Genomic DNA, 72,089 nt, shown 5'->3' on the forward strand with positions numbered 1-72,089 from the left:
ATACAAATACAAAGTAACAATAATACAATAAATAACAATTTATCAATTGGAAGGGAACATGATAAGGGGAATGATATAATAATTTTAACAGGAGAAGTGTCACTTAGAAGCCAATTAATTCATCAACAATAAAATGAGCAAATGATAATATGAAAGTAGCACGGCACCACCTTTCGTACTTTTACTCTCATTTGGCACGACATCACCCTTTGTGCTTTTACACTCTCTGAAAATGGCACGGTATCACCCTTCGTGCTTTTACACTCACAAATGGCACGACAACACCTTCGTGCTTTTACACTCACAAATGGCACGACAACACACTTCGTGCTTTTACACTCACAAATGGCACGACAACACCCTTCATACTTTTACACTCTTCCTTACCATGACAATGATATTATGAAAATTAAAATGGCACGGCATCACCCTTCATGCTTTTATACTGTTCCTTACCATAAAAATAATAATATAAATTCGGATGAGTATTTAAATGTGGGGATATACACTTATCAATCAATTCAATACCAGAATAACGACTTCACCTTCCAAAATATTCAACAATAATTAAATGAATAATAATTTTACGACTAATGATCAAATAATCAATAATAAACTTAAGCAGAAATATCTTAATTAAATAGATAATTATTCACAATAAACAAATTCTACCTGCATGCTTTGATTCAACCACAATGCATAAGTACTCGTCACCTCACATACACGTTGTACCCGTATATTAAATCATGTAGCAAATAGACAAACAAGTCCTACTCCCTCAAGTCAAGGTTAAACACAACACTTACCTCGCTTGCAACCAAATTCAAGAATCCAATAAACCTTTGCCTCACGAATTCGTGTCCGAAATCTTCAAATCTAGTCATAAACAATTCACTATACTCAATACAAATCGTAGGAATTAATTCCATATGAATTAACTAATTTTCCGGATTAAAATCTGAAATTCATCTAAAAATCATCAGTGGGGCCCACATCTCGAATATCAAAAAAAACTTATGAAATTCGATCACCCATTCCGAGACGAGTCCAACCATACAAAAATTATCAAATTCCGATGTCAAATGGACTTTCAAATCTTAATTTTTTATTTTTGGAAAGTTTTACAAAAATTCCAATTTCTTTCATCTAAATCCGAAATAAATGATGAATATAGAAATGGATTTATGAAATATAATCACTTTTGGTTATAGAACACTTACCCAATTCAAAGTCGTGAAAAATCCCCTTGGAATCGCCTAAATCCGAGACTCAAAACTCAAAAATGAGTAAAAATGGCTAACTTTCGATTTTATGGGTTCTGTCCAGGCCTTTCCGCATCTGCGAACACCTGATCGCATCTGCGGTTTCTGCTTTTGCGGAAATGGGGCCGCTTCTGCGGGATGGGGCGCTTCTGCGGCTTCGCAGATGCGGCAAAAGTTTCGCATCTGCGCACACTTCCCAACCCCTTCCCTTTCGCTTCTGCGAGGCAAAACTCGCTTGTGCGAGCTCGCATCTGCGGTCTAAAATCCGCATGTGCGATTACACCAGAAGGACAAAATTTTAGATTTTTCCTTAAGTTCAAATTTTGATCCGTTAACCATTCGGAATCCACCCGAGGCTCCCGGGACCTCAACCAAATATATCAACAAGTTCTAAAACATAAATAGACTTACTCGGATTCTCAAATCACATCAAACAATATCGAAATAACAATTCATACCTCGATTCGAACTTTTAAGTTTTCAAATTTTTCAATTTACAAATCTTATGCCAAAACATATTAAATGAATCCGGAATGACTTTAAATTTGGCACACAAGTCATAAATGACATAACAGAGCTATTCAAATTTCCAGAACCGGATTCCGACCCCGATATCAAAAAGTCAACTCTGTGGTCAAACTTGGAAATCTTTAGCCTTTAAATTTCTAGTTTCCGTTAAATGGTCATAACTTGAGCTAGGGACCTCCAAATTAAATTTCGGGCATACGCCCAAGTTTCAAATCACTATACGGACCTACCGGAACTGTCAAAATACTGATCCGGATCCGTTTGCTGAAAATATTGACCAAAGTCAACTCAGTGGAGTTTCAAGGCTCTATTTCACATTTTAATCAATTTTTCATATAAAAACTTTCCGAAAAATTATACGGACTGCGCACGCAAGTCAAGGAATGATAAATAGTATTTTTCGAGGTCTTAGAACACAAAATTAATTATTAAATTTAAAAATGACCTTTAGGTCATCACAAAATAAATACCATTATTAGAACATGCTATATCACATATTCATATACACTAATTAAAATATTGCCGCAAGCAAGATCACTGCTATGGATAACAACATTTTGGGAGCTCTGAAGGTGAATTCCATCTGTATTGGGGCTATCTTCTGGGGATGAAACTTTGATACCAGAAACTTGAACAGTCACACAACTATCAAAATTTAGATGTGCTTTTGGGCTGTTTTGGATTGTTATGCCTGTTACTACGACATTAGAACTCCCATAAAACCTCAGAGCCTGCACAAAATGAAAATCCACTTAAGGAACTTTAATAAGCCTTCTACTTTTTGTTGCATGATTTGGTACATATATATATAATTGATTTTAAGTTATACACATCATTAGTATAAAGAATTGTTTTACATTATCATGTCATCCAACTAAAGGTAAATATTCTTAAAACGTGAGATTTGTAATCTAAAAAATAAGACAGGTTTTCTGCTATAAAGTTAAATATGACCTGATGGAGGTAAAAAAATTCTTTATGGTAACAGTGTATATTACTTAAACTCTATGTAATTTAGCAGACGGAACTTACTGTTGGTCTAGTTGTGGGCATTTTTCTTTTTGCTGTGCTACTTGTCTGTCCAAGCACCATCAGAGGCAATTAAGCAATAAAAAGTAACAGTGTTAGGGCTTAATTCTGGTAATTTTATTTATCGGGATATTTCTAATACTGATTTGCAGATTTATACATAGAACAAGGAAAAATGCTAGCTATTACTACCATGCTATTTACATGGTTCGGACCAGGCAAAATTTCTTTAAAAGTATTATTACTAAATTACATGGTTCAAGACTATGATGGACTCTCCTTTTCACCATTAAATCATGTGACCCTATAGCGCCCCATTTTCTCGCGAAAGTGGGATTTGATATGTGACAACTCTTTTAAAGGGGTATTAAAAGAGAAGAGTCGTCACCTAACGATTTTTAAGGTGTGTTAGGGCACCTATTTGCAAATAATTCTGAGCTACATTACCAAAGATCGGGTGAGGGTTCAAATAACCTCAAAGAAAAGGTGTTAGGTACTCTTCGAGCTTCACAACTGTGGTTCCCGGCCGAATTTTAAACTATGTGAGGATTATTGGGTTAAACTAATCAAACTAATAATTACTATTAACCTATATGACTTAGGTGATTAGATATGTTAGTCTATATATATATCTATCTATATTATTATAAAAGTATGAATAAAATATTGGATTACAAAAATAACCTTTTTATATTAAACATAATAACTCACAATAAAAGGACATAATCGAAATTCTAGACGTTAGCTTTGTAATCCTATTAGTTTTAGGACATAATACTTCACGTTAGGAATCCTACATGATTACCTTTAGGAATCCTATTAGTATAATTATTTTCGGGCATAGATATTAGCCTTGTAATCCTATTACTTTTAGGATGTGCTTCTTAAAAAGTTCCTATTACTAATTTAATTTGAAAACGTGTTATATTGTCCAAATTCATTTAGAAACAGGAGAGCCTATATTATTATAAAAGCACGAATATAATATTGATAGACCAAAATACCCCTAAAATATTTAACAAAAGAACTCATAGGGAAAGTAAATAGCTATAATAACTTATTTTTTTGGACTACAATAACTTCTATGTTAAATTTTTTAATATTTAAGATTTTAAAATTAATACAATTTGGTCTATTGAATTCTTATTAAAAATATGTAGGAAGGTTTAATAAAATCAATTTCATAAGAATCCTCCATATTGGTAATACATTACCACTTTATAATATTCAATACAAAAAAAAGTAATGCTAAACGGACTGCATAAAGCGTTGAAATTGAGAAAAAAATCCCCACAATAATATATTATTATATTATATTATATTTGAACTGCTTTTCTACTCAAATAATTTTTTTTATTATTAATTTTTCGTGTAATATAGAAAAATATACCAAGTTATTAAAGAACAACTAAGAAAATATTTAAGAATATAAATGTGTGAGAAATGAAAGGAAAATGTTGGTAAGAGCCAATACCACTAATGATTTTGAAAACATATAGATCTAAAAGTGGAATGTCATCGATTTTTTTACTCTTTGAAAATAAAATTTATGGTGGATAAAATTATAATCACGGTTAAATATTCAAACATGCGATGAACTAATATTAAGAATCTAAATCAGCAGAAAATAAATTATATTTTATGTTAAAACTAAATAATTAAATCTTTCAATTAACTATTTAGCAAGAGAATCCAATTAAATTATTTTTTAAATTCATCATACGAGTAAATTTATTTTTTAAATTGAAAAAAAAATAGAATATTAAGAAGGACATACAAGTCTTTGAGGAAGCATAAACAAAGCTAAATCCTGAACAAGAATAAGTTTTCAAGAATATATTATAAAAAATCTATCCTAGTATAGCGAGATTATCCTTTATAGATGCCTCCGGTGGAATCGAAATAATATTCTTATGTCATGCATTACTTGCAAGTGTCATATCAAGAGGCATGCTATTGTTAGCAATAAGAACAAGTGGTGTACCAACAACGATTTTATTATGAGATCGTGCAACTCACTTCAGATTTGATATACCTCTTCAAATAACTGAAATAACCATCACAAATATATCACATCAGATCAATAGTACAAAATTTATAAAGAAAGAAAAAGTGATAATATGGGATGGAGTGCTTTTGGCTAAGCGTCAGACGATCGAAACAATCGCCCAGAGTTTTAGAGATATATTGGATATCGATGAACCGTTTGGTAGAAAAGTAATAGTTTGGGAGGTGATTTCTGTCAAGTACAATCAGTAGTTTCAAAAATGACCAAAGCAGAAATTATAAAAGCTAGCTTACCAAAATTATACTTATGACCTCAAATGAAAAATATTTAAATGACAAGAAATGTAAAACTAAGAAAAGATCCAACATTTAGTGACTTCTTGCTTCGTGAACGAAGAAGAGCATCCAATAAAAGATTATTTGATTTTTCTAGAACACTTGGTTATCAACCCCAATGGTAATAGTAGTACATTTAATAAGGAAAATATTTTCATCACTAGATTAAAAGATAATTTGTGTAAATTACATGATAGAAATTAAAGAGCTATCTTAGCGAGTAGAAATGAATATGTTGATCAACTAAATAAAATGTTGATTGCTAAGTTTTATGGTAAAAACAAAATATTATTCATTTTGACTCAATAGAAGATGATACCAACAATAACTACCAAGAAGAATACTTAAATACTTTAATACCAATTGGCCTTCTACCGTACATGTTTGTTGTCAAGTTTATTATTTCTTTCGTATGTTAGTGTCACCATATATATAATAAAATAAGTTAAAATTGATCTTCCATTGTATATAGGTTTATGCCCGTCATGATATTGAAAACATAGATCAGCGCTGAATAGCTTATGTAATAGTACACATATGGTATATAAAAGTTTTGACAATAACGTCATACATGCAGAACTTGTGATACTGGTCAATATGCATCTAAGTATGTGTTTATCCCCGAATTCAACTTTCATCTTCCGAAACTAAAGAATATCCTTTTAAATTTGAGTGAAAATAATTTTCAGTATGTTTATATTTTGCAGTTATAATAAATAAAGCACAAGGACAAACATCCTAAATATTGAACTATATTTAACACAATAGTAACCAAAGCATTAGAAGGAAACATATACAAAATAACACTGTCTATAAAGAACTGTTCAATAAGATACTATCACATTAGATACCTTTAAACTACAATACTTAATTATCTACTTAACATGACTAAAATTAATTATTTATTTAATTAAATTTTATTGTTTCTTCATATAAATAAATATTTAAACTATTATGTGCCATTATTAACGTGTAACGTACGTTTATAAATACTAATGCGTGCTTATTTAAACGAGCTTAAAAGGAAAAGAAAGAACAACATCTCATTTTGAATTGCTAAATGCGTGACAGATTATAAAATTCAACGAGACAACGGCTAACGAAACGAATATAGAAAGTAACCAATTACTATTACACCAAGGCTTTCGGATACACTTTTTAAAACATGAGAACTACAGAGTTTTGAGAGTATGGTAACGTAAAATTAATAAAAAATGTACAAAGCAATACACGCGATAGAGAGACAACGAAGTAAACGGGATCATTAAATAACGGGGACCTAAATTTTTAAGCTTAATGGATAAACTCCCGTATAAAGTCTACTAAGATCTTTATAGCCAAAAGTGCAATGGGTATTCGGGCAATTTGTGTATCATGTCCGCTACCCTCATTACTATATTTAAGTTGTTACTTAAAGCGCACAAGTTGATTCTAAATCGTGTCTTAATAGGTCTACCCGTCCCATTCCTATAGTCCAGAAGGCGTTGGACATTATCTAAAGGGAAGTTCTAAACTTAAAGAAAAGTTCAGGTTTCTATTTCTATTCTTATTGACGTCACATAAAAGGAAGCACATTGAGACATAACCAAGTAACACATAAGGCAAATAAGGGCTCGACCTCCAAATTAATTAAAAAATCGATTAGACTCCTAAAATATCTCAAACTTCTTAATGCAATGCCCGAACTAGATGAGAGAACAAAGTAAAGTTGTGAAATAAACTAATGTAGAAATGGTCAAAAGACTAGACTTCCGATTTTTATTCCTTAACCCTTGTAAGAGACAGATAGCATGCTTGGATTCTTTCATTCGAAGTAAATCAAAATAGGAAAATGGAAGTGTGTCTTCTGGAATAGGCAAAAGTCAAAACATTTGAGCAAAACACTATAAGTAGAGAAAGGATAAAAATTTGAAAAGAAACACGTTTGAGCAAAACATTACTAGTAGAGAAACGATAAAAATATTGAAAAGAGACGTGGCTGATATAGCACTATATTTAGAAGGTTTAACACTTTTAAGAGCCTATGACACTACTCGAAATTATTAGAGAAATAAATAAAAGTATGCAAGGCAAAAATCTGATTCAGCTATATTAAACTTATTAAACTACCTAAACATATTAGTGGGGGTCAAAATGCTTCTCTGATTTATAAATTACAGTCTTTAAATATAAAAATAAATCTCACTCAGCACATAAACACACTTAACAGACAAGTAGCCAGCAATTGTCCCATTTTCCACTGATTTCACAAGTTGACCCAAAGCCTCCTATTAAATCTCCTGCCAAACGCACAAAAATACACAGAGTTGTCCCAGAGACACATCGGGACAGATTCACAGAGATTTTTACTACAGAAAAGTTTTTGCTTTATTAGTTCCTAATGGCGTAATCTGTAATGATATGGTCAGAAAACAGATAGTTATAAGATACACTCTAAGTCACTGATTTGGCAGAAACAAGTTAGGAAAGAAATGGTATCCTGGAGGCATGACATCTAAAGCATGTTCAGACAATAACATTAAAATCACCAAACCAGAAAGTATTATCCATGGCTTTCAGGCGTACTTCTTCATTTGGAAACAAGAAATATATACTGCTATTCAATTCTAAAAAATGATAAGACTCCTAATGACATTGTATCTAAACAAGAACGCTCGGGCAATAGGGTTAAGCATGTGAAAACAACCAAATATGATCCTGTAACTGGCTTTAAATAAATTTGTTTAACCCGAAAATACCATTCCTAAAGCATGATATCTAGTTGGCGCACACATTCTGGTATGAAAATTGAAACCACATAAAGGAGAAGACAATATCCCTGACTTTTGGGTACCTACTTATTCACAAGATCATTCCAAGATATTTAAATACATTACTTCAGAATTAATGGATTTCCTGAGTGTCACCTCTTGTTAGAGCAGAATTAACCTTATAACAGGCTTTCTAGGCCATGTAAATTTAGACAGATTCAGGCAGAAGCTAGTTATGCTATAATTCTATAGTCGTGTCTTCAAACACACGAAGTTATAAGATATACGTACAGTCAAAAAATCACATTACACCAGGGATTTAAGGGAGCGTACCTGGCCTTCAAACCTAGCACGCTTTCAATGGAGTGTCGCACGGCACTCGGCGTGGTTAAGAACACAAGCACAAACGAGAATACACACATGAAAGTGTAGAATTACAGTAAGGGAGAGGACCAATTAAACTACATGCTTCCTAGCCGAATGCTTTGTGCATTCAAGCATTGTGAACTTAAATAAAATAAACCGATCAATCTACATATAACTACCACATAGAAATTTAATGCATCGTTAAAGAAACTAACCAATTGGAGAGCGGAATAACAATATAATAAGAAGATTAGAAATCCAGTAACTTCAACAGCAACAAGTAAGGCAAATACTCCAGGGGTTATCTAATGGGTTGTAATGGGTCATGACTTCTACCTAGGTGGTTATCTAATGGGTTGTAAACTCTAGGGCAAATTTAATTAGTTGGGGTCGTGATGTAGCAATCACATTCGGGTACTCACTATATCCCTCTCGGTAGTTTGAGTGATTTTGTCCAATTTGGCTTTCTCAAGTCCAATTGGGTATTTGCACAATACAAGTGATATTAGCTCAATTCGGGTATTACCATCTCTAAGTTTAACTCTTTAATTGGGGCTATCAATTTCTTGAGTTCACCCTAATTTCTTGTTAGCCAAGTTTTCCTAGACTTCGTCTCTCTTTCTCAAGTAGAGGCTAAGTCAAATAGGCACAAATCAATGTTTGCAAACATTGATTCTAGGGTTCAATCATGAACAAGGCTAAATATCACTAACCCAATAAAAAATAAGCCCTAAATTAAACACCCATCAAATACCCACACAAGGAGTGGGTCACAACCCTAGCTAAAGATTTAGCTACTCATAAAAGGAATAGAAATCAAAGAAGAAATTAAGATAGAATGCATATTAATTGATTAGAGAAAGAAAATCTAATGTATAGATGTTAAACCAGTACAAAAATCCTCAAAATAACAAAGAAAACGGCTCAGGTGCTCTTCTCCAAAGTCACACCCTAAAAATGATAAAAAGTTCTATTTGTACTAAGCTGAAAATATCTAACAAAAATGACCCTGCGGAGGTTGTGCGGTCGCATAATTCTGGTGCGGTCCGCACATTGAGCTTCTGCTGCCGCACAATTATTGTGCGGTCTGCATTCTTGAAATTTTGGGCTTGGAACTTCGGGGCTTCTATGGTCCGCATAAAAACGAGTGCGGCCGCGCTTCTGATTGTGCGGCTGCATAAAAATGATGTGGTCCACACTCGTTGATTTTGGACTTAAATCCAACTCTCTGATTCTTCACTCCTATGGACCGCATAATAGAGAGTGCGGCCGCAGAATGAGTGCGACCGCACTTGATATTCCGCGGCCGCACAATTTTGGTGCGGTCCGCACTCCTTCAGTTTGCCCAAATACCATTCTCTGAATCTCCTCTCTACGGCCGCAATAGAATTGTGCGGTCTGCACTGCTGGCCTTTTTGACCTGTTTTGGTTCTTATTCACTTTTGACTCCTTTATGAGTTGATTTTGACTTTTTTGGCTCATATCCTAATATTTCTGCAAGTAAGCACATTTTGTTAGTTTCAGGAAATGCCTTTAAGCATTTTTGAGCTAAATCGCAAGTAAAAGAGAGCAAATAATCAGTCAAAATCCCTACTTATCAACTCCCCCAAACTTAAGCTTTTGCTTATCCTCAAGCAAATAAGGCAATTCCCAGCTCCACTAGAAAAAGAGATATTTCAGCTGGCTTAAGGTGAATCAATCACACATCAATTGGGACCAACAAGAGTTGACTCTATTCATCAAGGAAGCTCGCTCTTTCACATAGGTCATTGAGGATCCAAACTCCCCCTCTACTCTCTCTTAGCACGACTCTCTTTAGAAAGCAACACTCGATACAAGGATTGTGAAAAGTTTGCTCATCTCTCTCAAAAGAATACCACAAGTCCGGCTCTAAGTACCATAAGCTTGCCCCTTATGTAAATCACTACTAATGTAAGCTCACCCAACTTGAAATCATGTAGGGCTTTTGCAGGATGTAATGAGGGCTTTTGGACCAACGTAGGACTTGTTGGAATAGAATGGTTTCATTTTTCCTTAAGCACTCAATTTTCTATTTTCGGCACATACTTTCTCGACTCTTTGAGTCATTTTCTTCTTCCTCGGGGGAACTAGAGAGACGTAACGTCACTCTTTCTTGATCATGACATTCATTTTTCTCCTTTTCTATTTACTTCAGTCTTTTATCCCTACTTTCTTCTGAATTCCCTTCAACTCTTCATTTTATTCACTTTTTTTTCTTCATTTCTTTCTCTTCTTTTTACCTTTTATCACTTCAAACTCCTCGTCTCTCCCACAAACTTATGTTTTTGCCCATTGTTTCTCAAGAATACTAAGGAAAGATCGGGTGCCAAGAGAGAGTCACTGCAGAACGGATAAAGGCTTGTAACATAGTTATTGAAAGAAAAAGGCTTCGGATTAAAGGGGTTGATTAGGGTTATCATATTGGTAGGCTATGGAAAAATTGATCTCGGCTAAACCCGCACCATAATTAAGTCGTGAGGCGGTCGATGCAATAATAAACCCAACGAAGGTCGGGATTGAATTCACAGGGAGTTAGAATATGGGATTAGGTATATATCTAAGTTAATTATAAGTTTTGGCTCCAATTACACTTCCACAAACTTGATTGGTCTTCTACTTCTACTTTACTCTATTGTTTGCAAGTATAAAACTAAGGACAATATTTTTGGTTTTGAGTTTTTCAAATGATTAAAAGGGACTAGGGTCGTGACTTCTACCTAGGTGGTTATCTAATGGGTTATAAACTCCAGGGCAAATTTTATTAGTTGGGGTCATGATGTAGCAATCACATCCGGGTACTCACTCTATACCTCTCAGTAGTTTGAGTGATTTTGTCCAATTTGGCCTTCTCAAGTCCAATTGGGTATTTGCACAATATAAGTGATATTAGCTCAAGTCGGGTATTACTATCTCTAGGTTTAACCCTTTAATTGGGGCTATCAATTTCTTGAGTTCACCCTAATTTCTTGTTAGCCAAGTTTTCCTATACTTCGTCTTTCTTTCTCAAGTAAAGGCTAAGTCAAATAGGCACGAATCAATATTTGCAACCATTGATTCTAGGGTTCAATCATGAACAAGGCTAAATATCACTAACCCAATAAAAAATAAGCCCTAAATTAAACACCCATCAAATACCCACACAAGGGTTGGGTCACAACCCTAGCTAAAGATTTAGCTACTCATGAAAGGAACAGAAATCAAAGAAGAAATTAAGATAGAATGCATATTAATTGATTAGGGAAAGAAAATCTAATGTATAGATGTTAAACCAGTACAAAAATCCTCAAAATAACAAAGAAAACGGCTCAGGTGCTCTTCTCCAACGTCACACCCTAAAAATGACAAAAAGTTCTATTTGTACTAAGATGAAAATATCTGACAAAAATGACCCTGCGGAGGTTGTGCGGTCGTATAATTCTGGTGCGGTCCGCACATTGAGCTTCTGCTACCGCACAATTATTAGGCGGTCTGCATTCTTGGAATTTTGGGCTTGGAACTTTGGGGCTTCTATGATCCGCATAAGAATGAGTGCGGCCGCGCTTCTGATTGTGCGCCCGCATAAAAATGATGTGGTACACACTCCTTGATTTTGGACATGAATCCAACTCTCTGATTCTTCACTCCTGTGGACCGTATAATAGAGAGTGCGGCCGCAGAATGAGTGCGACCGCACTTGATAATCTGCGGCCGCACAATTTTGGTGCGGTCCGCACTCCTTCAGCTTGCCCAAATACCATTCTCTGAATCTCCTCTCTACGGCCGCACTAGAATTGTGCGGTCCGCACTGCTGGCCTTTTTGACCTATTTTGGTTCTTGTTCACTTTTGACTCCTTTATGAGTTGATTTTGACTTCTTTGGCTCATATTCTAATATTTCTGCAAGTAAGCACATTTTGTTAGTTTCAGGAAATGCCTTTAAGCATTTTTGAGATAAATCGCAAGTAAAAGAGAGCAAATAATCAGTCAAAATCCCTACTTATCAACTCCCCCAAACTTAAGCTTTTGCTTATCCTCAAGCAAATAAGGCAATTCCCAGCTCCACTAGAAAAAGAGATATTTCAGCTGGCTTAAGGTGAATCAATCACACATCAATTGGGACCAACAAGAGTTGACTCTATTCATCAAGGAAGCTCGCTCTTTCACATAGGTCATTGAGGATCCAAACTCCCCCTCTACTCTCTCTTAGCACGACTCTCTTTAGAAAGCAACACTCGATACAAGGATTGTGAAAAGTTTGCTCATCTCTCTCAAAAGAATACCACAAGTCCGGCTCTAAGTACCATAAGCTTGCCCCTTATGTAAATCACTACTAATGTAAGCTCACCCAACTTGAAATCATGTAGGGCTTTTGCAGGATGTAATGAGGGCTTTTGGACCAACGTAGGACTTGTTGGAATAGAATGGTTTCATTTTTCCTTAAGCACTCAATTTTCTATTTTCGGCACATACTTTCTCGACTCTTTGAGTCATTTTCTTCTTCCTCGGGGGAACTAGAGAGACGTAACGTCACTCTTTCTTGATCATGACATTCATTTTTCTCCTTTTCTATTTACTTCAGTCTTTTATCCCTACTTTCTTCTGAATTCCCTTCAACTCTTCATTTTATTCACTTTTTTTTCTTCATTTCTTTCTCTTCTTTTTACCTTTTATCACTTCAAACTCCTCGTCTCTCCCACAAACTTATGTTTTTGCCCATTGTTTCTCAAGAATACTAAGGAAAGATCAGGTGCCAAGAGAGAGTCACTGCAGAACGGATAAAGGCTTGTAACATGGTTATTGAAAGAAAAAGGCTTCGGATTAAAGGGGTTGACTAGGGTTATCATATTGGTAGGCTATGGAAAAATTGATCTCGGCTAAACCCGCATCATAATTAAGTCGTGAGGCGGTCGATGCAATAATAAACCCAACGAAGGTCGGGATCGAATTCACAGGGAGTTAGAATATGGGATTAGGTATATATCTAAGTTAATTGTAAGTTTTGGCTCCAATTACACTTCCACAAACTTGATTGGTCTTCTACTTCTACTTTACTCTATTGTTTGCAAGTATAAAACTAAGGACAATATCTTTGGTTTTTAGTTTTTTAAATGATTAAAAGGGACTAGGGTCGGGACTTCTACCTAGGTGGTTATCTAATGGGTTATACACTCCAGGGGAAATTTTATTAGTTGGGGTCATGATGTAGCAATCACATCCGGGTACTCACTCTATACCTCTCAGTAGTTTGAGTGCTTTTGTCCAATTTGGCATTCTCAAGTCCGATTGGGTATTCATGCAATTCAAGTGATATTAGCTCAAGTCGGGTATTACTATCTCTAGGTTTAACCTTTTAATTGAGGCTATCAATTTCTTGAGTTCACCCTAATTTCTTGTTAGCCAAGTTTTCCTATACTTCGTCTCTCTTTCTCAAGTAGAGGCTAAGTCAAATAGGCACGAATCAATGTTTGCAACCATTGATTCTATGGTTCAATCATGAACAAGGCTAAATATCACTAACCCAATAAAAAATAAACCCTAAATTAAACACCCATCAAATACCCACACAAGGGTTGGGTCACAACCCTAGTTTAAGATTTAGCTACTCATGAAAGGAATAGAAATCAAAGAAGAAATTAAGATAGAATGCATATTAATTGATTAGGGAAAGAAAATCTAATGTGTAGATGTTAAACCAGTACAAATATCCTCAAAATAACAAAGAAAACGGCTCAGGTGCTCTTCTCCAACGTCACACCCTAAAAATGACAAAAAGTTCTATTTGTACTAAGATGAAAATATCTGACAAAAATGACCCTGCGAAGGTTGTGAGGTCGCATAATTCTGGTGCGGTCCGCACATTGAGCTTCTGCTACCGCACAATTATTGTGCGGTCTGCATTCTTGGAATTTTTGGCTTGGAACTTTGGGGCTTCTATGATCCGCATAAAAATGAGTGCGGCCGCGCTTCTGATTGTGCGCCCGCATAAAAATGATGTGGTATACACTCCTTGATTTTGGACATGAATCCAACTCTCTGATTCTTCACTCCTGTGGACCGCATAATAGAGAGTGCGGCCGCAGAATGAGTGCGACCACACTTGATAATCTACGGCCGTAGAATGAGTGCGACCACACTTGATAATCTGCGGCCGCACACTTTTGGTGCGGTCCGCACTCCTTCAGCTTGCCCAAATACCATTCTCTGAATCTCCTCTCTACGGCCGCACTAGAATTGTGCGGTCCGCACTGCTGGCCTTTTTGACCTGTTTTGGTTCTTGTTCACTTTTGACTCCTTTATGAGTTGATTTTGACTTCTTTGGCTCATATCCTAATATTTCTGCAAGTAAGCACATTTTGTTAGTTTCAGGAAATGCCTTTAAGCATTTTTGAGATAAATCGCAAGTAAAAGAGAGCAAATAATCGGTCAAAATCCCTACTTATCAACTCTCCCAAACTTAAGCTTTTGCTTATCCTCAAGCAAATAAGGCAATTCCCACCTCCACTAGAAAAAGAGATATTTCAGCTGGCTTAAGGTGAATTAATCACACATCAATTGGGACCAACAAGAGTTGACTCTATTCATCAAGGAAGCTCGCTCTTTCACATAGGTCATTGTGGATCCAAACTACTCCTCTACTCTCCATTAGCACGACTCTCTTTAGAAAGCAACACTCGATACAAGGATTGTGAAAAGTTTGCTCATCTCTCTCAAAAGAATTCCACAAGTCCGGCTCTAAGTACCATAAGCTTGCCCCTTATGTAAATCACCACTAATGTAAGCTCACCCAACCTGAAATCATGTAGGGCTTTTGCGGGATGTAATGAGGGCTTTTGGACCAAGGTAGGACTTGTTGGAATAGAATGGTTTCATTTTTCGTTAAGCACTCAATTTTCTCTTTTCGGCTCATACTTTCTCGACTCTTTGAGTCATTTTCTTCTTCCTCGGGGGAACTAGAGAGACGTAACGTCACTCTTTCTTGATCATGACATTCGTTTTTCTCCTTTTCTATTTACTTCAGCCTTTTATCCCTACTTTCTTCTGAATTCCCTTCAACTCTTCATTTTATTCACTTTTTTTTTCTTCATTTCTTTCTCTTCTTTGTACCTTTTATCACTTTAAACTCCTCGTCTCTCCCACAAACTTATGTTTTTGCCCATTGTTTCTCAAGAATACTAAGGAAAGATCGAGTGCCAAGAGAGAGTCACTACAGAACGGATAAAGGCTTATAACATGGTTATTGAAAGAAAAAGGCTTCGGATTAAAGGGGTTGACTAGGGTTATCATATTGATAGGCTATGGAAAAATTGATCTCGGCTAAACCCGCATCATAATTAAGTCGTGAGGCGGTCGATGCAATAATAAACCCAACGAAGGTCGGGATCGAATTCACAGGGAGTTAGAATATGGGATTAGGTATATATCTAAGTTAATTGTAAGTTTTGGCTCCAATTACACTTCCACAAACTTGATTGGTCTTCTACTTCTACTTTACTCTATTGTTTGCAAGTATAAAACTAAGGACAATATCTTTGGTTTTGAGTTTTTTAAATGATTAAAAGGGACTAGGGTCAGGACTTCTACCTAGGTGGTTATCTAATGGGTTATACACTCCAGGGCAAATTTTATTAGTTGGGGTCATGATGTAGCAATCACATCCGGGTATTCACTCTATACCTCTCAGTAGTTTGAGTGCTTTTGTCCAAATTGGCTTTCTCAAGTCCAATTGGGTATTTGCACAATACAAGTGATATTAGCTCAAGTCGGGTATTACTATCTCTAGGTTTAACCTTTTAATTGAGGCTATCAATTTCTTGAGTTCACCCTAATTTCTTGTTAGCCAAGTTTTCCTAGAATTCGTCTCTCTTTCTCAAGTAGAGGCTAAGTCAAATAGGCACGAATCAATGTTTGCAACCATTGATTCTAGGGTTCAATCATGAACAAGGCTAAATATCACTAACCTAATAAAAAATAAGCCCTAAATTAAACACTCATCAAATACCCACACAAGGTTTGGGTCACAACCCTAGTTAAAGATTTAGCTACTCATGAAAGGAATAGAAATCAAAGAAGAAATAAAGATAGAATGCATATTAATTGATTAGGGAAAGAAAATCTAATGTGTAGATGTTAAACCAGTACAAATATCCTCAAAATAACAAAGAAAACGGCTCAGGTGCTCTTCTCCAACATCACACCCTAAAAATGACAAAAAGTTCTATTTGTACTAAGCTGAAAATATCTGACAAAAATGACCCTGCGGAGGTTGTGCGGTCACATAATTCTGGTGCGGTCCGCACATTCAGCTTCTGCTGCCGCACAATTATTGTGCGGTCTGCATTCTTGGAATTTTAGGCTTGGAACTTCGGGGCTTCTATGGTCTGTATAAAAATGAGTGCGGTCGCGCTTCTGATTGTGTGGCCGCATGAAAATGATGTGGTCCGCACTCCTTGATTTTGGACTTGAATCCAACTCTCTGATTCTTCACTCCTATGGACCGCATAATAGAGAGTGCGGCCGCAGAATGAGTGCGACCGCACTTGATATTCCGCGGCCGCATAATTTTGGTGCGATCCGCACTCCTTCAGCTTGCCCAAATACCATTCTTTGAATCTCCTCTCTACGGTCGCACTAGAATTGTGCGCTACGCACTGCTGGCCTTTTTGACCTGTTTTGGTTCTTGTTCACTTTTGACTCCTTTATGAGTTGATTTTGACTTCTTTGGCTCATATCCTAATATTTCTGCAAGTAAGCACATTTTGTTAGTTTCAGGAAATGCCTTTAAGCATTTTTGAGCTAAATCGCAAGTAAAAGAGAGCAAATAATCGGTCAAAATCCCTACTTATCAACTCCCCCAAACTTAAGCTTTTGCTTATCCTCAAGCAAATAAGGCAATTCCCACCTCCACTAGAAAAAGAGATATTTTAGCTGGCTTAAGGTGAATCAATCACACATCAATTGGGACCAACAAGAGTTGACTCTATTCATCAAGGAAGCTCGCTCTTTCACATAGGTCATTGTGGATCCAAACTCCTTCTCTACTCTCCATTAGCACGACTCTCTTTAGAAAGCAACACTCGATACAAGGATTGTGAAAAGTTTGCTCATTTCTCTCAAAAGAATGCCACAAGTCCGGCTCTAAGTACCATAAGCTTTCCCCTTATGTAAATCACCACTAATGTAAGCTCACCCAACTTGAAATCATGTAGGGCTTTTGCGGGATGTAATGAGGGCTTTTGGACCAAGGTAGGACTTGTTGGAATAGAATGGTTTCATTTTTCGTTAAGCACTCAATTTTCTCTTTTCGGCTCATACTTTCTCGACTCTTTGAGTCATTTTCTTCTTCCTCGGGGGAACTAGAGTGACGTAACGTCACTCTTTCTTGATCATGACATTCGTTTTTCTCCTTTTCTATTTACTTCAGCCTTTTATCCCTACTTTCTTCTGAATTCTCTTCAACTCTTCATTTTATTCACTTTTTTTTTCTTCATTTCTTTCTCTTCTTTGTACCTTTTATCCCTTCAAACTCCTCGTCTCTCCCACAAACTTATGTTTTTGCCCATTGTTTCTCAAGAATACTAAGGAAAGATCGGTTGCCAAGAGAGAGTCACTACAGAATGGATAAAGGCTTGTAACATGGTTATTGAAAGAAAAAGGCTTCGGATTAAAGGGGTTGACTAGGGTTATCATATTGGTAGGCTATGGAAAAATTGATCTCGGCTAAACCCGCATCATAATTAAGTCGTGAGGTGGTCGATGCAATAATAAACCCAACGAAGGTCGGGATCGAATTCACAGGGAGTTAGAATATGGGATTAGGTATATATCTAAGTTAATTGTAAGTTTTTGCTCCAATTACACTTCCACAAACTTGATTGGTCTTCTACTTCTACTTTACTCTATTGTTTGCAAGTATAAAACTAAGGACAATATCTTTGGTTTTGAGTTTTTTAAATGATTAAAAGGGACTAGGGTCGGGACTTCTACCTAGGTGGTTATCTAGTGGGTTATACACTCCAGGGCAAATTTTATTAGTTGGGGTCATGATGTAGCAATCACATCCGGGTACTCACTCTATACCTCTCAGTAGTTTGAGTGCTTTTGTCCAATTTGGCTTTCTCAAGTCCAATTGGGTATTTGCACAATACAAGTGATATTAGCTCAAGTCGGGTATTACTATCTCTTGGTTTAACCTTTTAATTGAGGCTATCAATTTCTTGAGTTCACCCTAATTTCTTGTTAGCCAAGTTTTCCTAGACTTCGTCTCTCTTTCTCAAGTAGAGGATAAGTCAAACAGGCACGAAGCAATGTTTGCAACCATTGATTCTAGGGTTCAATCATGAACAAGGCTAAATATCACTAACCCAATAAAAAATAAGCCCTAAATTAAACACTCATCAAATACCCACACAAGTGTTGGGTCACAACCCTAGCTAAAGATTTAGCTACTCATGAAAGGAATAAAAATCAAAGAAGAAATAAAGATAGAATGCATATTAATTAATTAGGGAAAGAAAATCTAATGTATAGATGTTAAACCAGTACAAAAATCCTCAAAATAACAAAGAAAACGGCTCAGGTGCACTTCTCCAACGTCACACCCTAAAAATGACAAAAAGTTCTATTTGTACTAAGGTGAAAATATCTGACAAAAATGACCCTGCGGAGGTTGTGCGGTCGAATAATTCTGGTGCGGTCCGCACAGTGAGCTTCTGCTGCCGCACAATTATTGTGCGGTCTGCATTCTTGGAATTTTGGGCTTGGAACTTTGGGGCTTCTATGGTCCGCATAAAAACGAGTGCGGCCGCGCTTCTGATTGTGCGGCCGCATAAAAATGATGTGGTCCGCACTCCTTGATTTTGGACTTGAATCCAACTCTCTGATTCTTCACTCCTGTGGACCGCATAATAAAGAGTGCGGTCGCAGAATGAGTGCGATCGCACTTGATATTCAGCGGCCGCACAATTTTGGTGCTGTCCGCACTCCTTCAGCTTACCCAAATACCATTCTCTGAATCTCCTCTCTACGGTCGCACTAGAATTGTGCGCTACGCACTGCTGGCCTTTTTGACCTGTTTTGGTTCTTGTTTACTTTTGACTCCTTTATGAGTTGATTTTGACTTCTTTGGCTCATATCCTAATGTTTCTGCAAGTACGCACATTTTGTTAGTTTCAGGAAATGCCTTTAAGTATTTTTGAGCTAAATCGCAAGTAAAAGAGAGCAAACAATCGGTCAAAATCCCTACTTATCAACTCCCCCAAACTTTAGCTTTTGCTTATCCTCAAGCAAATAAGGCAATTCCCACCTCCACTAGAAAAAGAGATATTTCAGCTGGCTTAAGGTGAATCAATCACACATCAATTGGGACCAACAAGAGTCGACTCTATTCATCAAGGAAGCTCGCTCTTTCACATAGGTCATTTGGATCCAAACTCCTCCTCAACTCTCTATTAGCACGACTCTCTTTAGAAAGCAACACTCGATACAAGGATTGTGAAAAGTTTGCTCATCTCTCTCAAAAGAATGCCACAAGTCTGGCTCTAAGTACCATAAGCTTGCCCCTTATGTAAATCACCACTAATGTAAGCTCACCCAACTTGAAATCATGTAGGGCTTTTGCGGGATGTAATGAGGGCTTTTGGACCAAGGTAGGACTTGTTGGAATAGAATGGTTTCATTTTTCCTTAAGCACTCAATTTTCTCTTTTCGGCTCATACTTTCTCGACTCTTTGAGTCATTTTCTTCTTTCTCGGGGGAACTAGAGAGACGTAACGTCACTCTTTCTTGATCATGACATTCATTTTTCTCCTTTTCGTTTTACTTCAGCCTTTTATCCCTACTTTCTTCTGAATCCCCTTCAACTCTTCATTTTATTCACTTTGTTTTTCTTCATTTCTTTCTTTTCTTTGTACCTTTTATCACTTCAAACTCCTCGTATCTCCCACAAACATATGTTTTTGCCCATTGTTTCTCAAGAATACTAAGGAAAGATCGGGTGCCAAGAGAGAGTCACTACAGAACGGATAAAGGCTTGTAACATGGTTATTGAAAGAAAAAGGCTTCGGATTAAAGGGGTTGACTAGGGTTATCATATTGGTAGGCTATGAAAAAATTGATCTCGGCTAAACCCGCACCATAATTAAGTCGTGAGGCGGTCGATGCAATAATAAACCCAACGAAGGTCGGGATCGAATTCACAGGGAGTTAGAATATGGGATTAGGTATATATCTAAGTTAATTGTAAGTTTTGGCTCCAATTACACTTCCACAAACTTGATTGGTCTTCTACTTCTACTTTACTCTATTGTTTGCAAGTATAAAACTAAGGACAATATTTTTGATTTTGAGTTTTTTAAATGATTAAAAGGGACTAGGGTCGTGACTTCTACCTAGGTGGTTATCTAATGGGTTATAAACTCCACGGCAAATTTTATTAGTTGGGGTCATGATGTAGCAATCACATCCGGGTACTCACTCTATACCTCTCAGTAGTTTGAGTGATTTTGTCCAATTTGGCCTTCTCAAGTCCAATTGGGTATTTGCACAATACAAGTGATATTAGCTCAAGTCGGGTATTACTATCTCTAGGTTTAACCCTTTAATTGGAGCTATCAATTTTTTGAGTTCACCCTAATTTCTTGTTAGCGAAGTTTTCCTATACTTCGTATCTCTTTCTCAACTAGAGGCTAAGTCAAATAGGCACGAATCAATGTTTGCAACCATTGATTCTAGGATTCAATCACGAACAATGCTAAATATCACTAACCCAATAAAAAATAAGCCCTAAATTAAACACCCATCAAATACCCACACAAGGGTTGGGTCACAACCCTAGATAAAGATTTAGCTACTCATAAAAGGTACAGAAATTAAAGAAGGAATTAAGATAGAATACATATTAATCAATTAGGGAAAGAAAATCTAATGTATAGATGTTAAACAAGTACAAAAATCCTCAAAATAGCAAAGAAAACAGCTCAGGTGCTCTTCTCCAACGTCACACCCTAAAAATGATAAAAAGTTATATTTATACTAAGCTGAAAATGTGTGACAAAAATGTCCCTACGGAGATTGTGCGGCAACATAATTCTTTTGCGGTCTGCATATTTAGCTTCTGCGGCCGCACAATTATTGTGCGGTCCGCATTCTTGGAACTTCGGGGCTTCTATGGTCCGCATAAAAATGAGTGCCGCTGCGCTTTTGATTGTGCGGCCGCATAAAAATGATGTGGTCCGCACTCCTTGATTTTGGACTTGAATCCAACTCTCTGATTCTTCACTCCTGTGGACCGCATAATAGAGAGTGCGGCCGCAGAATGAGTGCGGCTGCACTTGATATTCCGCGCCGTACAATTTTGGTGCGGTCCGTACTCCTTCAGCTTGCCCAAATATCATTCTCTGAATCTCCTCTCTACGGCCGCACTGCTGGCCTTTTTGACATGCTTTGGTTCTTGTTTAATTTTGACTCCTTTATGAGTTGATTTTGACTTCTTTGGCTCATATCCTAATATTTCTACAAGTAAGCACATTTTGTTAGTTTCAGGAAATGCCTTTAAGCATTTTTGAGATAAATCGCAAGTAAAAGAGAGCAAATAATCAGTCAAAATCCCTACTTATCAACTCCCCCAAACTTAAGCTTTTGCTTATCCTCAAGCAAATAAGGCAATTCCCACCTCCACTAGAAAAAGAGATATTTCAGCTGGCTTAAGGTAAATCAATCACACATCAATTGGGACTAACAAGAGTTGACTCTATTCATCAAGGAAGCTCGCTCTTTCACATAGGTCATTGTGGATCCAAACTACTCCTCTACTCTCCATTAGCACGACTCTCTTTAGAAAGCAACACTCGATACAAGGATTGTGAAAAGTTTGCTCATCTCTCTCAAAAGATTGTCACAAGTCCGGCTCTAAGTACCATAAGCTTGCCCCTTATGTAAATCACCACTAATGTAAGCTCACCCAACTTGAAATCATGTAGGGCTTTTGCGGGATGTAATGATGGCTTTTGGACCAAGGTAGGACTTGTTGGAATAGAATGGTTTCATTTTTCCTTAAGCACTCAATTTTTTCTTTTCGGCTCATACTTTCTCGACTCTTTGATTCATTTTCTTCTTCCTCGGGGGAACTAGAGAGACGTAACGTCACTCTTTCTTGATCATGACATTCATTTTTTTCCTTTTCTATTTACTTCAGCCTTTTATCCCTACTTTCTTCTGAATTCCCTTCAACTCTTCATTTTATTCACTTTTTTTTCTTCATTTCTTTCTCTTCTTTGTACCTTTTATCACTTCAAACTCCTCGTCTCTCCCACAAACTTATGTTTTTGCCATTGTTTCTCAAGAATACTAAGGAAAGATCGGGTGCCAAGAGAGAGTCACTGCAGAACGGATAAAGGCTTGTAACATGGTTATTGAAAGAAAAAGGCTTCGGATTAAAGGCCCTACTTTCTTCTGAATTCCCTTCAACTCTTCATTTTATTCACTTTTTTTTCTTCATTTCTTTCTCTTCTTTGTACCTTTTATCACTTTAAACTTCTCGTCTCTCCCACAAAGTTATGTTTTTGCCCATTGTTTCTCAAGAATACTAAGGAAAGATCAAGTGCCAAGAGAGAGTCACTGCAGAACGGATAAAGGCTTGTAACATGGTTATTGAAAGAAAAAGGCTTCGGATTAAAGGGGTTGACTAGGGTTATCATATTGGTAGGCTATGGAAAAATTGATCTCGGCTAAACCCGCACCATAATTAAGTCGTGAGGCGGTCGATGCAATAATAAATCCAACGAAGGTTGGGATCGAATTCACAGGGAGTTAGAATATGGGATTAGGTATATATCTAAGTTAATTGTAAGTTTTGGCTCCAATTACACTTCCACAAACTTGATTGGTCTTCTACTTCTACTTTACTCTATTGTTTGCAAGTATAAAACTAAGGACAATATTTTTGGTTTTGAGTTTTTCAAAAGACTAAAAGGGCCTAGGGTCGTGACTTCTACCTAGGTGGTTATCTAATGGGTTATAAACTCCAGGGCAAATTTTATTAGTTGGGGTCATGATGTAGCAATCACATCCGGGTACTCACTCTATACCTCTCAGTAGTTTGAGTGATTTTGTCCAATTTGGCCTTCTCAAGTCCAATTGGGTATTTGCACAATACAAGTGATATTAACTTAAGTCGGGTATTACTATCTCTAGGTTTAACCCTTTAATTGGGGCTATCAATTTCTTGAGTTCACCCTAATTTCTTGTTAGCCAAGTTTTCCTAGACTTCGTCTCTCTTTCTCAAGTAGAGGCTAAGTCAAATATGCACGAATCAATGTTTGCAACCATTGATTCTAGGGTTCAATCATGAACAAGGCTAAATATCACTAACCCAATAAAAAATAAGCCCTAAATTAAACACCCATCAAATACCCACACAAGGGGTGGGTCACAACCCTAGTTAAAGATTTAGCTACTCATGAAAGGAACAGAAATCATAGAAGGAATTAAGATATAATGCATATTAATCGATTAGGGAAAGAAAATCTAATGTATAGATGTTAAACCAGTATAAAAATCCTCAAAATAGCAAAGAAAACAACTCAGGTGCCCTTCTCCAACGTCACACCCTAAAAATGATAAAAAGTTATATTTATACTAAGCTGAAAACGTGTGACAAAAATGTCCCTACGGAGGTTGTGCGACCGCATAATTCTGGTGCGGTCCGCACATTTAGCTTCTGCGGCCGCACAATTATTGTGCAGTCCGCATTCTTGGAACTTCGGCGCTTCTGTGGTCTGCATAAAAATGAGTGCGGCCGCATTTCTAATTGTGAGGCCGCATAAAAATGATGCGGTCCGCACTCCTTGATTTTGAGCTTGAATCCAACTCTCTGATTCTTCACTCCTGTGGACTGCATAATAGAGAGTGTGGCCGCAGAATGAGTGCGGCTGCACTTGATATTCTGCGGCCGCACAATTTTGGTGCGGTCCGCACTCCTTCAGCTTGCCCAAATACCATTCTCTGAATCTCCTCTCTATGGCCGCACTAGAATTGTGCGGTCCGCACTACTGGCCTTTTTACCCTGTTTTGGTTCTTATTCACTTTCGATTCCTTTATGAGTTGATTTTGACTTCTTTGGCTCATATCCCAATATTTATGCAAGTAAGCATTTTTTGTTAGTTTACGGGAATGCCTTTAAGCATTTTTAAGCTAAATCGCAAGTAAAAGAGAGCAAATAATCGGTCAAAATCCCTACTTATCAACTCCCCCAAACTTAAGCTTTTGCTTGTCCTCAAACAAATAAGGGAATTCCCACCTCCACTAGAAAAAAAGATATTTTAGTTGGCTTAAGGTGAATCAATCACACATCAATTGGGACCAACAATTACCCACAACACATATGAATTATCAACAATGTAATGGTTTGACTTTTTGAGTACAATAGTTCTAATGTGACACTAGAGCATCAAGAGTTGACTCTATTCATCAAGGAAGCTCGCTCTTTCAAATAGGTCATTGTGGATCCAAACTCCTCCTCCTCTACTCTCCATTAGCATAACTCACTTTAGAAAGCAACACTCGATATAAGGATTGTGAAAAGTTCGTTCATCTCTCTCAAAAGAATGCCACAAGTCTGACTCTAAGTACCATAAGTTTGCTCCTCATGTAAATCATCACTAATGTAAGCTCACTCAATTTGAAATCATGTAAGATTTTTTGCGGGATGTAATGAGGGCTTTTGGACCAATATAGGACTTGTTGGAATAAAATGGTTTCATTTTTCTTAAGCACTCCATTTTCTCTTTTCGGCTCATACTTTCTCGACTCTTTGAGTCATTTTATTTTTCCTCGGGGGAACTAGAAAGACGTAACGTCACTCTTTCTTGATCATGACATTCATTTTTGTCCTTTTCTATTTACTTCAGCCTTTTATCCGTACTTTCTTCTGAATTCCTTTTAACTCTTCATTTCATTCATTGTTTTTTCTTCATTTCTTTCTCTTTTTTGTACCTTTTATCACTTCAAACTCCTCGTCTCTCCCACAAACTTATGTTTTTGCCCATTGTTTCTCAAGAATACTAAGGAAAGATTGGGTGCCAAGAGAGAGTCACTACAGAATGGATAAAGGCTTGTAACATGGTTATTGAAAGAAAAAGGCTTTGGCTCAAAGGGGTTGACTAGGGTTATCATATTGGTAGGCTATGGAAGAATTCTATTTCGAATTGAATCAAGGAGAGCCTTCAATAATTTCTCAAGCCAAGCTACACTTAGTATTTCGCCTATAAAAACACTCAGGGCAAGTTCTAGACTATTGTCACGGGAACTTGGACTTGCAATTCAATACCTCACCTCTCACACTACTGGATTGCTAAAGAGAACAGAGTCGAGGGCCCACAACAACCCTAGCTAAGATTGAGAATCACAAATGGCTCGACTGAACCACTCGATGACTGTTTGAGTCAACACAAGAGTCTAAAGGTCACAACTAGAGCTATTTTATGCCAACAACTTTGTTTTTAACCATAAGGTCAGAGGTAAATGTGTCGGTACCAAGTGAAGCATGCTCGAGACACTTTTATTCATTACTACTATATTTTGTCAAAACATAAAAGAAAACGGACTCAATCCCTTAAGAAGGTTATCACGCCATCCATCGTTGGGAAGAGCCACCCGGTTCACACAAAATCACCTTTGAAAAGAACCATGGCATTAAGAAAACCAAAGACTTATTGTTCACTCAAAACGTAAAAAGAAGCTAACAAATTAAAAAGAAGCTACTAAAGTAAATAAGAAGTTATACTGCTAAGGAAAAAAAACTAAAGAAGCTATGAAGTAAACTACGGGAAGCGAGATAAATGAATATACAAACCGAAGTGAAATGAATATATACATAAGGGAAATGAATATCTACATCAAATGGGGAGAATATATATATACCAAAGGGAAAATAAGAATTAAAAAAAAATAGTATCAGAGTTATTACATGCCAAATGTCAATTATTCAAAATAGACCACCCCCCAAATAAAAAATAAGCATTGTCCCCAATGCTTAACAAAAATAGGAACATGGAAGGGGCAGAGAGTTAAGAGAACTCCCTATGTGGTCTCAGTCTGCATGGGATCATCAACACCCTATGTCTCCTCTAACTGTGTGTCATCATCTCCTGGCTGAGGGACAACTGGGTTGCTGAGCATCTGTATCATCTCCTCAGCAGTGTGTGCAGTCGCAAAACCGGCTCCTCAGACTGGCTGGCTGCTGCTTGTGATGCTGGGACTGTCTACTCCATAAGCAAGTCTAATGGAAGATCTCCGGCAGATGCAATATTTTCAACCTCTTTGCTCCGCTTCTCTACCGACTTCTTTGATACCTGGGATCGACGCATCTTCTTGACCTATTTGCTCAAATCCTTAATGACCTTCTCATGCGTTGCCAGAGAATCAATAATGGTCTTCTGGTTCTCCATAATCTTCTTCAATGTTTCCTTCACTGACAGAGGTACCTGTGGCTCTGCTGGGGCTGAGGATTGTGCAACAACAGCACTGGATATATCAGTCAGCATTGTAGTAGTTGCCTGCATCCAGTTGTTAAGACTCGCCAATGTCTGGGAGACTCGCAGCGCAGTCTGAGGATATGTAGATAAAGCCGGCACTGATAATGGCACTGATAGTCTAGTAGAAGCAGGTGGTCCGGAAGATGAAGGTGGCATGGGTGCTGTCTCAATAAAAGTACCAGCTGCGGTGGATGGCTCGGCAGCTGAATCAGTAACCACTACTGATGGATCCTCAGATTGGCCAGTGGAGGTAGTAGCTTTACCCTTGAATTTCGTGTTGTCAGCTCCCTGAAGTTGGTCCAAGAGAAAGGCTTATTGGCCTTCACCTCAGTGTCATAATGCCTTGGCTCCGCCCCTTGGTCCTTGAAGTACTCTATGAGGAAGTTCGGGTACGGGTAGGACCTTTCATCTTTTTGGATAGCCAGAGTGATGTTTGTGGACATGATCTCGTTAAGGCATGGATCAATGCGGCTACATACAAATGTTTGCCACCCTTTTGCTTCAAAGTTTAGGGTGGCTCGGACTATTGGAACTCCTGCTGTAAGCCACGGAGGTGTTGACCCTTGAATTGCCAGAATCTCAGCTAGCCATGGGCGAGCTACGTCACCTATAGCCAGCTTCTCCAGGTATTAGACTGCCTCAACTTCCTCAAATCCCACATACGTGTTCAAGGTGCAGGCATCAAACTTGATTTTCAAATTTCGAACTTTTGTCACCTTGGTACCCTTTTTCATATGAGCTACATTAGTACAGAATTCCTTGACCAAATGCTCATTGGCATCCATAATGTGGTGGGTAAACCATCTCCAATATTTTCGCTCCCAGAATTGTTGGAGGACATTGGGGTTGTGCTTGTCTAGATCTTTCATCAAGAACTACCGCTCAAGAGTGAGTGACCGATGCGGCCACCATTCCCTAAATTTAGCAAAGGCAGCAGCACTGACGAATCTGTCCTCCTATAACTCTGATCTCTTTGATCTCTCCAAACCTCCCACTGTAGTATCCCTCCTCTCCCATCGTCTGGGACATCATCATCATCATCGTCCACATTAATTGGATCAGCTGGAGCACGTGAGGAAGAGGGCTCAGAGGCTTGACTACCCTCTTCCGAACCATCAGAGGAACTGGAAGAAGAAGACGACTCATCTACTAGGTGGAATCTACCAGGAAATTGTTGTGATTGGGCTTTCGGCTGTGATTGCACGGAGTTACTCTCAGAAGCTTCCCCAGATGAGACATACTCACTAGTTTCCGAGGGTTCGGGAGGTATGTTGGCTGTAGCTTTCTTACTTATAACCCTTTGAAGTGCTAGAGGTAGGTTGCTTTTACCTCGACCTCGACCTCGACCTCAGCCTCGGGAGGGTTCTGCCCTCCGTTGCGAAGTATCCCCTCTACCACGTGAGCAAACCATTGTCTGCAATGCATAATGATAAGAGTCAGTTAGATTTGTAAACAATAGGTGCATGCATAATAACTGCAGTAAAGCAGTCTCAGAAGGAGCAGTGAGGACCGCACAAAAGTTAGTGCAGCCGCAAACTACCAAGTGCGAACTGCACAATTTTGAGTGCGGTCGCATAACCAAAAGTGTGGACCACAGCCCAAGTTCAGACTAATGGGGTCTCTGATGTTTTATCAGTGTGGACCACAAAAAAATGAGTTCGGCCGCATGAGTCCACTGCGGACCGCACAATTTTGAGTGCAGCCGCACAAATCATGTACAATGATACCCTAGTTCAGAGAACTGTGGACCGCACAAAAGTGAGTGCTGCCACAGAAGCTCATGGTGCGGACCGCACAAAAGTAAGTGCGGCCGCACAATTTGAATTCAGGCGGTACTGACTTAGGGTTCATGGAATTTTATTCACAAATTACTCAAGTTTTTAGCAATTAAACATCATTGGTCAATTACCCAAACCCCAATTAACGTTTAAAAAGACTACCCACATGATTCTAAGTACAAACAACTAACCATTGACATATTTAGGTATGGAAAGAACCCTAGTCAAAAGAATAAAATTAACGAAAAATCTAAAGAATAAATTAGCATACCAGTAATGAAGATGTAGGTGAGATTCAACACTGATGAAATGAGGAGAGATTGAAAACAATGAGGATATGCATTGTGCTAGCTTAGATTCAAATTTCAAAAGAGCATAAAGTGTAAAAGGCTGAGGGAGGCCCTATTTATACTTTTACCCGTCGGGCCCACAATTTTACCTGGAGTGCGGCCGCACAATTTTGAGTGCGGTCCGCACTCATTACCTGCCCTTGTGAAGAATTGCTGCGAACCGCACAACAATGAGTGCCGCCGCAGAATTAGTGCGGACCGTACATAAATGGATGCGGCCGCATTTTGTTAAGGATTTTTGTCAGTCCAAACTTCAGAGACCATGTATTTTTCATCTCCCAGTTGTGTGACCGCACACAAAATTGTGCGGCCGCAGAGTGGCAGTGTGGTCCGCATAATTCTAGTGCGGTCCGCACTTTTCTGACACTTAGTCAAATGTTTCATGCTCAGTTCCTACAATGCATACCCATTCCTGCATACACTTCAAAACTAGTTAGTACAAAACAAAGCCTATCTAATCTAAAGAAGAAAAACAAGAAAAAGAAAAAGACACATGAGTTGCCTCCCAAGAAGCGCATGATTTAACATCGCGGCACGACGCATGTTACCATCAATCACTTGAAATGGAGCAACGCCACAATGTGGCCATCATCAACCTTGCCAAGATAATATTTAACCCGGTGCCCGTTGATTCTAAACACCTCATCATTCTTGTTTTTCAAATCTAGAGCACCAAAGGGTGTCACATGTACAACTTCAAATGGGCCACTCCACTTTGATTTCAGCTTTCCCAAAAATATCTGCAACCGAGAGTTGAACAAAAGCACAAGATTACCTTCTTTGAATTCTTTATTCCGGATATACTTGTCATGGAGGTACTTCATCTTGTCCTAATACAAGGACGAACTGGAGTATGCATGGAACTGAAACTCATCAAGTTTATTTAATTGCTCCACCCTAAGATTTGCAGCTACATCCCACTCAAGGTTAAGCTTCTTCAATGCCCACATAGCCTTATGCTCAAGTTCTACCAGAAGGTAACAAGCTTTTCCGAACACTAACCGATACGGAGACATACTAATTGGTGTTTTGTAAGCTGTTCTATAAGCCCAAAGAGCATCGTCAAGTTTCTTCAACCAATCTGTTTGGTTGGAATTCACAGTCTTTGACAGAATACTCTTGATCTCCCAGTTGGAGACTTCAACCTGTCCACTTGCTTGAGGATGATAGGGGGTCGACACTTTGTGAGTGACACCATACTTGGAGAGTAAAGTATCAAAAGCTTTGTTGCAAAAGTGTGATCCCCCATTACTAATGATGGCCCTTGGAGTACCAAACCTTGTGAATATGTTCTTCTTCAAGAATGCTACCACACTCTAAGCTTCATTATTGGGCAAAGCCACAACTTCAACCCATTTGGACACATAATCAATAGCTACCAATATATAGGTGTTCCCACATGAGCTCTCAAACGGACCCATAAAATCAATGCCCCAAACATCAAAAATATCAATCTCTAGGATGGTGGTGAGAGGCATCTCTTTTTTTTTGGTGATCACACTAACCCTTTGGCATTCATCACAATGCTTAACGAGATCGCTAGCATCCTTGTAAAGGGTAGGCCAATATAATCCACAGCTTAGCACCTTTGTAGCAGTTCTTGCTCCACGATGGTGACCACCATATGGTGGAGAGTGGTGAGCTTCAAGAATACCTAATTGTTCTTCTTTTGGTACACATCTTTGGATAACACCATCAGTACAAATTTTGAAGAGATATGGCTCATCCCAATAGTAGTCTAGACAGTCCCGTTTGAGCTTCTTCCTTTGGTTTGAAGAGAACTCATTCGGAACAATGCCACTCACAAGATAGTTGTCCACATCGAAAAACCATGGCATCCCAGTCATAGAAATGGAAAGGAGTTGTTCATCAGGAAATGAATCATTGATCTCAAGGCCATCATGTGGCCTCCCCCCTCCTCTAATCGGTACAAGTGGTCCGCCACTTGATTCTCACTACCCTTGCGGTCTTGAATCTCTAGATCAAACTCTTGCAATAGAAGCACCCACCACATCAACCTTGCCTTAGAGTCTTTTTTGCTCATCAAATAATGAAGTGCCGTATGGTCGGTGTGAACAATTACCTTTTTACCCATTAGATACAGGCGGAACTTCTCCATAGAGAAGACAATGGCTAGGAGTTCTTTCTCGGTCACCGTATAATTGACTTGGGCCTCGTTCATGGTCTTGCTAGCATAGTAGACTGGATGAAAGATCTTGTTAATTCATTGCCCCAATATAGCTCTAATCACCACATCGCTTGCATCACACATGAGCTCAAATGATAAGCTCCAATATGGCGCGATGATAATAGGAGTGGTAGTCAACTTATACTTGAGTAGTTCAAATGCCTTCATACAATCTTCACTGAAAAAGAACTTGGCATCTTTCTCCAAGAGTTTGCACAAGGGGTTTACCACCTTAGAAAAGTCCTTGATGAATTGGCGGTAAAACCCCGCATGACCTAGAAAGCCCCTCACTCCCTTTACGGAAGTAAGGGGAGGGAGTTTGGATATTACTTCTATTTTTGCTTTATCAACTTCAATACCATTCTTGAAAATCTTGTGACCGAGGACAATGCCCTCCTCGACCATAAAGTGACACTTCTCCCAATTCAACACCAATTTAGTTTCCTCACAACGTGTCAATACCTTATCCAAGTTATCCAAGCACTCTTCAAAAGAATTCCCCACGACAGAAAAATCATCCATGAAATCCTCGAGAAAGTCCTCCACCATATCGGTGAAGATGGCCATCATGCACCGTTGAAAAGTAGCCAGTACGTTGCATAACCCGAATGACATCCGCGAGAATGCGAAAGTGCCATAGGGACAAGTGAAAGTGGTATTCTCTTGGTCTTCAGGAGCAATAAGAATCTGGTTATACACGGAATATCCATCAAGGAAGCAATAATAAGCACATCCGGCTAACCTATCCAACATTTGATCAAGAAATGGAAGCGGAAAATGGTCTTTCCGAGTAACTTTGTTGAGCTTCCTATAATCCATGCACACTCTCCACCCGGTGACAGTTCTTGTGGGAATCAATTCATTTTTGTCATTTGTTATCACAGTCATTCCCCCTTTCTTTGGGACACATTGCACCGGCGAGGTCCACGAACTATCGAAAATGGGGTAAACAACTCCGGCATCCAACCACTTGATGACCTCTTTCTTTACTACTCCTTGCATAGCCTCATTCAATGATGTTCCACGGAGGGTTTGGCATCCTCCTCCAAAATGATTTTGTGCATGCAAAAGGCGGGGCTTATACCGCGAATATCCGCCAATGTCCAACCTATTTCTTTCTTCCTCCTTTGGAGTGAAGGCAAAGGCTTTAACTCTAAGGTGTGAGGCTCCTCGATTGAGGGCTTTGTTGGTGGAGTCTTCCGGTTTTCGAGATATAAGGAGAGTGTTTAGGGCTCATAAGTATATGATCCCATTCCTTGCAAAGCATTAACACAATCTACAAAGCCTTCCTTCTCATCCTCATCATGATTCAACAACACAGCTTCCAAGGTATCTTTAACATTTATCACAACACTTGTGTCATCAACAATTACTTCGGTCACAAGATCCACGAACGAACACACTTCGTTGCTATTTGGCTGCCTCATTGATTTACAAACATGGAACACCACTTTTTCATCACCCACCCAGAAGGTGAGATCGCCAGCTTCCACATCAACTAAGGCCTTCCCTGTAGCAAGGAAAGGTCTCCCCAAAATGATTGGTACCTCGTAGCCAACCTCACAGTCAAGTATCACAAAATCTACGGGAAGGATGAACTTGTCGACCCGGACTAATACATCATCAATTATCCCCAATGGCCTTTTCATTATCCGATCCGACATTTGCAACCTCATGGATGTGGGTCTTGGTTGCCCAATCCCCAATGTTTTGAACACAGAATAGGGCATCAAGTTAATGCTTGCCCCCAGTCACATAAAGCTTTGGCGAAATCGGCACTCCCAATAGTGCACGGGATTGTGAAAGCACTGGGGTCTTCCAACTTTGGAGCCATGGAGTGCACAATAGCACTCACTTGATGTGTCATTTTGATCATTTCACAGTTCATTAGTCTATTCTTTGTTACCAAATCCTTCATGAACTTGGCATGTCCCGGCATTTGTTCTAAGGCTTCAACCAACGGCACATTTTTGGAAACTTTTCATCATATCAATGAATTTCTTGAATTGATTCTCATTGTGTTTCTTTGCAAGTCTTTGAGGGTATGGAGGAGGAGGCCTTGGCATTGTGCCTTAGCCTTTGGCACTACCGGCTCCAGCATGTCAATCACGTGCTCCCTAGATGAGTTCACTTCTTCTTGCGTCTCCTTCACATTTTCATCAATATCAATCCTCGCTTCTTTATTAGCTTGAACATCATTGCTTGGCTCATCATTATCTTGCACCAATACATCGTCACCTACATGTCTTCTTTGGATTGAGGTACTAGCAACTCCACCTCTCCCACTTCTTGTTGTCACGGCCATTGCATGCCCAGTATTCCCACCTTTCGGGTTCACCACCGTATCACTAGGTAGTGCCCCCTTTGGGCGAGTATTTAAAGCTTGAGAAATTTGGCCAAGTTGAACCTCCAAGTTGCAGTTAGTAGTGTTGTGGGAGGCTAATTGGGCATCGGAGTCGGTGTTTTTCTCCATCATTTGCTTAAACATGTTTTCAATTCGTCCCATTTCACTATTGGAAGAACTAGGACCTTGCGACGGATATGGAGGCGAGTTTTTTGGTTGTTGATACATCGGGGGCCTCTGAAATCCCGACCCCCGATTTCCTTGATTACTATTGTTCCAACCCTCTTGATTATTGTTGCCTCCCCAATTGCTTTGATTATAGCCACCCCAATTAACTTGATTATTTCCTCCCCAATTGCTTTAATTATTGTTGTTGCCACCACTCCAATTTTCTTGGTGGCCTTGGTTGTTCCAATTTCCTTGGTTTCCTTGTGATCTCCATTGTTGTTGATTTGGAGCATTGCTTCTTTGACCTTGATAATTGTTGACATATTGAACCTCTTCATCTTGCTCATCATATGAATCATCTTGATTATACCCACTATTACCTTGCTCATTTCTTGTTTACCATCATGTTCACCCCTTCCACAACATTCACCTGTTTCGGCCCTTGAACCTGTTGAAGCTGAGCCTTGGCCAATTGGTTCATGGTGGTTGTCAACTCCGTAATAGCTTGCCCATGATCATGTATCTCCTTGTGTAGGTGAATAATATTTGGGTCACCCTGAGGAACATTGGCTATACTTTTCCATACCAAAGAGGTGTCCCGCCATCTCATCCAAGATTTCACAAGCTTCAAAATAAGGCGTGTTCATGAAGTTACCCCCAGCGAGTTGATTTACCACACACTGATTCGTTGTGTTGATCCCCGTGTAGAAGGTCTATTGGATCATGGCCTCGGTCATATCATTGTTCGAGCATTCTTTGACCATGGTACGATATCTTTCCCAAATCTCGTGCAATGGCTCATTAGGCTCTTGTTTGAAAGCTAGAATTTCATCCCTTAGTGTGGCCATGTGCCCCAGAGAAAAGAATTTGGCAATGAACTTCTCGGACAACTCATCCCAAGTGTGGATGGAATGATTGGGCAATCTCCAGTCCAAAGCCTTTCCCCGTAGAGAAAAGGGAAACAGCCTTAACCGCAGTGCATCCTCGGAGATATTTGTTTGCTTGCTCCCCCAACAAGTATCGACGAAACCTTTGAGATGCTCGTAGGCATTTTGGTGTGGAGCTCCGGTGAAGAAACCCCGCTGCTCAAGTAGTGTAAGCATCACGTTGGTTACTTAGAAGTTGTCCGCCCTAATCCGGGACGGGACTATTGCACTTTCATAACCCTCGTTCGGCAACACCCGGTGCGCTGCTCTTGGTGGAGATGGGGGAGGGTTTGGGACATTCTCATGAGGTGGTCGGCCTCGCCTGTTTACTTGAGTCTCGAGATGAACCTCATCCATTTGATCATCATCTACCTCCTCCGCCAATGGTAAATTTTCGAGGGGTTCATTGCCATTTTGTACCTAAAAGCAATTCACAAACAAAATTATTGACTCGGAAGGAAATAAAGACAAAACACACAAATACCTAGATATATAGCTAAATCTGTTTAACTCCCCGACAACGGCGCCAAAAATTGATCTCAGCCAAACCCACACCACAATTAAGTAGTGAGGCGGTCTATGCAATAATAAACCCAACGAAAGTCGGGATCGAATCCACAGGGAGTTAGAATATGGGATTAGGTATATATATAAGTTAATTGCAAGTTTTGGATCCAATTACACTTCCACAAACTTGATTGGTGTTCTACTTCTACTTTACTCTATTGTTTGCAAGTATAAAACTAAGGATAATATTTTTGGTTTTGAGTTTTTCAAATGATTAAAAGGGACTAGGGTCGCGAATTCTTCCTAGGTGGTTATCTAATGGGTTGTAAACTCCAAAGCAAATTTGATTAGTTGGGGTCGTGATGTAGCAATCACATCCGGGTACTCACTCTATACCTCTCGGTAGTTTGAGTGATTTTGCCCAATTTGGCTTTCTCAAGTCCAATTGGGTATTTGCACAATACAAGTGATATTAGCTCAAGTTGGGTATTACTATCTCTAGGTTTAACCCTTTAATTGGGGCTATCAATTTCTTGAGTTCACCCCAATTTCTTGTTAGCCATGTTTTCCTAGACTTACTCTCTCTTTCTCAAGTACAGGCTAAGTCAAATATGCATAAATTAATATTTGCAACCATTGATTCTATGGTTCAATCATGAACAAGGCTAAATATCACTAACCCAATAAAAAATAAGCCCTAAATTAAATACCCATCAAATACCCACACTAGGGTTGGGTCACAACCCTAGCTAAAGATTTAGCTACTCATGAAAGGAACATAAATCAAAGAAGAAATTAAGATAGAATGCATATTAATTTATTAGGGAAAGAAAATCTAATATATAGATGTTAAACCAGTACAAAAATCCTCAAAATAGCAAGGAAAACCGGTCAGGTGCTCTTCTCCAACGTCACACCCTAAAAATGACAAAAGGTTCTATTTATACTAAGCTGAAAATATCTGACAAAAATGCCCCTGCGGAGGTTGTGCGGCCGCATAATTCTGGTGCGGTCTGCACATTGAGCTTCCGCGGCCGCACAATTGTTGTGCGGTCCGCATTCTTGAAATTTTAGGCTTGGAACTTCGGGGCTTCTGCGGTCCGCATAAAAACGAGTGCGGCGGCGCTTCTGATTGTGCGGCCGCATAAAAATGATGCGGTCTGCACTCTTTGATTTTGAACTTGAATCAAACTCTCCGATTCTTCACTCCTATGGACCGCATAATAGTGAGTGCGGCCACACTTGATATTCTGCGGCCGCATAATTTTGGTGCGGTCCGCACTCCTTCAACTTGCCCTAACACCATTCTCTGAATCTCCTCTCTGCGGCCGCACTGCTGGCCTTTTTGCCCTGTTTTGGTTTTTATTTACTTTTGACTCCTTTATGAGTTGATTTTGACTTCTTTGACTCATATCCTAATATTTCTGCAAGTAAGCACATTTTGTTAGTTTCTAAGAATGCCTTTAAGCATTTTTGAGCTAAATCGCAAGTAAAAGAGAGCAAATAATCGGTCAAAATCACTATTTATCATTCTCCATGGATAACACTTTTGAATTTTGGCCTTAAAATATTACCGATGGGACAAGCGGGGTCAAAAAATCAATATCATCAATTTTTAAGGTTATTGAGTGTAATTTCCTGTACAAAATTAGCTCCAAAAATTGAAAAAGAAATACTTGTGCCATTCCTTCTATCAATGTGGGTCGATCAACTAAGCCTATATTATGGGTGGCAAAAATGACCCAAACCCATTTGACCCTCCCAATGATGGGCGCCTAAGCTTGGGCACAATCCAAATCTCAACTAAACCCATTAATTTTCAGTAGCGCAAATAATTTCAGTTCAAACTGACCTATGAATAGCAATTGCACTTTAAAGCTTCTAAGGGCGTGTTTGACATGATGGAAAATATTTTTCTAGAAAATGAATGATTTTATCACTTATTTTCCCATGTTTGGTTGGTGAGTGGTAAACGTTTTTCAAAAAATACTTTTTAGTATTGGTTAGAGAGTCGAAAATATGTTTAGGAAAATAATTTTCTATGCTACGTAGTCTCCTCAACCCTCCCCCCCTCCAAATTCCCATGTTTCATGTGTCCTTGCCCCCTCCCCCTCCCCCGCTAAATACCCAACATTTTCAAGACTCTATTTTTTTAAGAATTTAATTTTTCTTTTAAAATTTATACAAACCCAAAGAAACTAGTGTGCTGCTTTACTTTTTCACACAAGAACAATATTGAAATTTGAGCTTCATAACAGAAATAAAATATTCATTTTCTTGTTGAAACAAAACAAAAGTACTCTTTCTACAACATGAAAAGAAAGTACTCATTTTATTAAATTGAAAGAAAAAGCTTTTTCTACAACATGTATATAAAGTATTCTTTTTGTTGGAATAAAAGAAAATATTTTTTTTTACAACATGAAAAGTAAGTACCCATTTTGTGAAAAAGATTCTTTTCTACATCATGAAAAGAAAGTACTTACTTTATTGAAATGAAAGAAAATACTTTTTTCTACATCATAAAAAAAAAAAATACTCTATTGAAACAATAAGAAAATACTCTATCAAGAAAATACTCTATCTACAACAAGAAAATAAAATACTCTAAATAATATTTCTATTTAGGGTGGGGTGGGCGAGGGGGTTAGGGTGGGAGTTAGGGTGGTGGGAGGTGGGTGAGAAGTTTTAATTTTACTACTTTTTTATTACTCTGATCTTTGTTAGTATTTAAGATAAAGAACTATCAAACAAAGTTCTAAATCTAAATTGAGGGAAAAAATCATTAGACATGAATTGACATAATTAATTCCAAAACAAAAGACAAGAAGCAACAGGAAAAAAGAAAAAATAATTCATCATTCATAAATTATTCCAAAATGATATATATGAAAAATAAAAATAAAAATCATTGTTATATATGTGAGAATATTTTATATATGCTTGTTTAAAAGTGGAGAATATTGCAAAGATTTGGGCAGGATGGGTTACAACCCATTATTTAGCTCATCTTGACCCAGTCCATATAAGTGTGTGATAACACAAAATGTCATCTTATGTTTTACATTGAAAATTGATGAAAATAAGAATTTATGCCTTAAAAGTTGATTTTAGTTGACTTCGATCAACTTTTTTGGTAAACGGGCCCGGATCCATATTTTGACGGTCCCGGTGGATCTGTATGGAATTATGAGACCTGGGCATATGCTCGGAATCGAATTCGGAGGTCCCTAGCTCAAGTTATGAATTTTTGATAAAAATTAAAAGTCTGAAAATTAATTATTTTTAAGAATTGATTGATATTTGGCATTGTTAGTGCCAGGTCCGTATTCTGGTTCCGGAGCCCGGTATATGTTCATTATGATATTTAATACTTTTTCATGAAATTTGGTGAGAAACGGAGTTGATTTGACGTGATTCGGACGTCCAGTTGAGAAAATAGAAATGTTAAAGTGTTCTTGAGAATTTTATTTGATTTGGTGCTAAATTCGTAGTTCTAGGTGTTATTTTGGCGATTTGATCGCGCAAGCAGGTCCGTATGATATTTTTAGACTTGTGTGCATATTTGGTTTGGAGCCCCGTGGGCTCGGGTGAGTTTCGGATAGGCCACGGGATATTTTGGACTTTGAAAATCTGGTTTTTCTGCAGATTCTGTGTTCTGGCATGTCCTTTTTCGCGTTAGCGAAGGTACTCTCGCGAACACGAAGAATAAACTGGACAGCTGAAGTTTTCTTCTTCGCTAACACGAAGGCTTGGTCGCGAACGCGAAGTGATGGGGGATTACCCTTCGCGAACGCGACCGGCTCAACGCGAATGCGAAGCATGTGGGGACCTGGGGGGGTTGGTCGTTCCTTCATCGCGAACGCGATGCATGCCTCGCGAACGCGAAGGCCAGGGGGAGTAATCATCGTGAACGCGAAGGCTTGGCAGCCAGTACCCTTCGCTAACGCGACAGTGCTCTTGCGAACGCGATGAACACTGTCGCCCGGTACTTAAGAGAATCCAAAACGGGATTTTAGCCAAAAATTTATTTTTCTCAAAAATCAAACGGTGAGAGGCGATTTTTCAAGAGCCATTTCTTCCCCAAATTGGTGGTAAATGATTCTAAACCATTTTCTTTCAATTACCCAATACATTTTATGAATTATCACCCTAAAATCTAGCGTTTTCATGGTAGAATTAGGGGTTAGGGTAGAAACTAAGAATTTTAAAAATTTGAGGATTTAGACCCCAATTTGAGGTCGGATTCCAAAACTAATTACATATTCGGACTCGGGGGTGAATGGGTAAAAGAATTTTGGTCCAAACCTTGGGTTTTGACCAAGCGGGCCCGGGGTCGATTGTTTTCGACTTTTTGGAGGAAAATTTGGAAATTTTAATTTATGAAATATAGTTGATTCCTTTAGCAATATTTGATATCATTGAGTAATTTTTGAATAGATACGAGTGGTTTGGAGGTGAATTCCAAAGGAAAAACTGTGATTGAGAATTAAGTGGCCTTCGGAGCGAGGTAAGTGTTGTGTCTAACTTTGGCTTGAGGGAATAGGTATTGTGTAAGTATCTGCTACGTGTTTTGTTGTTGAATTTGACGTATAGTTGAGGTGACGAGCATCTATACATTGTGGTCGAGTCATAGCATGCAAGTGAAATTCTATTTCTTGCAAATTTATAGTCTTAAATCTTGTTACCCATGCTTATTCTTGTTGTTGAAATATTGAGAGACTTGTATTGTATCTTGTTCCACCAAGGTCGATAAAATTATGAATATTGATTCGAGGTTGAGATGTTAAATTGTGAAAGTAATCATTGATGAAATCTTGATTTCTTGTGAAACTTCTCTCTATCCGTTGTTATTGATTCTGTGAATTATGAGGAAGAGTGTAAAGCACGAAGGGTGATGCCGTGCATGATTTATTTATATTGTGAGAAAGAGTGTAAAGCGTAAAATACGAAGGGTGATGCCGTACATAATTTATTTATATTGTGAGGAAGAGTGTAAAGCACGAAAGGTGATGCCGTGCATAAATTATTTATATTGTGAGGAAGAGGGTAAAAGCACGATGAGTGATGCCGTGCAGTCTCATTTGTTATTTGGTGAGGTTGAGAGTAAAAGCACGTAAGGTGATGCAGTGCAGTTTTCCTTTGCTGTTTTAATTGCTCAATTCGTTTAAGGATATTCTGTTTAATTCTGTCTTTTTATTATTCTCACTCTTCATGTTGTATTCCCCCACTTTATGCCCCCTTCCCATTATTTCTGCTTTATTGCTTTATTTACTGTTATCGCCACTAGCATGATTATACTGTTCAGGTTATATGTGAGTGTCTTGTCTTAGCCTCGTCACTACTTCGCCGAGGTTAGGTTCGACACTTACCTGTACATGGGGTCGGTTGTACTGATGCTGCACTCTGCACTTTCTGTGCAGATTTTGATACCGGCTCAGGTTGATCAAGATTTGCTACTGGTCCGCTGTCCGGAGACTCAAGGTAGATGTGTCGGCGTTCAAAGACCTTGAAGTCCCCATCTATCTTTTATGTCCTACTGTTTTCTTTCATTCAGACAGTTGTATTTCTTTCAGACTATTACTTGTCGTAAATTCTAGAATGCTCGTGAATTGTGACTCCAGATCCGGGTGGTAGCAGTTAATATATGAAATACTCAAGAATGCTTGGAAAATTTAATTTATGAAATATAGTGGATTCCTTTAGCAATATTTGATATCATTGAGTCATTTTTGAATAGATACGAGTGGTTTGGACGTAAATTCCAAAGAAAAAGCTGTGATTGAGAATTAAGTGGCATTCGGAGCGAGGTAAGTGTTGTGTCTAACTTTGGCTTGAGGGAATAGGTATTGTGTGAGTATTTGCTATGTGTTTTGTTGTTGAATTCGACGTATAATTGAGGTGACGAGCATCTATACGTTGTGGTCGAGTCATAGCATGCGAGTGAAATTCTATTTCTTATAAATTTGTAGTCTTAAATCTTGTTACCCATGCTTATTCTTGTTGTTGAAATATTGGAAGACTTATATCCGGTTCCACCAAGGTCGATAAAATTGTGAATATTGAATCGAGGTTGAGATGTTAAATTGTGAAAGTAATCATTGATGAAATGTTAATTTCTTGTGAAACTTCTCTCTATCCGTTATTATTAATTCTGTGAATTGTGAGGAAGAGTGTAAAGCACGAAGGGTGATGCCATGCATGATTTATTTATATTGTGAGGAAGAGTGTAAAGCACGAAGGGTGATGCCGTGTATAATTAAATTATATTGTGAGGAAGAGTGTAAAGCACGAAGGGTGATGCCGTGCATAATTTATTTATATTGTGAGGAAGAGTGTAAAGCACGAAGGGTGATGCCGTGCATAATTTATTTATATTATGAGGAAGAGGGTAAAAGCACGATGGGTGATGTCGTGTATTCTTATTTGTTATTTGGTGAGGTTGAGAGTAAAAGTACATAGGGTGATGCCGTGCAGTTTTTCTTTGCTGTTTTAATTGCTCAATTCATTTAAGGATATTCTGTTTAATTCTGTCTTTTCATTATTCTCACTCTTCATGTTTTATTCCCCTACTTTATGCCCCATTCCCATTATTTCTGCGTTATTACTTTATTTACTGTTGTCGCCACTAGCATGATTATACTGTTCATGTTATGTGTGGGTGTCTTGTCCTAACCTCGTCACTACTTCGCCGAGGTTAGGTTCGACACTTACCAGTACATGGGGTCGGTTGTACTGATGCTGCACTCTGTACTTTCTGTGCAGATTTTGATACCGGCTCAGGTTGATCGAGATTTGCTACTGGTCCGTTGTCCGGAGATTCAAGGTAAATCTGTCGGCGTTCACAGACCTTGATGTCCCCGTCTATCTTTTATGTCCTACTGTTTTCTTTCATTCAGACAGTTGTATTTCTTTCAGACTATTACTTGTCGTAAATTCTAGAATGCTCGTGAATTATGACTCCAGATCTGGGTGGTAGCAGTTAATACAATTTTATGATATTTCGCACTTATTATATTTCATCTTAGTTAGTTATTGCTAATTTCTGAATAGAATTAAGGAATTGGTTAATGAAATATTAGGCGCCATCACGGTTCCGTTGGTGGAAAATTTCGGGTCGTGACAAAGTGGTAACTAAAAAATAGCCATAATTTCAAAAGTAATCGAAATTTAGCCACTTTTAATGTAAAGATAAATCTGAACGAAAACACTGTTCAAAATGTGGAAAATATTCCATCACAATATACTGGAGTTCCAGTATAGTATACTGGACTTTCAGTATAATATACTGGAGTTGCAGTATAATATACTGGTCCAACATAATATCATGGAAGGTCATACACAGGTGCTCCAATCTCCAGTATATTATACTCGAACTTTTCGTGTGTTGGAGTTCTAGCATAATATGCTGGAAGTTCATACACGGGTGCACCAATCTCCAGTATATTATGCTGGAACTTTCCGTATTGCAGTAAAATAGTGGCTATTTTTCAATGACTTTGCAAGTACTGGCTATTTTTCAATTACCAGTCCGAAAACTGGCTAGCCCGTGTTATTTTCACAAATGAACTTTGAGCAGGATTGGGCAATGATATATTTAATGAGCCAGTCCATCTTAATCGGCCCTAATACAACCCAAACAACATATTTGCCACCCCTACTGCTTTACGCTGATTGTCCCATAATATTTAAAAGTTCTTAGTTACTCTTGACCTTCTCTCGACTTGAATAAGACTAATTTATGTCATAGAAAAGCGATTTCCAAAAGTGGATAGATGTGTATGTCACACCCCTTTTCTACCCCCAAAAAGTTATGTATATGAATTATTGTGGGTTAAAGAGTTTTTTCAATTAAAATGACAAACTTGAATAGGGATTATTTTATTTACAGAGTTGCCATTTGGAATTGAGTTTTCGGGTGCTCCAAGTCACCTTTTATTTGAATCCCCTAGTCAAAGGAAGGTTTGACTCTATTATTATTGGTCTGTGAAAATAAAGTCCAGGTAAGAAATTTTGTTGACCGGGGAGAAGGTGTTAGGAATTTTTCGAGTCCCGTGGTCCTAGCACAGTCGCTTTATTGACTATATTTAGCTTAAATTAATTTTGGATAAACTGTGATTTATATGATTTTTATGTTTTTCCTATGTCCGCTTTTATTGCTTGATTATGGAGTTATGGAATTATCTCGTATGTGTACCTATTGATAACACTTTTATTATTATTAAGATTATTTTTTGTCAAAGTCGCGCGAACGCGTACCTTGAGTTATTTTGGGAATTATAATTATGTCACGCGAACGTGTACATAATCACGATAATAAATTAAAAACGCGCCTAAAGCATTCTAGCATAATCATAGGTTATTTCTGAAATAATTTGAGATTATTATGAATGCCAAAAGCTATGGAATTTATTGTGGAAGGAATAAAGTAAATTATTTATGGAAAGATGCACTAGCTTATAGCCTTATTGACATTTTGGGTCAGCTTCTATCTAAACCCATATATACTTAAAATGATCAATTCTTACAAGATTAAATACGGCCCAATTCTCCAATAAAATGATTGTCCAATTGATCATAATAGCCCATTCTCTCTTAATTCAAAATCAACTCCAACATCCTAAATTCTTTTTCCTAACATCAACTTGAGAGCCCCAAAATATTACCCAATCAACATTTAATATGAACAAATGAAATACGGAGAATCCAACAACGAAAATCTAACCCAAGCTCGAAGAAGACGTTTCGGCTTAATGTACAAGCATATATGCATAACAATGACTGGGATCTCATATGAAAATTATTTATAAAGAGAAACAGTGAGGCAAGATTAAGCAAAGAAACATCAACTAATTTAGGCATCAAATATTCAAAGTCATCAATATGCTCGAAACACTTAAGTCAACAAAATAATAGCAGTGTTCATATATTTAAAAGCATGAAGTTAACCAAGGAAAAGAAATAGTAAAGAAATAAAGGGATTGCACCTTAAGAATTCAAATTTTTTATTTATTTAAAGGAAAAACCCAATACACTTACACGATAGCTACGATGAATTGGCAACTAAACTCAACCAACGACAATGACCACGCCGGAGAAACTCGACCAGAACCTCTCGGAGTTGCAAACGGACAGCTCGTCGGTTCGACTAGAATCTGTGGTGGCGTTTTGGGGGTTATTTGCTGGAGTTTTGGTGCGAAAACAGGGAAGTTTCAGGTGGTTTCATGATGGTTTCATGACTATTAGTTGAAGCTCTTGCCTATGACATTTTTAAGTTAATTTTTCAATGGATCTTTTGTTTTCTATTGGCAATGGCTATGTTGCTTATTAAGGAGGAAGAAGTGATCGATTTAAGCGTAGCTGATCTGTTTTTAGCGGAAAAAGCAGGTACGAGCTGATCTCTCTTGAGGAGGAACCTGCGGCGCCAAACTTTTAGAAGAAGGGATCACTGTTAGGGCTATTTGTCCTTCTTCCTCCTTTCTGTTCTCTGTGTGTGTGTGTTTTTAGAGAAATAAGGGAGTCTGTATTTTCTGCCGAGAATAGTGTGTAGATCTGTGAGAATCCACAGAGAGGAGAGGCGGCTCGGGTCCCTTTCTAGTGGGGATCTGTACGTTTCTTTTGAATGAGGGACATGTAGGATTGTGAGTGGGGACAAGTATGAGAGAGGGGACAAGCATGGGATAAGAAAAAGTGGAGTGAGGACAAAATGTGAGGACAAAGAGTAAGGGAAAGAGGAGTGGCGAAAAGATGGAATTGGGAAAGATGGAGTGAGAAGTGAAGTGTTGGGGTAATTTTAACCTTTTCTCAAACCCCAAAAAGGAAAGAAAAGAGATACAGAAAGTATCATCAATTTAATAATAGATAAGTGATTACCAAAGCAAATCGTGTAGTATAATTTGGATGATAATCAGGATTTTCTAACTGAGCGTTTTGCCACCAAACTGAGCCTTGCCCATCAATAGTTCCTTTTCCTTTAACAGATATTCCATTTAGATTTTTGAATTCAAGCCATTGTAATAACCCTGAACCCCAAACTGTAGGGTTTGTTGGTGCTATAATTCTCCCATCCAACTGTTCAAAAAAAAAAAAAAAAAAAAGAAGAAGATATAAGACAAAGATAGATCTATGGTACATCGTCAATTTCAATGTGTTATCTGGAAAGAATAATCTGTGCTGAGACATAAATAAAGATGCGATCTCTCGCTCTAATATTTAAGTTTTACCAGCAAAACAATGTTTTCTTCGCAATGTGGTCCTGAAAAAGAGATAGGTCCAACTAGGAAATCATAATCTGATGGAACCATCATAGTTGATCCTTCAACTTTGCAAGCTTCGATCCACGTCGCTTCAAATGCCTGTCAAGAATTGTTAGATAACCATGTAGAAGAAAAACTTATAGAAATAAGTACGAGGAAGAGACATGTAATGCACAAAATGCTAGTCATGTACCTATAGTGAAATTCGTTGGTTAGGTTTGAATGAAACAATTTTGTTGGCATGAAAAAGAAAATATTATACCTTAACCATGATTACAATTTTTTTGGGTAGCCAGGGAAGGTATAAAAATGTAATAATATATTCTAGGGGTTTTAGTTTTTCAAGATTTTAATAAGTTCATCATTGCCCATTGAAGACATAATTAAGTGATACTAAAAGTACACTCTCTAATAATTACTTTTAGTTGCACATTTTAATATGGTATCAAAACGTCAGAAGTAACTAATTATCAAAAGAATTTAAGTTATATGTACTGATTTGGTGTGAATTGTTTTTACACAATCAATGTAATTTAACATGTTATAATAACTTATTACCATTTGTTTTAGGTTAACAATCAATGCAATTAAGTATAGTTACCTGCAATTACATTTTAAGTGTCATGTATACTTGTGTAAATAATTAAATATTAGCATTCTCAACGACTTAAAATTTTATATAAGATAATCACATAAACATTGTGATATACTATATAATAGACGCATCTTACTTTGGTGTCATCTGTGGTACCGTCACCTTTAGCACCATAGTCTAATACATTAAAGACCGAAGAATTCTCAATATTTTGTTGTGGAGGTTCTTGTTTTCTGCTCCTTCTATGTCTGCCCTGCTTGCCTTTTCTAGCATTGCATATTGCACTCTCCAAACAACAGATTAGTAAAAACAGCAAAATGACTAACTTCAAGAGATTTATACTAAACCTCAACATTTTTATGAGAGAGAGAGAGTTAACAGGTGTAGTCTTAATTAGTTGATGATGTTAATTAATCCATAGAATATATATATTTATAGGCTTAAGTCTTCTAACAAACCGAACGCTGTGCAGTCATGCGATGAACATTACCTTTCTTGTAGTGTTGGATAAATACATGCAACGATTTGAAAACGAAGTACAATCTTCAATCATTACAGACAGGAACATGAGACTCAACTATATTTCGAATAGTTAATGATTTCTTTATGACCATATCTTAATTATCTTGTTTAATTAGGTATTTCAGTTAACAAGAATAATATTCTTTTAAGCTAAAAAGAATAATAGGAGTTACGTGCGTGCATGATGTAGCTGCTTTTCTTCTGCTATTGATGTATCTTTTGACTCAACATCACCTACTCGATCTTACTTGCTTGTAGGTGAGATTAATCTAGATTAATCTTCAAATAACTTGAGGTTGACAAGTACTTATCAGAGGCGGAGCTAGCCCATCGATTACGGGTTCGGTTGAACCCAGTCGCTTTGATCCAGATCATGTATTTGTCTTACGAAATTCATTGAATATGTAAGAATTGTTAATTTAGAATCCAGTAAATTCAAAGGACTAGAACCTCGAACCCATAAAACTCTAAATCCCGGCTTCGCCTATCGTACTTGTTGAAGTTGAAAATAATCCTAAATAGATGTGCTCTAGGAAAATAATGATTGCCAAGTATTTCACATATTACCTTTGGTAGAGAGGAGTTAGTGGGATATGATAGAGATAAACGCTAGAATTACGTAGTTTTGCTTATGCATTAATTATCTTGATGGTATCAAATAGGTCGGATGAGTAGCAGGGATAAGTAATTCGAGTATGTATAATTTGAGGTTTAGCTCTTTGGGTGTGTTTAGTACGAAGGAAAATGTTTTCAACATCTATATTTTTTTGAAAAATAATATTTTTGAAAAATAAGTGATTTCTTTACATAATTTTTGATATTTGGTTATTAGTTAGCACAAAATAGTTTTTGAAAAATTATAATATAGGTAAATACTGTGGGAGGTGAAATAGGTGAGGAAAGGTGGGGAGAGGAGCAAGGTAATGGGGGTCTGGATCCGAGGTCAAGGTCAGGGGTTAGTGTCACTATCCCAATTTCCCACTGAAGGATGTCGTGATGACACCTAGTCTCTAAGACTAGGTAAGCCTAACATGCATGGAAAAATAGCGGAAATAATAATAAAACTTTAAATTTAAACCATCTAAACTATCATAACAGAACTCAATAGTATAACTGACAATAATTCCCAAAATCTGGTAAAACTGAGTCATAAGCTCTACACAAGTATACTAGAAAATCTCTAGTACAACAATGTCTAGATAAAGAGTAAACAGTAGTAAAATAAAGACACAAGGTGACTCTGACGCCTGCGAATACCGGGCAGGTATACTTTGAAGTCTCTGAAATGTATGATCCACTCACTGATGCCTAGCCTGAGTCGAGGTACCTGGATCTGCACAAAAATATACAGAAGCGTAGTATGAGTATACCACAACGGTACCCAGTAAGTATCAAGCCTAATCTCGTTAGAGTAGTGACGAGGCCAGGTCAAGACACCTACTAGGATAAGAAAAACTAAACAAGTATAGTATAGTCTAATAATGAAAATGAGGAAATAGTAACAATAAAGCAATACAACAAGGTGAGCTACAACTGAATTTAAAGTAATAAAGGTAACAAGGAAGGAACACATAATAAGAACATCATGGAAACAATGCGGACAATTGCAAGTGAGAAAAGTGAGAGGTAACAACAAGAATCACAATCGAGGTACCGCCTTGTAATCTAATTTCACTTCACAATCACAATCTTTCCTTATACCGCCGCATGAGCCTTACATTTAGATAGTTTTGAAATATTTTTTCCGAAATAGCTACATGTAATTTAGCCCACCTTATGTCGCCGCGTGACTTCAAGTAATTCTCTTACTAGCAACACATACATAAATCCCACTTTATGCCGCCGCATGCACATTAACCCCTGCCCTTATGCCGCCGCATCCGCATCAATATCACAATACAATAATAACTCGCACCTCAAGTGCCCATATACTACAACTTGTCAAAAGAATCAACAATATCAATATTTCCATAACAAATGGCCCATGGCTTAACCACAATATGTACCAAAATCTCAACAATAACGAAATAAAAATGGATAGCTCAACAAGAAGGATATCTCAATAATTTAACAACTTTGCCTCAATGTGATGACGACTTTTACAACTTCAAAATTAATAACTCAACAAGAAGATATTCCATGAAATAACAACTTCAAATAAGGTAATTCAACAATTAAAGAATTAACAAGACAATAAGGGCGATAATAACTTCAACTAAAGCATGTAAGAGCAAAATAACAAGTAAGAGATAGAGCAAGTGTTAACAATATCAAATAAAGCATGTAAGGAAAGATTAAGATATATAAGAGTTGATTAACAATGGAAGATATAACATGTTATGACAATTCAATTAAAATCATGAAAAGAATCTAAATAGCCTAAACCGGTCAAATACCATATATAACCGTGTACCCACCCGTCACCTTGCGTACGCGACTTTCACATGACACAAATAGCATAATCAACCTAAATTCTAAGAGGTAATTCCCCCACACAAAGTTAAGAAAGATACCTCAAACAAGCTAAATCAACCCACTAGTACGCCTTTCCTGCGAATATTCAACTCCGAACGGCTCGAATCTCGCCAAAATAACTTAATACCATAAATACAAACCATAGAAAACTATTCTTGATAATAAAGTTACAATCTTTAAAGAAAATCAAAAAGCTAACACTAAAAGTCAACTCCGAGCTCACACCTCAAAACTCGACCAAATTTACAAAATCCGAACACTCATTCAATAACGAGTCCAACGATACTAAAATTATCCAATTCTCACATCAAATCGACCTTCAAATCTTCGATTTATAGTTTAGGAAGTTTTCACATAAATCCCTAATTTTTCCAATTCAAAACACTAATTAAATAATAAAAATAATGACAGATTCATGAATAAAAAGTAAATTCGAGTCAAAATCACTTACCCCGATCCAATCCTTGAAAACCTCTCCAAAATCGCCCAAAATCGAGCTTTCTAACTCAAAGTGTGAAAAATTAAATAAACCCTCGACTCTAACCCTTTTCTTCTCAAGCATTCCGCATCTGCAGCCTCCTGTCGTGTCTTCAACTACGCACTTGCGGAAAGTGCATCGTTGGTGCGGCTCCCACTAAGGTCAGGCAAATCCACTTCTGTGGTCAAAACGCGCACCTGCTCTCCCACTTCTTCGGACCAAAAAGCGCTTCTGCGCGTCCGCACTTGCAGATGACCTCTGCTCCTGCGATCCAAGACCATCCTGGCCATATCCGATCCTGCGACCAAATCCCCCGCACTTGTGGGCTCGTAAATTAGGAAACCTCCTCGCATCTGCGTCTCTTCCAACCCTAGCTACTCTATGCTTCTGCGATTAACCAGCTGCACCTACGGCCAAACTCACCGCAGGTGCTATGACACCAGAAACTTAGCTGCAACAGCTATTCCTTTTAAGTCCAAAATAGACCCGAATCAATCTGAATCATGCTCGGGCCCCCGGGACTCGTCCGAACATATCATCAAGTCCTAAAGTACATAAGGGACCCACTCAAGGCCTAAAATCGCATCAAACAACATTAGTTCTACAAATCGCACCCCAATTTAAGCCTATACGATCCATGAACATTCAACTTTTAAAACTAACATCGAATCATATCAAACCAACCCCGAATGAACTTAAATTTTGCACACATGTCATAAATGACACGACAGGCCTATTCCAACTTTGAGAACCAAAATCTGGACCCGATATCAATTAAATCAACTCTCGGTCAAACTTCTCAACCTTCCAAACCTTCAACTTTCTAACTTTCGCCAATTCAAACCAAAATGACCTACAGATTTGAAAATCAATATACGGACATACTCCTAAGTCCAAAATCATCATATGGAGCTATCTAAATCATCAAAACTATATTTTGGAGTCGTCTATGCAAAAGTTAAACTCCGATCAACTCTTTCAACTTAAGCTTCCAACCTTGGAACTAAGTATCCTATTTCACTCTGAAACTCATCTGTAACCAACCAAACAACCCTGGCACGTCATATAAATATAAATTTAACATAGAGGAGGCAATCAATAGGGGAACGGAGCTGAATAATCAAAATGACTGGCCGAATCGTTACATCCTTCCCCTCTTGAAACAAACGTTCATTCTCAAACTAGTATTGAGACATACATGAAGTGATGAAAAGATTAGGATAACGGCTACTCATATCGTGCTCGGTCTCCCAAGTTGCCTCCTAGAATGGTTAACCCCTCCATTGAACCTTCACTGAAGCAATGTTCTTTGATGTCATCTTTCGGACCTGCCTGTCTAAGATGGCCACCGACTCCTCAACATAAGTGAAATCCTTGTCCACTTGGACTAAGCTAAAGTCTAAAACATTGGAACGGATCACCGTGATACTTCTGGAGCAGGAAAACATGGAACACTAGGTGAACTGCAGATAAGCTAGGCGGTAATACAAGCTTGTAGGCCACCTCCCCCACTCTCTCGAGGATCTCAAAAGGACCAATATACGTAGGGCTCAACTTGCCCTTCTTACTGAACCTCATCACACCCTTCATGGGTGAAACCCGGAGCAAAACCCTCTCCCCAACCATGAATGGAACATCATGAACTCTCCGATCGGCATAACTCTTCTTCCTAGACTGTGCTGTATGAAACCGATCCTGGATTAACTTGACTTTCTCCAAGGCATCTCGAACCAAATATGTTCCCGACAATCTAGCCTCACCCGGCTCAAACCAACCAACTGGATAACGGTACCACCTCCCATATAGGGTCTTATATGGAGCCATCTGAATACTCGATTGGTAGCTGTTGTTATAGGCGAACGCTGGAAGTGGCAAGAACTGATCCCAAGAACCCCCGAAATCCATAACACAGGCACGAAGCATATCCTCTAATATTTGAATAGTGCTCGGACTGCCCATCCGTCTGTGAGTGAAATGTTGTACTCAACACAACCCGCGTGCCTAACTCACGTTGTATGGATCTCCAGAAGTGCGATGTAAACTACATGCCCCGGTCAGCGATAATAGATACCGGCATGTCATGAAGTCGAACAATCTCGTGGATGTAGATCTAAGCCAGTTGCTTAGAATAATAGGTAGTCACCACCAAAATGAAATGAGCCGACTTGGTCAACCTATCCATAATCACCCATACATCGTCAAATTTCTTCAAAGTTTGTGAGAGCCCAACAACGAAGTCCATGGTAACACGCTTCCACTTTCACTCGGAAATCTCAAGTCTCTGAGGCAAACCGCCTAGCCTCTGATTCTCATACTTCACCTCCTGACAATTTAGGCACCGAGCCACATACTCCATTATATCTTTCTTCATTCTCCTCCACCAATAGTGTTGTCTCAAATCCTAATATATCTTAGCGGCACCCGGATAAATAGAGTACCGTGAATTGTGGCCCTTCTAAAGGATCAACTCACGTAACCCATCTACATTGGGCACACATAACCGGCCCTACATCCGTAATACCATATCATCTCCAATAGAAACCTCCTTGGCATTGCCGTGTTGTACCGTATCCTTAAGGATAACCAAATAGGGGTCGTCATACTGACGCTCTCTGATGCGCTCATATAAGGAAGATCGAGAAACCATGCAAGTAAGAAACGACTGGGCTCAGAAACATCCAATCTCACAAACTGATTGGCCAAGGCCTGAACGTCCATGGCTAGTGGACTCTGTGCTACCGGTAGATATGCCAAAATATCCAAATCTCCTCCTTTCTACTCAAGGCATCGAACACCATGTTGGCCTTCCCAAGATGATATAAAATAGTGATATCATAGTCTTTAAGCAACTCTAACCATCTCTGTTGCCTCAAATTATTATCTTTCTGTTTGAACAGATGTTGAAGGCTCCGTTGGTCAGTATAGATCTCACATGGAATATCGTACAAGTAGTACTGCCAAATTTTCAAGGCATGAACGATAGTTGTCAATTCCAAGTCATGGACAGGATAATTCTTCTCATGAACCTTCAGCTGCCGAGACGTATAGGAAATCACCCTACTGTTTTGCATCAATACCACGCCAAGGCCAACATGTGGAGCATCATAATACACAGTGTAAGACCCTGAACACGTAGGCAACACCAACACTAGGGTTGCAGTCAAAGTAGTCATGAGCTTTTGAAAGCTCACCTCACATTTCTCAGACCATCTGAAAGGAGCACCCTTTTGGGTCAATCTAGTCATCAGTGCAGTGGATGAAAAACCTTCTACATAATTGCGATAATACACGGACAAACCAAGAAAACTCCGAATCTCAATAGATGAAGACTATCTGGGCCAACTCTGAACTGCTTCAATCTTCTTCGGGTCTACCTTGGTCCCCTCACTTGACACCACATGAACCAAAACACCACCGAATCAAGCCAGAACTCACACTTCGAGAATTTTGCATACAACTTCTTCTCTCTCAAGGTCTAAAGCACAATTTTTAGATGTTGCTCATGATCCTCCCGACCGCGGGAATACACCAAGATGTCACCAATAAACACAATGATGAATGAATCAAGATATGGCTGAAATATACTATCTCCTTTATCCGAGAATCCTACTGACCTTCCCCTTTTGTTCTTCAAATCTGAAGCACTAGACCTGGCCAGTGAAATCGAAGCACTTATCTTCATTCTTTCAAATCCAAACTCAGAAGATCATCTGCTTTTTCCCTAGGCTGTGAGATCGATGATTCCCTTTTCGTTTTCACTGATTAACTTCAAAACTCCTCAAGTCTGAAAACCCTAGACTAATCGATGCAAGGTCAAATTCCAGAATCCTTCGTGCTCTGTCAAATTGGTGGCATGCATGGCCTTCTCACAGCATTCATTATCATTATTCTTAGTCCAGAGGTCAATCGTAGAGACCTCTGGACATTGGGCCTTTACCCGGTTGCTCTCAACGGGCACTCCTCCTCTCTCTCAGGTAAAGCTTCATCATTTCTCCCTCTATTTCTTTAGATTTTCCCAAATCTTGCTCGCATTATCAGCTCCTCGTCATCTTCTATTATCATTTTGAATCTTGTTGAACCCTAGAGGCATTGAATGCCACTATAAAAAGGGGTCTTCAATGCTCTCACCTAACACACACATACAGATACGAACACATTGAGCACACAATGACACTAAGAGATTTAGGGTTTCTAGTCTTGGATTTCTTACCATTTTCCCTCTCTTTTGCTGAGTTCTACTACTGACTTGAACTCAAGAGTTCTGGGATTTTGAGCCACAAAAAGAGTCTATTTGGGCATCTCTCTCTCACTCTTTCTTTTTGTTCGTCTTTTTGAAGGACATGAGTATTCCGAGATGGGTGCTATAGATTATAATTATGTGCTTGACATGTTTGATGTTTATGCTTTGTTAGTTTGACGACCTTTTGTGGTAAGCTTGTTCTGTTATGATTCTTTAAGTGATAATCGATTAAGCCATTGATACTTGTTGATCTTTGTTCTGAGTCTTTCAACAGTCTCCATGCCTAAGTTCGTATGTATTCATGTTTAGTATGTAATTCATAGTCCTCATTGACTTGGAAGTTGAACTTACTACGTAATAGTTATGACTAAAATGAAACCTGAATGTGTTCAAGACTTATATCCCCGCTTCATTTTTAACCTTGAGCTTGAACTTAAAATGTTTAAACACTTTATTCTTTGCTTATGTTTGATAAATTATTTCTGAGTTGTTACTATAGTCTTTATGTTCATCTTATCCCTTCACCAATGATATTGTTGTGATCTTCACTTCTGCATATTATTCCTTACATCCTATTTGCTTTATGATTGAGTTCATTATTTGGTAATCTTAGCTGATATACACCTGAAAGCTCAATAAGTCCATACTACTTAACCAAGTTGAAAGAATCCAAGTGTTGAGATGCTCTTCTTCTTTGTATCTGTATCTTCCAACTCTAAGGGCAATTTCTCGGCTGTCACTATAACCTTCTCATGAACATACTCAATTGTTATATGCATTTATGGGAAGCTATCGTATTTGCATCAAATTGTCTTCTCATGAATCTTTGTTGTGTGTGTATATATATATATATATATATATAGATATATATTCTTCCTCTTCACATGTAAGTCATGATCTTGTTTGGATAAAGTCATCTGGTAATTACTGCATAACTAAGTTTGTTTTGATCCATGATTAGTTGAAATCTTCATACACATGTGTAATTCAAAACTGGTGCAGAACATCCTTGTCCTTAACATTTTGAGCCACTATTGATTCTGTAATGCCTGCATGCATCTATTATTAACTTATCTTCCATGAAGATAGGACTTAGACACTATGTTATAATCAAGTGACACTTTTAGGAGCTGAAGCATGATCACTTCATACCTATATGTTGAACTAGATTTATGTTTGAGTTTTAACTTATTTTAATGCAATGTTTTCCATCTCCTTTCTTTACCAACATGTTGATATGGTTCTGTAATGGGTTCTCTAATGTGAAAAGTTCCCCTGCTTATATGAGAACACTGTCTCACTCACCCTACCTATGTGTAGTTGATTAAATGTTGCAAGCATCTCTGTTTGACTCTTTAACACTATGTTCTGTCTTGAATTGTGCTCAGTCCTTCTCCCTATTATTAATCTAAAACTGAATCTGACTCTCAAACCTCATGAAGTCCATTTGTTGATATTGTTTGAACATGTTGACTTGCTAACACTATTAGAAGTATGATCATGTGGGACATTAGGGGTCCCATGTTTAAATTTGTGAATTTGTAGTCATGATGAAAGTTTAATCCCATTCCTGATGACCTTGATAACCTCTCTGTGGCAATGGATGACCATGACTGTTGGTTTTGAATTTGCATTGATGGTCTTTAAGGTGCCAAGTAGTGTTGTTAATACTTGTTCAAATATGTTGTGCCTTAATGATCCACTCATGCAATGGTATGATATGAAACTTTTTTATTCTATATGTATTCTAAGCCCCCCTCTAGGTTTACTTTATATGTGTTCCTTATTTAGTATCATAGTAATCTGTATTATCTTGTGTTATTTTCGGTAAAAGAAAAGTATATTTTGTGGTAAGTAATACTTTAGTATTTAGTTTACATTGGAGGGGCCTCATTGGCACTTAAACCCGTAAGGAAAACATATCGTTAGTGGTTAAAAGTGTTTGGGAGCGGAGTTCGACTCTAGGTTGGGTTACTCTCCCCGGCACAAGCATTGACTTGGGACTTGAGTCCCATGAGAACTTTGAAGTGTCGGGGGATCCAAAGGGAGCATCGACCTCGAGTGGGGTTCCCTCCTTAGCTCTTAATTCGTTGACGCATCCAGTTCTTTAAGGGGTTAGTGTTTAATAACAACGAAAGGTTTTCAATATGAATTATTTGCTAAGTAAAGCCATCATATTAATATATAATTTCCTCTACTATGTTAATCTTATGCTTGCTTCAGTTATCTATTTATGTATTTGTCATGTACATCAAAATATGATCTGTAGTTAGAATATGCTAAATATAGAATGTGTGTCTAATGACTTTCTTATTCTTTTAACATGTACATTTTCTTGGGCCTCTGAGTTCCTGATGAACTCAGGCCCAGTCCCTCCCTTATTATATTTCGTCAGGGAGCCCAAAGTCAGATGTATTCGTGTTTTTTTACTGTTGGGCCTATCTTTTTGATGCCCAATCACAGAGTCCACTCCTCTTTTGTTGTGTCTCATTTTCTCGCGAAAGCGGGTTTCGATCTGTGACAACTCTTTTAAATGGGTATTAAAAGATAAGAGTCGCCACCTAACAATTTTTAAGGTGGGTTAGGGCACCTATTGTGCAAATAACTCTATTTTAACTAGTCGGTGCCACCAAAGATCGGGTAAGGGCTCAAATTACCTCAAATAGAAGGTATTAGGCACTTTTTGAGGTCCATAACTGTGGGTACCGTCCGAACTTAAAACTATGTGGATTAGGCTATGTGATCAAATAACAAAGGGAGATATAAAAGACGAAGAGTTTCATTATAACACTATGGAATTGGTATAACTCTTAAATACTACAAGAATATAACTATAACGGTCTATAGTAGATGACTAAAAGAAAGAAAGGGGAGTCCTAAGTTTTTTAGCCTAAAGGATCACCCCGAGCAACATAAATAATACTTCGCAACCCCTTTTAGATAGAAGTTGCTCATATTATTTAGTGAGCACAGACTATCATCGCCTACTATCTGATTACTATGTTGAAGTTGTTTACCTAAAGCATTCTAATTCAGTTCTAAGTCGTGTCATATGCGTGCACTACACGTCCCATGCCTATAGTCCAGGAGGCTTTGGACCTACTACTTGGGTGGTTCTAGACTTTACTTAGGTTGCTCAAAAATGATAAAACTAAGATACATCCAAAACATGTAGGACTACACATAAAGACAATAATGGCTCAAGTTAGCCTCCACATGTAAGCAACAAATGCACGCGAACAGGTTCATATTATAGGCAATAGACAAATTCAGAACTAAGACGAATTAGAGTCATTAGGTCCTATAGACATAGCTTCTATGTGATTTTGATTTCAAGCGTACATGTAGTGTTGTTGTTTTAGAACAACAAACTTGCAGGTTATAGGCATTACAAATCCTATAGGCATGATCTCTAAATTATTTGCACAATGAGACAGTAAAACTGTTTGAAAGCTCAAAATTACCCGCGTTTGATTTTATTGGCACACTTTCTAAGTTAGTAACATCATCCTATAGGCAGAATTTCTAAGAGTTGGAAATTGAAACTGGTTTTATAATATTTCATTCCTATAGGCATGCTTTCTAGGCGAGCAATGTGATAGAAATAATAGTAATAGTAACTAATTCATCAATTATGGTCCTATAGGCATGATATCTATACGAATATTAATAAGAGCAGGTCTTTATCACTTAACGTGATCATATAGGCATGATATCTAAAACATGTCAATAGAGCAAATTAAACAAATAACATATGATGTTGCAATATAATAGGCAGCTAATAACGTGTAGGAGTGGAGCATGTGAACAAGTAAAATATTCAGGTCTTATAGGCATGATCTCTAACAAACACATGAAATAGAGCATATTGAGCAAAAATGAAACACCCAGATCCTATAGGCATGTTTCTACCCTTTCATGCGAACATTAAAATATACCCATTTTTTCAATTTTACTAACACTCCAATTGTTTGTTTACAACTTATTACAAGCCCAAGAAGAAAAAAAATAAATTTCAAAATAATAATATCTAAATAATTACAAGTCCCACACATAGAGCAGGCCCAAAGGAGATAACCCAGGACTGCCTGGGCCTTCAATAGGCTTATTCTTCGCACCAGCAGCAAACTTAGGCCCAAACTTGACTCGAATATTGGAGTGTACCAATTATAAACTAATGCATAGACTCATACCAAGCAGAGGTAGAGAATTCACATATTTAATAAGGGCAAATGAACAACTTAATCAACTACTAATTGCTGAATTGGGTTAAGAAGAATTCTAAGTTCACACACTCAGCTCTTATAGCTATTAACCATTATAAGCCAAAGACACACAGATAAGACAAATTAAATGGAAAGCACATGAGACATATATGAGGCAAGTTTGTATAAAAATGTTTGAAACAACAGTGTTTAGCAATATGAACTAGCAGGCCATTCCTCATAGAGTGTCAAAATAAAATAGATTTGGAACTAACCTAAAGAACTTCAGATGCCAATCATAGGTAGGAGGCAAGTAGAGCACAAGCTTTACATGAAGGTTCTAACATGACAGTTCCAATGAGAATAAGGTCACAAACAGCATATCAACATACTAGTAGTACAACTTGGCTAACATCATGAAACTACGAATCAACGATCGAAATCTTTCTTTAGCTTTCAAATCATACTTCGACGAACGCATCCGATTCATACTTAAACATTCTAGAATGATGCCAAACTTTACGCACAAGTCATAAATCACGATACGAACCTTTTCAATGCTTGGAACCCCAAACGGAGACCGATAATGCTAAAGTCCACCTCAAACCAAAGTTAAGAAATTCTAAAACCTTCAAAATACCAACTTTCCATAATAAGCGTCGAAATGCTCCGGGCGACCTGATACTCAATCCGAACATACGTCCAAGTCAGAAATCATCATACAAACCTATTGGAACCTTCAAATCTTAATTCCGAGGTCATTTACTCAAGAGTCAAACCATAGTCAACTCTTACAACTTAAAGCTTCCAAATTTAGAATTTTCCATCAGAATCAACTCCGAACTTCCCGAAATTTAATTTCGACCACACGTACAAGTCATAATACCAGAAGTGAAGCTACTCAAGGCCTCAGACCGTCGAATGATGCGCTAGAGTTTAAAATGACCGATCAGATCGTTACAGTTTGTATATTAATGCTTTCAAGTTTTAACGGGTTTGTTAACATGACTATGCATAGCTAAATTTCTATCTAGAGTTTGATTAATTTTTGAAAGGATAAATTTCCATTACTTCAAAATATTAATTTGCTTGTGAAATCTTTAATGTGTTCAACTACAAGTATATTTTAGTTGATTGAATGACCATCAATTAGAAATACCTATTTATTATGTATTACTGAGTACATATTTAGGTAATTATTAAATAACATACTCTCAAAGTATTTGAGAGATCAATACAGCGGATTTAAATATGGGTTTAGCAAAAATAAAACCTTGATGTGATCATAGTGAACAGTAAAAAAAAGTACACCTAGCATAATTCGAGAGAGTGTGTCTTGTAAATTATTGTAGCTACTTGAGAGAGATTACAATAAAATAAGAGCTTATGACTCATAGAGAATATAATTAGGCGAAATGTTAGGAGACGTAGCGGGGAGGATTTCGACTATTAGAAAAATCATAACTCTAAGCTTTTTCAATATGGTTTACAACACTTGCTTTGTTTGTGATAATTTACTGTATTTTTACTACTTGACCTTAGTTATTAAACAATGAAAACGTGATTATTTCTACTTCTGGAGATTGATTGCTTGAATTTTTGCGAGTCAAATAGTGAATGTTAATAGGTTAATTTCCTATGGGATTCGACTCCATACTCTTAAATCGGATTATATTTACAATGGCCGCTAGTTCTTTTATTAGGCATTGTTGGGCATGATCAAATTTTGGCGCCATTGCCGGAGAATTAATGGTGTTATTGATTATGACTAGAAGGATTGCTAGAATTCTTAGTTTAATCAATTTTCTTGCTTATAAATTCTTAATTCATTGAAACCTTAACATTTGCACTTTTGCGTGTCGCATATGTATGCCTAGAAGCTCCTCAAGAACTGGTAGACTATTTGAAGCATTATCAAAACCTTAGAAAGCTTTCAAGGCATTGAATTAGGCTAACAAGAGAAATAGAAAGCAACGGGAAATGAACAAATCAATTGAAATTGAAATGGGTAACATTGTGAATAATAACGAGCACAATGGAAATAACCAAGGTGACACATACAATAGAGTTGTGGCTCCACTTATGTCAGAATCCGCTCTTTACGGTTGAGCACAACCTACTATAGGCAATCTAGCAACCACAATTACAGTTTCTAAGATACAAGCGGAGACATTTCAAATCATGAATGTCATGTTACACCTACTGCAGAATCAGGAACTATTCTTTGGGTCTTACCTCGAAGATCAATAACAACACTTAAAAATTTTCTGTCAATTTGTGTCACTCAAAGGAAAACTAATATGACACCGGAAGAAATTCGACTACTATGTTTTCGTTTTCGGTAATTGGAAAAGCATAGACTTGGCTCAAGTCAGATGTTAGATGAAGTTAATCTAGTGATTTCTAACCTGAATCATGTTAAAACTCACTTTCGAATGACGTGGGATGATCTTCGCTCAATATCTCCTTGAACATAATAAACCCTAACACTTTGGGGTGTAAGAATGAGAAGAATCACGATTTTTGACCTTTTTAAGGCCCCGGTAACTGTAGGACACAGCTTGGACCACCGTCGGCCATGGTTTGCCTGGACTTTCAAGTTATCCCCAGTCACCCCTTGCTGGGATTCACCACGGTTGGAACCGTTGGCTACGGTTTGGCTCAAGGCTCAGTTTTCTATCCTCTTATCCTTTAGTAAAAAAGATCATAACTTTTTTTAAAAATTTTAGAATAACGAATAATTTGAAGTTATGAAAGCTAGATTCGAAATGCTTTCATTTGATATATGAATCATAGATCAATACATTATATGTTGAGAGATATGGTTATTTGAAATTAAGTCATATGCGGCTAAAGTCATTTTTATCCTTAATAATTTTAGTTTATTTCAAACTACATCTCCCCTCTACTAAATATCCCTACGACCTTCTGAGCATAAGAGTTAAGTACTAAGAATCTCTACTACTTTTCGAATTAGTTATAGGATTCTACGGGGCTTTATATTCTCCCCTTTCTTTATATGACATTCGTCCTTGTATGTCGGCCTTTGGTCATCCCTAGGACTGAGAAGAACGTTACATCTTTATGAATGCTCTACTTATTCATAGATCATGTAAGCATGAATATCACTTAGTACAACAAGCTACAGTATTAAAGCGTGACTAGAGTCATGTACCTGCATCCTTAAATAGGTATGGATAATTTATTGTCATGTCGCTCTCGGATTTCCAAGTAGCATCCTCAACTGAATGTTTACTCCACGTAAATTTTCCTGAGCAATCTTTTATTTTGAAGCTTACGAGCTTGTATGTTCACTATCGCTATAGGGGCCTCCTTATCGGACAAAGTATCATCAACTTCGATCCCTTATCCATTAATGACATGGATCGGGTCATAATAATATTGCTTCAATACTGATACATGAAATATTGGATGCAATAAAAATAACTCTGGTGATAGCACAAGTCGATATTCCACGAGCCAAACCCTTTCAAAAATCAGATAAGGCACATTATACCTGGGGATAAGTTTTCCTTTTTCTTCCAAAATGCATGTTACCCTTCATGGGTGAGACTTTCAAATAGACAAAGTCACCTTCTTTAGACTCGAGATCATGATGCCTTACGCCTGAATATGATTTCTGGCTGCTCTGAGATGTTTTGAGTTGTTTCTGAATAATCTTCACTTTTGTCAATGAATCTTGAACTATTTCCTGGCCCTATGAATTGTGTCTCACCAATTTCAAACTACACTACCAGTGAACGACAAAAACATCTTCCATATAGAGCCTCAAATGAGGTCACCTGAATATTTTTCTGCTAACTTTGTTATATACAAGCTCTATCAAAGGCAAATGTTCATCCCAATTCCCCTTAAAATCCAACACACAAGCTCATAATATATCCTCCAAGGTCTAAATCATTCGTTCGGCTTGTCGTCTGTTTGTGGTTAGAAAGTCATGCTTAAATTAGCCTTGGTACCTAGATCTTCCTGAAAACTCTGCCAAAACTAGGTAATGAATTGTGCACTTCTGTCAAAAATAATAGACATTTTCGAGCCATGCGACCGCAAATACAAATAGTTGCATAATGATAAGTTGTGTAAGTTGCCTTAACAGGTATAGTAAGTTGATTTTGTTAACCTATCAACAATTATTCAAAATGAGTCCCTTCTTGAATGTTCTTAGTAGGCCAACCATGAAGTCTATATTTATTCTTTTCCATTTCCACTCTAGTACTCTATTAGTTGCTTTAAACTGTCTGGTCTCTAATGTTTAACCTTCACTTGCTGACAATTAAGGCAGCGAGACACAAAGTATTCAATATCTTTTTTTATGTTATTCCACCGGTAGATATCCCTCAAGTCATGAAGTCATGATACATTTTTCCAGAATCTCGGTAAATTATATATTTGGAAGTATGTGCTTTGCTCATAATTATTCTTCGAAGATTCTATATGTCAATAACACGTAATCGGTTTCTAAACCTAAATATACCACCCACAATCAATTCTGAAATCATCAGATTTTTCTACTAAGAACATCTTACTTAATTTTAAGCAACCTTGCATCATCAAACTATCTCGCTTTCAGTTGCTCCACTAAGCTAGACTTGGAAATCATACTAGCAATCAAACTTTCACCATTTTCTTCTTCAAAATGAAACCTTAATTAGCTATTTGTTGGGCTTCTCTCACTACGGGACATTTAACCACTAACAGCCTGTCCAAAATCCCCATGGATCTTCTACTTAGGGCATCAACAACTATGTTGGGAGATATGATCGTTTGAAGTTAGGGAATGTGTGGCTAAAGTCATTTTCATCCCTTACTAAGTCTAATTTATTCCAAACTACTTCTCCTCTCTACCATGCCTACGACCTTCTGAACATAAGATTTAATTACCATATACCTACATCACTTTCCGAATTAGCTATGGAATGCTACTAAACCTTAAAGAAATGTGCTAATCTTTTTGGAACGTATAAATAAAAAAATAGTAGTGACTATTATTTTTAAAAAAGATGCGACACAAATAAGGCTCAAATATTTGAGAATTCGAGTAACAAAGGATTTTGATACTGAGGGAAAAGAGGGAAGTTGACATTAATGCAGAAAAATTTTAGTGCCGAAGACTTGTAAGTTGTAATTCAAATGGAGAAATCTACAGATAGTTAGTGGAGTAAAACGTAGGCGGTGACGTGCAGTAAAAATTAATGCTCAAAGCTCTTCTCCTATTCTTTTGCCATGCAAAAACTGAAGACGTCTCTAGCAACTTCACCACACGTGGATTTTTGTAAAGTGGCAGCTACCTCTTCAACTCCTTCTTTCAATTAACTCTCCTCTCTGCCTGCCTATTTATGTTTTCCACAACCAAAATCCAGCTATATATCCCTGTCTTCTTTTGTATTTCCCCATTCAAGCATTTTTCCGATATCCATCTAATCTGGATTAATATCGAAAAGTTTTACTTTAAGGTAAAGCCTTTTCTATCAGACGCACGTCATATATATCTAAGACTCAAACTAGCTCGAACCTTTTAGTCAAGGATGAAGGAGTACATATTATTTTAGCACAATCTTTGGTGGTCCCATTCAAGCGTTACAAAATTATAGTCTTCAACTACAACTCCTATTCTTCCTCCCCCCTCAACCTATATATATATGTAGAGATATTTATAACAATAATACTTAGTAAAAAGTCCTATATATTCTTCTGCTAGTTTGGTCAGTTTGTCTCTGGTTACATAGACTAGAGAGAATGGGGAAGATATGTGACAAAGTGCATGGATTAAAGCCTGTAATAATGATGGTGTTTGTTCAGATAGCTTATGCAGGAATGAGTTTGTTCTATAAATTGGCTTCTAATAATGGAATGAGTTTGAGGGTTTTGATTGCTTATCGCTTCCTCTTTGCTGCTGCTACTGTTATTCCTTTGGCCCTTTACTTTGACAGGCAAGTCTGTCCTTAGAACAGTCTTTGAATATATACTTTTTTACTATTTGGTAGCTGTGTCTAATCAATTTGTACGCCATCGATTATTTTATCGAGGTTTTGGCTGTGTCTACTCAATTTGTACGCATCAATTATTTTATCAAGTACCCTGAGGTTATCTTTCACATGCACAGGAACTGAATAACCCTCTTCAATATGACTTAGAAAAACAATCACCTGGATTTTATTAGTTGAGGCATTCTTTTCTTTACATTTTCTTTTTTAAAAAATAAAATAGGTTGTCTTAGAGAGTCCAGAGTGAACGCTTCTAGGATAAAATCCTGATGTAACTTATAGACTGTATTTGGCTTGTTAATCAAAGCCCTTGTAGTGGAATTTATTTATATTATTCATTTTGGATAGCCATTGTTTCTTTTGTTGGAAAACAAATATTAAGTCTTGCTATCTTCTAAGAGGCCTCGTTTTTAAGAAAAATAATCATGTTTGGTTTGTTTGTACATCACCTCGCTAAACGAAGGATTTTACTCAGTGTAATGTTATGTTTTAATTCAGAGTATCTTTTATGTTTATTGTTTACAAGAAGGTTCAAGCAAATTAAATTAAGTGTACGTTTGATGCAAATTAATTAAAATAGAAATCTGTTGAAAGATTTTGGATAAAATTCGAATATGTTTGTCCACACATTTCGAGCAGCAACTCAACTTTAAAGTTTCATCAATGTATTTTGAATTTTTACACTTTTGCAAAACACAATTGACTTGAATCTGATGCGCCTATCGCTATTCTTTCCTATTTGTAGGAAGATTAGGCCAAAATTGACATGGATGGTAATGTTGCTTGCATTTCTTTGTGCACTCTTCGGGTAAGTTCTATTACTTCATTCAATTCACTAATAGGTGCAATGTGAATGACAGCATAAAAACAACTCACGAATTGAATATTCAGTTATCTTTAAAGGAAAACTTTTTCTTTCTTGACTCTTCTTCTCCACTGTCAAAACCTTTTATTGATTTTTGCGATCTCTCCAAAGAAAAAAAAAACTACTTGCTAGTACTTTCTACCGAAAACATGCACTGCTTTTATGACACTGTTCAATTTTATGTGACACTATTTGATTGGACGAAAAAAGAATTTGATTTGATTTATCACTTATAAAATAAATATTAAATTGAAATTTAATTTGTTATGAAATTAAATTTCGTATAGACATATGAAAGTTTTCAAGAATGATGCTGTTTAATTTCTAATTTTGGTTCATTTAAACAGATGTCCAACATTTCAAGAATATGTTGTCAAATATTTTAAAACGTCTTACACGCCTACTTAGAACTCCTGAAACATAAAACAAGTGGAATATTTATTGAAGATGACTACCATGCAACTTTTGTTTTTCCAAAGCATGTCATTTTGACTCTTAAAGTTTTTCGTATTTAATGTAAAGCTTAGCAATTTACTAGATACTTGTAATCTCGTTTTCGTACTAGTGCTTTCATTAAGTTAGATGTCTGACCTTAACTATATATGCATTCATTTCTAATTTTGGTATTTACAATTAACGCAGGGGTTCAATGGCACAAAATTTGTTTGCAGCAAGTTTAGTCCTAACTTCAGCAACTTTTGCTACAGCTATGATTAATCTAATCCCTGGCATCACTTTCGTTATAGCCATTTTCTTTAGGTATATATTTCAATTTTCCAATTTCATGTTTTTTTAATTAGTTGTTTGAAGAAGACATCTCTCAGATTAGTTCCTTGTTGTAATGATACTTCTTGACTTTTTTACTGCTTTCAATAAAATGTATCCGTTTAGCCAAAAAAAAAAAATGGAGAAAAAAATATGTTTTCCAGAAACTGTTTTCTAAGATATGGTTTAAGGGTGCTTTCAAGAAACTCCTCTTTCAACCATTAGACACTCAAAAAAATCTTAAACGTTTCAATAAGCAAAATAATTTTTCCTGTAAAACTATCGAATGAATGCATTTTAAATTTTGAAACCTAAAATTATAATGTGACGGTGTGGTTATCTACTCTAACCGAGGCAGAGCTAGGATTTGAAGCTTATGGATTCGGGATTCTAGTTCTTTTAAGTTAATGGGTTCTAAAAAAATAATTTGTATATATTCCATGAATTTCATAAGACAAATACAAGTCTTCACAAAAGCTACCGGATTCGGCCGAACCCGTAAGTGGAGGGCTAGCTCCGCCCCTGATTCTAACATAGACGTAGACATAGATATACATGTATAGTGGCGGATGGAGTATATGGATTCAACAGAATTATTAGTTTCGATACTGAACATAGATTGATATGCATGATATTACTAAAATTGTAATGACTATTATATAGGAATTTATAATTTTAAAAGTGTAACTGATTCAACAATAGAAATTCTAACAGGAACTTATAATTTTAAAAGTGTAACGGATTCAATAACAAAAACTCTACCAATTTTAAAAATTATAGTAACTCATAAAATTTAAATATTGAATCACCTCTCTTGTGAGGTATACTAATGGTTTGGTGTATATTTGGACATATTTGTTTAGGTTGGAGAAGTTGGGTTTGAAAACAAGGGCAGGGCAGGCAAAAGCGTTGGGAACATTAATTGGAATAGGTGGGGCTATGCTTCTCACTTTTTACAAAGGCTTGGAAATTAAAACTTGGTCAACCAAAGTTGTCTTTAGTGGACAGATGGCAGCTTCCCACCAACACCAAAAACCATATGCTCATATTTTGGGTCCTATTTTGGCTATTTGTAGCTGCTTTTCCACAGCATTATCCCTCATTTTTCAGGTAATGAGCAAACTAAAACTTGTTCTTATTTTATTTACTTTCTACATAGTGCACAGTAAAAGCTAAAAACTATTGAATCTTTTTTTTGGTTTCGGGGAGGAGGGTATAACATTTTAAAAGAAATTAGCGTGATTGGAAAATTTTAACCTCCTATTTGCAAATTGCAAATAGATGAATATGATTGCTAGAGTATTTTCCATATTAGACATAATTGAAAATGTAATTTTCTGTAATATTAGTATGTAAAAATTGATGATTAGACATATTGTTAACTATTTTATTTATTTGCTAATGTACAATGTAGGCGAAGATGAGTGAGTTGTATCCTTGTCATTTTTCTAGCACTGCCCTAATCTCCATTATGGGAGCACTTCAAGCTGGAGTTTTTGCACTTTGTACTGAGAGAGATTGGAGCCAATGGAAATTAGGATGGAACCTTAGACTACTTATAGTAGCTTATGCGGTATGTTTTATTCTCCGTTACGAGTGTGTTTGGTTTAATAGAAGTTATTTCTCGTGGAAAATTTTATCTGATAATTAAAAGTTAGAAAATAATTTTCGCATGAAAATTATTTTTCCAAATAATGACTTACGTTGTACCAAAAAACACCTTACAATATTTAGCATTTTAATGACGATAAATATTAGAAATAAACTTTACATAATTATATTTTCTTTGGTGTAGGGGATAGTGGCTTCTGGAATAACAATCATCTTTTTGATGTTTTGTGTAAGAATGAGAGGTCCATTATTCCTGTCTATTTTCACTCCTTTAATGCTTGTATGTGTTGCCATTGCCAGTTTCTTATTTCTCAACGAGAAATTACACTTGGGAAGGTATTTATTTTGCTATCCATTTATAGTGTACTATAATTTACTTTTATTAGATCGTTGTAATTTTCTTTTCTTTATTTAGCAGTTTAATATTGGTGATTTTATCTTACCGGGTTTGCATTAAACTAGAAATGTTAGTTACATTAGCAAATTCCGTACTTACTGAATACACAATTGTCATAGCTCAATATTTAGTTGTTTGAAGTTCTAGGTTAGAATTTTACTCTTGTTGTTTAAGGAAATCATTAATTTACGGCACATGAACTAAGAAATAGTGGTATTTCCATATGCAAAATGGAAATAGTTTTATAGTATATCATAACAACTAGAACATTAAAAAAGTCAGTACTTCCGAAGAATACTCCCTCTGGTCCATAATAAGTGATTTTTTGGCTTTTTTTGTGGTCCAAAATAAGTGATTTTGCTAGATTTCAAGAATGAATTAATTATTTTATTCCTACATTGCCCTTGGTTTAAATAATGTTGGAGTATGTGATAGGGGTATTTATGTGAAGAGATAGTAAAGGTTAATATGGTCAATTTTATTGTTAATTAATGTTAAAAGGTGGATTTCTTAGTTTGTGTGAAAATATCCAAAAAAAATCACTTATTATAGACCGGAGGGAGTAGACTTTTAGCAAACACTAAATACTTAAAAGGAAGTGTAATAGTTAACAATTTATGACTTATGTTTAGGGTCGGAGACTCTCATAATTCCCTTAACTATGTACAATTAATTATTTTTTTCTGTTTATGAATGTGACTTTATTTAGTATGGATTAGTGTTATAGGAGCTGCAATAATAATATTTGGATTGTACGTGGTGCTGTGGGGGAAGAACCAAGAAATAAAAAGGGCTTCCAAATTGACACCTTCGCAGAGCAGTGATGAATTGGAGCAAGAAGATATCGTTTCTAACAACAAATTAGAGACCAATTGTAGCAATGTTATTGGAATTGCTCCCAATTTCCATTCCATGAATGAAATGGAAGAACTCTCTCTTCAACAAGTTCCAAAGGAAGAAGAAGGTTCTAATAATCTTGATTCAAAGGTTTAGAAATTTTCTCCATATAATACATGAACTGGGATAAGATGATTAATCTATTGATCTTATAGTAGTGCAAAATTCTTGATACTCTCCTCCTCTATTACATTCTCATTTTTAGTTTTGCTTTCTTCCCTTGGTTTAAAGTTATATATTTAGGCGGATGTACACTATATGGTACGGTGTTGGAGAATTCAATAGCTCTACTAGCCCAGACCCTATATATATGTGTTGAGAAATTTACTGAATATAGCATAAATGGGTTGTGGGTTCGATGGCAAACAAGGGGTCGATCCATAAACTTCAAATTCAGGATCTATGATTCTTGATAAATGTAATTTCCATTAATAAGCCTTTCAACGCCAGACCTCTCCTTGTGACATATATGGATTAATAGAAATCACAATTCACTTATTCAATAATAAGAAAAATTCTCAATGCAAGTAGAAACAAAAGCTACAAAAATTTTCAATGGTCAACTTTGGTCAATAATAATATGCATGCATTTAACGGTTACAAGGATATATCGAACACAACGGGTATGTGCAACAATAACATGATCCTTATTTCGCAGAGACATGAAAACTTTCAGAAGTAATAACTATATTTATGTGATTTCTCTAATTGATTTTTTTTTTTTTGTGGTAAAACTTTTCCTGACTTGTTTAGCACTAATGAGGTGGAGGTGGATGTTTGCAATTTCAATCAGAAAAATAGAGGGTGATAATTTACAACCAAGTCTGTTGGATAAGAAAAATAGGTGATGAGATGACTAATGAGGGTCTCTTAAGAAAAAACATGCAGAGAACGAGAAGCATTTATAAGCTTCCTAAACCATAAACAGTGTGTTCATAGCAATTCTCTAGATTTTTTCTACACAACCAATGCCCAGACCATCAAAATATCTCTTCATGAGCTTATTTATTTAATATATTTTTTCTCGTTGTCTGCCATTTTTTTTCTTTCCAAGAAATAGAAGTTGTCAACCCTTTGATTTTTCCTCTTCTGTCTCTAGGGGTATTTTGAGAGAAGGGAGGAGAAGATATTAGTAATGAGAAAGGACTTCTGGTTCTGGGATCGGATTGACGAGTCACTGAAACGTCCGATCAGCTGCGCCGTTCTGACTTCGGATATGTGCCAGCAGTTGGTTGACCATCCTCGAATGCGAAGTGTCACGCATTAATTACCTCCCTCCTATAAAAGATTCGGTTCCTTTTTTCACTTTTTTTCTTTCCAATTTCAAACCTTCTTAAGTTACCCCCGAACTTTTTATTTGCTCATAGTTTCTCCAAATCTTCATACATTGTTCTTCACATCTTCATTTCTTCATCTCCAATCTTCATATTTCGTCTTTGAATCTTCAAGTTCGACCTTCAAACCTTCATACCCATCTTCAAACCTTCATTCTCATCTTCAAACCTTCATATTCTCATATAACGATGGCAAAGACTTCAAAATATGTGCCTCAACACACGACCCCTTCAATTTTTAACTCGGCTGCAGATGTCGAAGTCGTCTTCCCGAAAGCAACCCCGGAACCTCCCCTTAAGAATTTTATCCCTGGAGGCTACTCTATAGACAACAACTTTAAAGTCGAAAAAGCCTCCGAGCAGGGAGATTGAGGTGAGGAGGTGTGGAGGTATATATGCTCCATCTCCGAAGACACGCTCCCGACGGTTTGGGAGGATTGCAATGGGAGGGCAAGGAAGTAGTTATTACTGGCCTTGATGAGGACATCACCACGCATGTAAGGGGTACTTAAGTGTTAATATGTACCCCTTCTTGCTTGGCCCGATGGATACAATAGTCCTTGATTTCTGCAAAGGGCGTGAGGTCTGCCTCGAGAAGATTCACCCACCTTTTTGGAGGATCATGATTCTCCTCCGTCATTTTATCAATAACACGGAGGAGTCCCGGTTTACCATCGAATATCTGCTTCACATCTACAGTCCCTGAATCTTCCGAGGGGGATTAATCAAGCTTGTCTGACGGGCAAAGAAGGATCCATTCTCGAGCATCTAAGAAGACAAGGATCGAGGCTGGCAGGGGAGATTTGTTCGGGTGAAGATCGAGGATCTCATTCCCCCCCGAGTTCCTGTCGTTCCATAAGAAGTGGAACCTAACACGTAAGTTCCTCTTTACCCAAGTTGTTAAAATAGTTCTTTGAATTTATTCTTTTTTCCTCATCGCCCGACATTCTTGATGTGCAGCGGTTGCCCATTTCAAGCCGTTGGTTAAGGGGATCTGTAAGCAATTAACATACTTCGAGCACGAGTGATACAAGCTTTCAAAAGGAAAATGGCAGGCCCGTTCCCATGGTAAGTATTCTTCTTTTACATATTTATTTCCCCTTTCATTTAACTGGCATTTTGGCTAAATCCCTTCCTTCCATCCACAGGTTTTCCCAAGACCACCGAGCTTTGGGTGGTGGAGGAGGACGAGACCATGTCCCCGTCTGCAAAACCTTCCGCTTCGAGATAGCCTGCCACTGAGGCCGCTGTGAAGAAGGAGTAGAAAAAGAGAAGAAAGAGGGGGTCTTCTAGCTCCCTAGATGCTTCATCCGAGGCCAAGAAAAAAAGGGTCACGGTCAGGGTCCGAAAGAGTACCAAAAAGCGTACTCAGGCCAGGGTACCGGACCCTGATTCTCTTTACCGGCTCAGGGATTGCCCTGAAAATGATGACAAGGAGTTTGTCACCTATGAGCCAGCCATTGCTGTCGAAGAGCAGGTAGCACCGGCGGGAGGCAACCATGAGGCCGAGCCCTCTTCAGTTCGGGAGCCTGAGGGGAAGCCCATGGCTACTACTTTCCGAGAAACTACTTCGGTTCCGAGAGAGGCAGCCGATGTCATTGACATTCCGGAGTCACCGTCTCACACGGAGTCCCTTTTCAACGAGGCCCGGGCCGTTAGAGAAAAGCGGACCGAGGCAATACGGGCTGCAGATGTGGCCCTTAACTTGTTTTTGAAGGCATAGACGTCGGTGCACTGGAGGACTACTCCGATTCTTTCCACCTCGAAATCCCTAGGAATGAGGTGCTGCCGGAGTCAGGTGGGCCGAGCTCCAGTCCAAAGCCTATGAAGCAATTCCCCACCCCGAGTGCGGATCCTGACCGTAAGAGAACGATCATGTTTACAATACCGGTGAATACTAGCATGCTATCTGGGCCGGTTGGAGCAGTCAGCTACCTTCGTTGCTTGGTAACTGAATAGGACCAAGCGAAGATGAATGAAGTGGGCTCACCGAGCCTCTTCAACGAGGCATAACAGGCGATGAACAGGGTATGTTTCCCTTTCCTTATATCCTTAAAGGGTCCATTTAGCCTTATCATATTTTAATGGTTTTAACCTTTTAATTCCTCAGTCCTCGGTGTTTTATCATGAAAGCTTCCATCGGTCTCAGATAAAGGTGGGTCATCTCAAGTTTGAGCTCAAAGAGCAGGTCCGGCAGAAGGACATGTACAAAGCTCTCAGTGAGCAAAAAGATGAGGCCCTCGAGGACCTCCCCGTCCTCCAAGCCGAGCTGGAAAAAGCTCAAAAAGAGGCCTCGTCGATGAAATGGGAGCATGCCTGTAAGGCCCCGTAAATATTTTCCAAAACCCCCATAAAATGCTTGGCAGAAAACAGCAT

The 72,089-nt window shown here is 37.7% G+C and overlaps 2 protein-coding genes across 2 annotated transcripts; one reads left to right on the forward strand and one right to left on the reverse strand.

The window, feature by feature from the left end:
• Window positions 1–2,275: 2,275 nt before the first annotated feature.
• LOC142163841 (polygalacturonase-like) lies at window positions 2,276–46,274 on the reverse strand. Its single transcript, XM_075220986.1, has 5 exons — window positions 46,056–46,274; window positions 45,292–45,423; window positions 44,942–45,139; window positions 2,823–2,867; window positions 2,276–2,521 (listed from the first exon to the last, which is right to left on the reverse strand). Exons 1-5 carry the CDS (start codon window positions 46,272–46,274, stop codon window positions 2,276–2,278), a joined length of 840 nt encoding a protein of 279 aa, XP_075077087.1.
• Window positions 46,275–63,337: 17,063 nt separating this feature from the next.
• Window positions 63,338–68,492, forward strand: LOC107788549 (WAT1-related protein At1g68170-like). Its single transcript, XM_075222340.1, has 7 exons — window positions 63,338–63,794; window positions 64,594–64,652; window positions 65,352–65,468; window positions 66,338–66,584; window positions 66,889–67,047; window positions 67,270–67,421; window positions 68,202–68,492. Exons 1-7 carry the CDS (start codon window positions 63,597–63,599, stop codon window positions 68,473–68,475), a joined length of 1,206 nt encoding a protein of 401 aa, XP_075078441.1. The 5' UTR covers window positions 63,338–63,596; the 3' UTR covers window positions 68,476–68,492.
• The last annotated feature ends 3,597 nt before the right edge of the window (window positions 68,493–72,089 follow it).

The sequence above is a fragment of the Nicotiana tabacum genome, chromosome 9, assembly GCF_000715075.1.
Source record: "Nicotiana tabacum cultivar K326 chromosome 9, ASM71507v2, whole genome shotgun sequence".
In the NCBI taxonomy this organism is placed as follows: Eukaryota; Viridiplantae; Streptophyta; class Magnoliopsida; order Solanales; family Solanaceae; genus Nicotiana; species Nicotiana tabacum.

Excerpts from the sequence above, each read along its gene's own strand:
- LOC142163841 (XM_075220986.1), bottom strand. The coding sequence starts at position 46,274 with ATGTTGAGGTTTAGTATAAATCTCTTGAAGTTAGTCATTTTGCTGTTT. Across the intron at positions 45,424-46,055 it reads GTACCACAGATGACACCAAA|GCATTTGAAGCGACGTGGAT; the intron begins GTAAGATGCGTC and ends AATTCTTGACAG. Across the intron at positions 2,522-2,822 it reads TGCCCACAACTAGACCAACA|GCTCTGAGGTTTTATGGGAG; the intron begins GTAAGTTCCGTC and ends CATTTTGTGCAG.
- LOC107788549 (XM_075222340.1), top strand. The coding sequence starts at position 63,597 with ATGGGGAAGATATGTGACAAAGTGCATGGATTAAAGCCTGTAATAATG. Across the intron at positions 63,795-64,593 it reads CCCTTTACTTTGACAGGCAA|ATTAGGCCAAAATTGACATG; the intron begins GTCTGTCCTTAG and ends ATTTGTAGGAAG. Across the intron at positions 65,469-66,337 it reads GTTATAGCCATTTTCTTTAG|GTTGGAGAAGTTGGGTTTGA; the intron begins GTATATATTTCA and ends ATATTTGTTTAG.